At 42.8% G+C, this 64,922-nt stretch overlaps 2 protein-coding genes and 1 pseudogene across 12 annotated transcripts; all 3 read right to left on the reverse strand.

Annotated features, from left to right (window-relative positions):
• Positions 1 to 5,643: 5,643 nt before the first annotated feature.
• nmi (N-myc (and STAT) interactor) lies at positions 5,644 to 22,721 on the reverse strand. 2 transcript variants are annotated; one of them, XM_076746957.1, is made up of 9 exons: positions 22,447 to 22,721; positions 22,278 to 22,346; positions 19,352 to 19,510; positions 19,137 to 19,253; positions 18,739 to 18,901; positions 18,090 to 18,196; positions 14,150 to 14,336; positions 10,342 to 10,445; positions 5,644 to 6,584 (listed from the first exon to the last, which is right to left on the reverse strand). In XM_076746957.1, the coding sequence occupies exons 1-9, from the start codon at positions 22,483 to 22,485 to the stop codon at positions 6,366 to 6,368; spliced, it is 1,164 nt and encodes a 387-aa protein (XP_076603072.1). In that variant the 5' UTR covers positions 22,486 to 22,721; the 3' UTR covers positions 5,644 to 6,365. The 2 variants fall into 2 exon arrangements, with proteins under 2 accessions (XP_076603072.1, XP_076603073.1); XM_076746958.1 differs by lacking the exon at positions 19,352 to 19,510.
• A 3,225-nt stretch (positions 22,722 to 25,946) lies between these two features.
• LOC143330424 (uncharacterized) lies at positions 25,947 to 55,800 on the reverse strand. Of its 10 annotated transcripts, none has more exons than XR_013077956.1 (6): positions 55,759 to 55,782; positions 55,042 to 55,365; positions 53,547 to 53,803; positions 30,055 to 30,120; positions 29,685 to 29,786; positions 25,947 to 29,425 (listed from the first exon to the last, which is right to left on the reverse strand). XR_013077956.1 is itself a non-coding variant. In XM_076747004.1 (5 exons), exons 2-5 carry the CDS (start codon positions 55,096 to 55,098, stop codon positions 26,144 to 26,146), a joined length of 495 nt encoding a protein of 164 aa, XP_076603119.1. In that variant the 5' UTR covers positions 55,099 to 55,365; positions 55,759 to 55,782; the 3' UTR covers positions 25,947 to 26,143. The 10 variants fall into 10 exon arrangements, 3 of the variants coding, with proteins under 3 accessions (XP_076603119.1, XP_076603121.1, XP_076603120.1); XR_013077958.1 differs by lacking the exons at positions 53,547 to 53,803; positions 55,042 to 55,365; positions 55,759 to 55,782 and adding exons at positions 30,271 to 30,625; positions 30,797 to 35,076 and having other exon boundaries at positions 25,947 to 26,258; positions 29,260 to 29,425; XR_013077959.1 differs by lacking the exon at positions 55,042 to 55,365 and having other exon boundaries at positions 55,759 to 55,800.
• LOC143330509 (uncharacterized) lies at positions 48,844 to 50,484 on the reverse strand (annotated as a pseudogene).
• Positions 55,801 to 64,922: the final 9,122 nt, after the last annotated feature.

Genomic DNA, 64,922 nt, shown 5'->3' on the forward strand with positions numbered 1-64,922 from the left:
GGGGTCAGGCTTCATTGCATGGGTAGTACTATTATATTCATCACCAGCAGCCTCTGTACAAACAAATAATGTTTGCATGTATCGTCCCCCTTCCAGCTTCACCGTGGCACAAGACAAGGGTGCCCAATTTCCCCTTTGCTATTTGCCATAGCTATTGAGCCGTTGGCCATCTGGCTGAGATCTGAGGATAGATTTGAGGGTATCAGCCGTCAGGGTATAGTACACAAACTGTCACTGTATGCAGACGATTTACTCCTCTATGTATCAAATCCAACTACATCATTGCCAATAGTTTTGGACATCCTAAAACAGTTTAGCCAACTCTCTGGCTACAAACTCAATTTGGGAAAGAGTGAGTTATTTGCAATTAACAATTTAATTGGTGATCTGCCAAACAACATAGCTCCTTTCAAAAGAGTGGACAACTGTTTTAAATACCTAGGTATACTCATAACAAGGTCTCTGACGGATACTTTCATTAAAAATTTTGTCTCTTCGCTTGACAAGGTTCAGGGGGACTTTGATAGATGGTCCACTCTGCCTCTATCATTGGCAGGCAGGGTGAACCTCATTAAAATGACAGTCCTGCCAAAATTCCTTTACCTTTTCCAACATATCCCTGTTTTTACCTCAAAAAGGTTTTTTGCCAAACTGGGCAATATCAAAATTCATTTGGGCTGGTAAACCTGTGCGTATGCAGAAAAGGATTTTGCAACTGCCAAGGCGAACAGGCCCTCCCCAATTTTTTACATTATTATTGGGCAGCTAATATTCAAAAACTTTTGTATTGGACTGATGAACCTACCACCAACCAGCCTGCCTGGGTCAATATTGAAATCTCTTCATCCCAGGTCTCCTTGCACTCATGTCTGTGTGCTCCTCTTGTTAGGTGTACGAACACCCTGAGACCAGAGGAAGGCGAACTCAAAGTGAAGGCTACAGGGATCACACAGGGCACAGGCAGGTAGAAACAAAAAGGGTTTATTAACTAAGGGTGTCCACAAAAACGGGAAAACAAAAGGCGAGAGCACAAAAACCACTCTGTACAGTTCAACTAAGGGAGTCCACAAAAACGGGAGGAACACAAAGCGAGAGCAAAAACACGCTCTGAAGAATCTGAGCTCCAACTCCTCTCACAACCGAGGCTGGGCTGAGGGCTATCCACAGGGCGAGACGCTCCTAAAACAAAAAGCAAAACACAGGTCAGCGGACCGAGAAAGACACAGGGGATCAGAAGACTGGCAGAGGAACACACAATACCACGGAGGTAAGCAGACGATCTGACGAATACTGGAGAGAAGAGCCGGGGTTAAATGCATCCGTTGATTGGAAGGTGATGAGGTGATGACATGCAGGTGTGTGAGAGGAGGCGGGTAGGAGGGGCTGCCGAAACAGGTGCAGCCTCTTAACACGGACCTGGACAGACAAGGGAAGACAGACAAGACCACAAGGGGGCAAGGAAACAGGGAAAACACAGGGAAAAAAAGGGGAAGACAGAGCCCTGCCTGACACCTCTCTCTGTAAACGCCCCTGAAATTAACAATAACCCAGTCTTTATGCAGTTGCTTAAGATTTGGTTGCAATTCAGGAAGCATTTTGGTCTACAAGGCCCTTCCACCTATGCCCCAGTATTCCGTAACATTTGCTTCAAACCATCCACTATGGACACTGCCTTTCAATTGTGGTCTGAAAGAGGTATAGCTTCTATTAGTGACCTTTACGCCAGTGGTGTTTTTATGTCTTTCAATGATGTATCAAGCAAATTTAATCTCCCTCCATTTCACTTTTTCCGTTTTCTCCAAATCGGGCATTTTGTCCAGAAAAATTATCCTAACTTCCCAAATACCCCCCCCTCAGACCTTGTTAGATACTCTCCTCATGATGAATCCCATTCAGAGAAGGAAAATCTCCCATATTTTTAATGCACTAGACTCCATTACTTCAGTTCTTCCACAACACACAAGGGAATCATGGGAACAAGATTTAGGGTTCAATCTCAAAGATGATCAGTGGGACAATATTCTTGAGTTAGTCCACAGCTCCTCTCTTTGTGCCCGACATGGGCTGATACAATGCAAACTCTCACAGGATTTACTACACCAATCACAGGCTATCCAAAATTTATCCCAATGTAACCGACAGTTGTAACAGATGCAATCAATCTCCTGCCGATCTCATGCACATGTTTTGGTCTTGTCCTAAACTCACAGACTTCTGGCCCAAAATATTTAATACTCTCCACATGGCTTACCATTTCACTGCCGATCCCAATCCCCTCTCTGCCCTCTTCGGCATTCCAAATACCAGAGTTCTGATGGCTGAGGCACAACACGCCATGGTTTTTTGCACTCTACTGGCCAGGCGCCTAATTTTACTGAACTGGAAGCATAACCTGCCCCCATCCTACAATCGTTGGGTCAAGGAAGTTCTGTACAACTTGAAGCTGGAGAGGCTAAGGTTTTCTCTGAAAGGCTCTCTGAAGAAATTTAACAACATTTGGAACCCCTTGCTGTCCATTGTAGAATCACTAGATATTATACCTGAAGAGACTGATATTCTAGATCTGCTGATGTAGGAACCCCCCCTCCCCCCTTTTTTTTTCTTTTTTGTGTGTGTGTTTGTTTGTGTTTGTCTTTGTTTTGTTTTGTTTTGTTGTCTGAGACAGGTTGGGTTGGGTATAATGTATAGTGAAAAAATTGTGGGCACTGTTTATTGTTTCATACTTCTGTTCAAACTGCATATGTTTTATACTGTGGATGCTCAATAAACATATTTACAAAAAAAAGTTACTGTTTGTTAAAAGATCAATTGTGGAGAAGACAAATTTGGGATTATTTTTGTGGTCAGAGATTAGTTTTTTGAAGTGAGAAATTCTTGCCTGTTTAATAGTGTTATTGTAAGTTTTGAGGTGTTGATGTAAAACTTCATAGTGGACTGTTAGTTTTGATTTTCTCCATTGCCTCTCAGCACTCCTGCAGTTTCTTTTCAGTTGCTTAATTTCCTCAATTCTCCAAGGAGGTATAGGTTTTTTCTTAATTGTTTTTGTTAAAAGACGAACCACTGAGTTCAGCGTTGACTTCAGATTGCTGTTAAAATTGTCAATGATAAAATCACAGGGTGCTGGCAAAATCTCTGCTGGAATAAAATTTGCAGCACTTCAGGAGTTAGGTAGCGTTTCCTCACTGTTCTCACAGGAGCCTCCCGCTGATTAAAACTGGTGATGTTAAAAAACACACAGTAGTGGTCAGACGCAGTCAGATCCACAACAGAGGACACACCCACGGACAGGCCATAAGTTATGACCAGGTCCAGGGTGTGCCCCCTGCCGTGGGTCGGCTGCGTAATGTGCTGTTTAAAATCCAGACAGTTTAAAAGGTTTAAAAATTCTCTGGATACTGGGTCCGAGATGTTGTTTATGTGTCGATTAAAATCACAGTTATTAAAATCCTGTTGTAGGTGGTGTGAATGATTGATAAGAATTCAGAGAATTCGCTGATAAAAGAGGATGAATACTGGGGTGGTCTGTAGACCGTTATGCAAAGAATAGGAGGGCTGCTAAGAACAAAGGCATGGTGCTCAAATGATATAAAACTGTTAAAAGAGACTGCATTTGCAGACATTGTAATTCTTGTAATAGATGCAGTTCCGCCTCCTTTTTTGCCCCCCCTAGTAGAGAGTAAAAAGTTAAAATTTGGTGGGGAAGCCTCAGTGAGAACAACAGGTGCATCGGTGCCAAGCCATGTCTCTGTAAGGAGAATACCATCTAGGTTTTTGTCTAAAATTAAATCATTAATGATAAAAGATTTGTTTAAAAGAGAGCGCACATTCAGCACAGCTAATTTGATATCTGTGCTGAACGTGCGCTCATCATGGTGTTTTAAGGAAATGTTAAAAACAGTGCTGGGTCTAAAGACATTCCTGGGTTTTAAATGTGTGAAGTGATGGTTCTAATGGTGTGAATGTCCTGAGTTTTTGGTGGCGGATAGGGGGTTACTGATGTAAAGGTGTGTATGGTGTGGGTGAAACATGTAGTGGGCGAGGGTGAGGGTGATTGTGGGGCAGAGGGCTTGTGTGCGTGAGTGACACCATTGAGTCAGTAGGTGGCTGAAGTGCAGGACTGGACAGTGAGGTCAATGTTGACTGATAAAAGCCATGAACCCTCCTGATTGGGGTGGAGATCGTCCTGTTTAGAAAGGCAAGGCCTGTTTAAAAACGCTATAAAATTATCCACATACGGGACACTTTTGGTCAGGCAGTATCCCTTCAGCCACAGGTGCAGCTGGTGAAGCCGGCTGGTGATGACATCACCATAGCGTGGTGGGGGAAGTGGGCCGGAGATAATTAGGCGCTTCCCCATGTCCAACAGGCGGTCGATCAGCGACACAAAGTCCTTCTTCAGGACCTCAGACTGCTGGTTTTTCACATCGTTGATGCCGGGAGGCCGGGCTGTGCTGCGCACACAGCTGAAGAGCAGCGGATGCAACCTCCGGTGATATGTTTCGCTTGGGCCATGGCAACAGTGGAGAAATCCAGGGGGATCTTGTCCCTCTCCTTGAGGTTGGCCCGCAGACCAGAGATGCTCTCCCTCAGTTTCGAGAGGGTGGGGAGGCAGGACTCACACACCACCACCATCATACCTATCGCCTGTGCTGGAGCTTAGGCACCCCGGAACACAGAACCACCACAGGGAAGTAAGTTTTTTTTTTTGGATCTGGTACCAGTAACACTGGTAACACTGAATTCAATAAATAATAGTTTAATCTGCTACTATCCACGTTGTTTCACTGAGTTTCCATGTCCAGCGTGTAGCAGTCTGCAGTCTTGCAAACGGAAGCAGAAGTCGGTTTAGACTGTAAGTCTAAACCGACTAAAGGGAAGACTAAAGGGAAGAAATTCAACCTGAACTAAGGTACTGTGTAACATTAACAAACCTGACAAACCATTTTAAGAATGACATTCAGTATGTGATTGCAGATGTGATAGTGAGACTGTCCAACACTGCATTAACATTGGACCAGGCCCTACATACAATCAGGCTATGCATTACTTTGAGACACACATACACGCAGTTCTCTGTATAGTATAACGTGTCAAAACACTGACTACAGACTATACTGAACTGCCATTGTTCAAGACCCCCTCCCATGAAAATATTGACCTTGTTAACATGCACATATGGCCTTTTTTTATATGTTACAAGACATATGAGTGAAATAAGCAGTCGGCGCCATGGCTGAGTATTTCCACTGTTGGACCGCAGATTACCAATTGACAGTCTCAGAAACATGTCATCTTGTGGGATAGGGCATTTCTCAGGGTAGCCAGTTGTAGTTTCATAACAGTATTTTGTGAGCTGAGTTTCACTATTTTTGAGATGATGAAAGAGACGTGTTCTATTTTCAGTTGCAAAGTTGCAAAAGGAGAAATAGTCAGGCTTCACGTCTTACCAAAGCATTTCAAAATCCAAGAGCCAAACTTCCAAAGAAAACACAGGTGTGCAGTAGCCATTTTCCAGAGCACTGTATTGAAAATTTTACAGAGAAACTGATTTTGCCACAAATTTTATATTAAAGCACAATTCTGTTCTATCCACTTATTCTGACAACACAGCGAGTAATGAGCCACCATGTTGATAAGTCTATTTTTCTTGTCTTTTATCCATTGACTGGTATCCAACAAATCTGCAGTGTGCTAGATGATGTTAGCCAGTATCAGCCTGCCAAGTTATACATGACGATTCATGTCAAATGCTGACAGGACATTTTATATAGCTTGAGTGTTAAAGAAGAAAGTTACAGCAATTGTTAGTCAAAACACTTTGTCAAATAGCTAAGATGTTGAATTAGATGACTGCTATATTGTTACTGAAACAGAAAGCTTCACGTCATGGAGTCATGCGTTGGAATTGGTTTCCCATTGGAACATGTCTGGCTAAATTACTCTATATTACCACTCCCCATTGGGTAGCATACAGTAGGCACCAAAACAGAAAAAAAGCAGAGGTTTGTGTCTATGCTTGAACTGTAAGCGAGTGGCGGAGAGGTAGGTGGGGATACAGGTGGGGACTATTTAGATCTGCAAAGGTGTAATGTAAAATTTAAGCAATTAACTTGTTAATATGCATTTTTGATGAACAAAGATGAGTTTTTAGGAGTTTTATTAATGCCAGGAGAGCAATTTTAAGTGGTCTTTGTTTTGCCACTAATCTCCAAAACACCCCCACCATTGGATATGAAACCATAATCAAATTCATACCCTCCTACAAGATTCTTTGAAATAATCAAAAACTATTACAAATATGATCATCTATTTCTAACAGTCAGTTAGAAACCCAGTGGTTGGAGAGGAACTCTTCCTTAAACGTTTTAGCTGTAGGAGGTTTCGTCCATCTTTACTGTGCTCTCACAGAGAAAAAAGGCTTGCAGAGCCTTCCCCCTGGAGATGTACTTGATGCTCTCTATCTCACCACCATAGTTGCTGGGCTTCTGGAAGTGGATCTCCAGGTGGTCCTGCAGGTCCTCCTCATCCTCCATGTCATCAATGTCATCCAGGAGGATGGTTCGCTTTGGAGAGCCACAGAAGGTCTGAAATTAATCACCAACACCAATGTCGTCATTACTCTGCACACACTTACACAGTTTATCTCCTCTTTAGTCAGATGAGGAGATGGGTAATGAGAGATGGTCACCACTGATTCAAAGTGACCTCAGCTGTTGATCTATGATCAATCAGCATTTAGCAAAGGATATAATTTGCCTTCAGAATTTTTTATGCTAACGATTGATCAATTTTTACAGGTGAGTGTATTTTACAACATTAATGAATAAACCTTGGTGTATTTGTACAGAGAAAGGATTGTGCTCATCTGTGATAACTTTAACCATTGTTGATGAGGACTCGATGCCTTGTATGCAGCCTGGTGTTGTCTGCTTTTGATTTGATGCTCAGACAGTTGTGTGTTTATAGGCTGTTTTGCTGTTTGACCTAAGTGTCTTATTGGTGCCCATAAACTAGAATATAATACATCACTGCAGAGTAAGTACTGTGTGTAACGGGCTAGTGGAGGACCCAATTGCAGTGCCGGCCGATATACAGGGGATATGGGGAAACGGACAACTGGAGCAACAATGTGCCGTACTGAACAAAGAGCCGGCTCAGAAGGAGTTAGTGTGAGGAGAGTGGATCGAAGGCGGAAATCACGGACAGATTTTGGCATGGTCGTAACCACTCTCGGAGAAGGAATATGCTCTTTGAAACCACTGAGGTGGTAAGATCTGCACACCCGCAGACACAGGGCTAGGACGGAAGGAGTAGTCAGGAACAGACGAGGTTGGACACCAGAGATCAGTCTGGACAACAACGCTGGAGAGTCTGGCATGACACAAAGACAATCTGGCAACTAGGAAGAATGACAGTGTAGCTTAAATACCCTCCTGATGACTCTAATTGGCTAGGTATGCAGATAGGCAGGTATGGGGCATGGCTGAAGAGCTGCAGCACAGGTAAGTGCTGCTGGACTGTGACAACCGTACCCTGGTTTAGTTGGCCGTATTGTATTAACCGGTGATGTTTGGTTTTCATATTGTGGAGGTTTGATGTGGTTATCAACTGATTATTATATATCAGATGCAGAATCACAGTAAGTCCTCTCCTTGAGGCACGTGCAACAACCCCAAAGGAGATAGTCTGGTACCTCAATGCCATCGAGAGCTACTGTAACTAAACCTTTGAACAAATCTTTGAGGAGGAGGAAGATGAGCTAAAAGTCAAGCTAGCCAGGGCAGACAACCTTGCTCTGACAACCAACTGTCGGACACCTTCACTTCATCAATGCTGACGGGGAGCAGGGTTTCTGTTATCTGGTAATTAACATTTTTTACTGGGAAAATCTGTTGTCATATTCTAGGACACTTTTCATAACAAAAAATTTTGTGTGCAATTAAAAATTGCATGGGTTTTTTGCCTCTACTTTCACAGATTTTTAACATATAGTACATATGCACTTTTACACTTTTACAACACAAATTTGCATTCACTCTATCGCACACACATTCGTACAGCGGCTTTTGGGGTTCAGTATCTTGTCCAAGGACACTTGGGCACATGGACTGCCGAGGACAGGGATCAAACCGCCAACCTTCTAAAACGTGGACGACGGCTCTACCTCCTGAGCCACAGCTGGTAAAGTAAAATATCGGGCACCCCAGGTCAATACTTCTGTTGCTGTGAATAGCCAAGCGAGTAAAAGATGACCTGATTTCCAAATGGCATTAAGGTAATGATGACACATTTCTTACACTTCTTACAACCCCCTTGGCAAGTGTCACAGCTTGTAAACACTTTTTGTAGCCAGCTAAGAGTCTCTTAATTCTTGTTTCGGGGATTTTCGCAGATTCTTCCTTTCAAAAGATTTCTTGCATGCACTGCTTTTTGGAGGTCTATCCACTGATTTTCAACGGTGACTTTGAGGACCATGGCAAAACCTTCAGCTTGTGCCTCTGGAGGTAGTCCATTGTGGATTTTGAAGTGTGTTTCAGATCATTATCCTGTTGTACAAGCCACCCTCTTGCCATCTTAAGCTTTTGTACAGATGTGCGATGTTTGTTTCCAGAATTTGCTGGTATTTCAGTTCAACTCTAACTTCATCAGTCCACTTCACTTCTGAGGCTGAATTTTATGGTGAGGATGAAGGAAAGGTTTTCTTCTGATTACTTTTCCATGAAGGTCATATTTCTACAGGTGTCACTGCACAGTAGAAGAGTGCACCACCACTCGAAAGTCTGCTAAATGTTCCTGAAGATCTTTTGCTTTGAAACAGGGGTTTTGATTTCCCTCGCCAGCAATCCTGAGCAGTGCTCTTGGAAAGGTATCCTGGTTTTCCTCAAATGTTCTTGTTCACTGCCATTTCTTAATTACACTGGACTGAAGAAACATCAACCTGAAAATGCTTTGCTATCACCTTAAAGCCTTCTCCTACACTGTGGCCATTAATTATTTTAATTTTCAGAGTGCAAGGCAATGCCAAGAGGAGCCCATGGCTGATGATTGTTGGCAAAAGGTTTGAGGAGTCAGAGTATTTTGAAAGATTTGAAATTTACATCACTTGGCCTTCCATAATGATGACTGTGATCAAGTAATAGTCCTAACAATTTAATTAAGGTTAAAGATCTTGATAAAATCTGAGCCCTCAAATCTCCTGGGATGTCCAAACTTTTACATGTTGCTCCTTTCCTTTTGTCCCCTGTAAAATTGTTCAAATAAGAAATAATGCACAGATCTTGCTTAAAATGGTGAAAAGAAAGTTAAATCATGGAGATCAGTTCATCTTCCTCTCACTTGACACTGTATGTATATGAATGGAGGGATGAGTGTCAGTGTCAGTGTTTTGGGTAGTTCACCCCTAAACAAGGTATCATCTTAAAACCTCATTATAGGTTTTATGTGGACAATTTTAACCTGAAAAGTAACTACAGCTGTTAGATAAATGTAGTGAAGTAAAAAGCACGAAATTACGTGAGAATACGCACTATGTGGTTGTCTGGTTTTGATCTCACCTGCCTCACCCTCCTGTGAGTCTTTGTTTAGTTTGCTTTTTTGTTTAATAAGTTGTTATTTAAACTGCTTCCACCTTGTCTTTTGTTTGTCTGCCCAGTGTCTCAGAGGCTCCACTGCCCAGCTCCTCATCTTCACCACTGCCCATCTCCTTGTCCTCACCGCTGCCCAGCATCCCAGAGGTCCTGCTGCCCAGCGTCCTAGAGATCACGCTGCTCAGCCTCTCAGAGGCTCCACAGCCCAGTGTCCCAGTCTACACCTCTCCAGTTCCTGTGCTACGGTCATCTCTAAAGCCAGAGCTGCAGATGTCCCCAGATCCAGAGCTGCAGGCATCCCCAGATCCAGAGCCACAGGAATCACCAGTCTCCAGTCCTGCTGTCCCGTCGCCGGCATATTTCCTGTGTTTTCCCGCCCTTGTGATTGTATAGTTGTTTTCATCTGTGTGTAATTAGTTCTCCTCCCCAGTCTAATTAAGTTAGTGTGTGTACCTTTGTCCTCGTCGGAGTCATCCCTTGTATGCGGTCTTCCTGCTTCTTGTCTATTGGTAAGAATATTTTAACTTTTATTTTGGTTTTGACCTTACCTGCCTCGCCCTCCTGTAAATCTTTGTTTGGTTTGCTTTTTCGTTAAACAAATTATTATTCCACCCTGCCTTTTGTTTGTCTGCATATTCGGTACACTTCCTGTTTTTTGTTTTTTTGTTTTTTTGCATGGCCACACATGCTGGTTGGAGTGGAGAGCATGCTGTATAAATTACTTAATTCTTTAATTCTTAGCATTGTATCTTACCTGAAACTTGTTTAGCTGATATTTGTAAATGGGTCCAACCTGCACATTCACTTCGGAGTTCAGATCCACAGAATACCTCCCTCTCAGGGCCAGGCTCTCAGCAACTACACACATAGACACAGACAAACACAGACTTTTGCATTAATACATCATGAACACAAAAAATAACCTAATTTTCAGGAGATTTAGGCTGCTGTATCACTGAAGATATTTTGCAATTGTTTTTTTTTTTTTATTAATATACCGTATCTATGCAGTTTTTTATGTGTTTATTGTTGCAGGTAAAATTCAGCTCAGTTCGGGAAAGTAAGATAAATTCATCAGTCTTAATTCTTTGTGTTAGTCAGAATTAGCCTATTAAGCAACCACATTAATTATTTGTCAAGTGATATTTCAAAGTCGGCATAATACTATTTTTTTGGTGATCAGGTGAGTTTCTGCTGCAGAATATTGTATATGAATTAACAGGATATAAATTTGGTGATAAGTGAGTAATAGTGTTAGTCCAGGTTTAAATGCTATGAATGGCAAGCATGTTTCAACATTATATATATATATATATATATATATATATAATGTAATGTAACAGCAAACAAATGGTAGGTGAGATGCTCTAGTTTGTGTCCATTAAAATTGAACTTACTTGAGTGAACTTGACTGTCAGTGAACTGTAAACTTACTACACTTCTTTGATGAAAGATTCACAGAGTTTGTTTGGTTGCATTCACCTCAGTGTTGGTTAGGAGTGGGTGTTACACTGAGTTTGTCACCATGACTAGTGTCACGTTCTGCCATGACATGAATTTTGAGATGACGTCTTTACCGTGACAAATGTTTCAGCCAATTAAAAATAATAAGCTTTACTGTGGCTGTGATAACATACAGGCAGAGAGAAACGCATATTCTAAAAGAATTGGAATTACATCGAGGATCACCTATTTCCCTGACTATAATGCGATCTCCTGTAACACAAAGACCTGGAAGGTAACATTATAAGCAATGCACCCCAAGTTGTTGTCTGCAAGAGCCAACACAAAAGTCTTCACCAACTCCCACCATCCAAGACAGTGAAGACCTTGTGGACTTGTTAACAGTGTTGGGAGCACGTTACAAAACTAATGCCATTATTGTAATGCATTACTTTTTGCTGTAACGCGGTAACGTAAGGCATTACAAAAAAAATTGGTAATATTTTTCTTGGTACAAATCTCAGTAACGCGCGTTACAATACATTTTAAATTAAGTGGTGTGTTGTTTTCATACAAATTCACCAACACCGCAAGATTAGCATAGGAGACAAATCCACGCAAATGTTTACTTCCTGTTGGTGCCAGAGAGCTACACTGTTTGAGGTGAAGATGACTGCAGCAGCAGCTGAGTCAGACTCTACATTCACGAGATGGACATACGCTCATTATTTTCAGTTCATCAGAGACAAGGGTACGAAGAACATTAGTTCACCGGTTGGGCATCCCAAAATTGGAATGCCCAACTGGTTTCTGTCCCATGAACAGATTTAGGTTACACTGAAAATCATTTTGTGTTTCAAAAACTTTAAATATAATGTAGATGCATTATAGGAATATGTACTGTCCCTGATAGAGGAAGGTGGGACAAGTCCATGCATGTTTAATCACATCTAGAGGACATTAGCTTTTAGAAAATGTATGGTGCAATCAGCTTTCCTTTAATAGAGAACAAGGTCTTGACATACAAAGAATTTTGACACATATTGATTTTTCAATGTAATTCTTCTCATGGGACTGAAACAGGTAGTGCACCCTAAATGTTTCAATTTTAACACTGCAATTCATATTCAGCATGGCCAGCCCTTTCAATAACTGTTGTTTTCAGTGTTGGTGGTTGTGAATGGAGGGTAGCCGATATTTAAAGGCCCTTTAGCTAATGTTCATTGTTTATTGCCTTAGGGCCTCTAGCTTGCACTCAGGCTACATCAAACACCACTAATTTAGCCGACTTAGCATAGCATGAGTTTGCTATCTGGCTATTATATTTTCAGCATGTACTACCAAACAGAAAGACCTTTGCAAAGGACTTGGATAAGGCATATACTATCATGGCAAAAGAACTTAAGAGACCACTGAAGCACAGCACCATGTGTCCACCACTGCTGATATGTGGAGTGCAAATAACAGGGGCTACCTCTAGGTGGCTGTACACTGGATTGATGGTGAAACTGTGAAGTGGAGGAAGGCAGCAAGGCCTGTAAACGATTCAGGGGTTGCCATACATTTGATAAAATTGCCACTGAGATCAAGGACATTTTCTATATTCTTTTCTATATGGCCTTACTCACGACAAAGTTACTGCATGTGTAACTGATAACAGAAGTAAATGCTGCTGTAATTTGGAATTTCCCCTCGCGGGACTAATAAAGGAATATTGAATTGAATTGAATTGAATTGAATTGAATTGAATTGAACTGAATTGAAATGACAGTCACAAGTAATAAATAATGCATTACGTTTTTGAAGTAACTTGCCCAACACTACTTGTTAAGTAGTGCAGTGTGTTTGTTTTTGTTATATGTTCGTCTGTGTTGTGGCTGGGACTAATGTTTGTGTGTGTGGGGCAGATGGCACACCTGAAACTGATCTACTCATTATCTCTCTCCATTTAAGCAGCATGCCGAGGATGTCTCATTGCCAGATTTTTCTCAGCTTTATGGTAGACTTTCCAGCCTTTTGTCTCCAGAGTGTTTGTTCTGAGCCTAGTTGCTAGTAGCCTGTGTTTGTTAACTCCTAGCCTAATTCCTTAGTACTTTGTTTGGTTATTCTGTTTGTGTCTATTTTTGTATTGCTTGCTTGCCATGGTGTAGTTGATTTTTTGTTTAAGGGCTGTTTTGTGTTTTTGAGACTGTGTTTTTCTTTTGTAGTTTTTACTACTGTATTGGTATTTTCTGATGTTGTCAATAAACCGTTCTTGTTTAAACGGCTCCCTTAGTTCCGACTATCTGTGCGCACAAATCATTTTACCTCAGACTGCCTTGAGAGCCAAAACAAAGCAGCATTCACTTCAAACCTGAAGCTCAAAAATGGATCAATAACACTTCATACTTCTGATATTTTGACACTTTTGCATCGCTTTACTATTTATTTTGCTGGTTACACCAACGTATTTAATATGTATGTATGTATTGAGGGACATTCAAAAGAAACTATGAATGTTCAGCCTCATTTGAAGCCAATTAAATAAGTAGTAACTTGGATGTGGGAAAATGTTTTTCATGTTGCTTTTGGTGTAGTCTCGCTTAGCCCGACCTAGCATTATCTCCACACTTCATAGTGCAAAGCAAGCTCAGCTGGTTTTGTTGGTACATTATGTTGGTTATGCTACATTGGTATGTGTGTCTGTTGCTGCCTTGTGCAAATGTACTTCACAGACATGCCCCGTGGTACACTAACTGTTATACTTATCAAAATATACTTTGGGTTTTCTGCCAAATAAATGCTGTTGTGATGCTTAATCCTACCCAATGGCTAACTCTGAGAATTAAGATATGTTCCTTACATTGCTGATTAAGAAAAAGAGGTAGAATCATGTTTTTAGTTGGAGAGACATCCACTCAATATCCACCTTCACCAACTACACTCTGAGCTGCTGAACTCTCTTTCTCTCTCACTACCAGTTGAGGAGGCTTACATTTATATCAGATTTTGCCATATCCTGCTTTATCATTCATATGTCGTAGCAAATCAGGAGCTAAATGCACACAGAATGTGCCTGAAATTTCACTGAGAACTGCACTTCCTTATTGACTTTGTAAATGTGGTACAGAGAGTTGTACCTCCAGGGTGCAGGAAGGTGATCTGTCCTGTCCCAGTGTCCTGATTGTACTCCACACTCTCCACCTCTCCTCCTCCTCTGCTAGGTCTGGAGAAACTCATCTCTAGTTGGTCCCTCATTCTCTCATATGGCATGGAAGAGGGGATGTCAGAAACCTTGAGCCTCTTTCTGGAAACATGAAGGTGGACCTACATTGATGACAGCACACACTCGTAGTCATGGTCATGGTCACTCATGTTTACCACAAAGAATACTTATTAGTGCAGTGTGAATAAACCATATGTACAGTATGTAACTGAATAACAGGGTAACACATAAAGCACCATTAATCTTTAAATAAGTATGGAACTGAATTCAGCCTTAACTGAGCATCTTTGACTAATTTCCCACTAAATAAGATTTGATGATGTGCTTAGGACAATTTTGAACATATCTGGAGAGCAATGGGGCACAAAGAAAAACTGTACTGAACTTGCTGCTGAACTTGGAATATTAGTGACAAAAAACTTTTGCAAGAACAATTACATACTTCTGCAGAGTGAAGATTATATGTGAGGAAGATATCAATATTCAGACGTCAGCTCAAAAAACAGATCAGTGACAGAAAATGATAATTGTGTAAATCTGTTATTTTGATTTTTTGTTGTTGCTGTAAACAGATCACAAAATGGACTAAACACATCAGACTGTATCTGCTGTAAGCCATGTGAGGAAACACACAAATTCAATGAATACCCTTGAAGGGAGCAACAAGAATCAAAGGATTCTCATATTATAAACTTTATACAGCTTCAATTGCAATGAACACTGATTTTATTTAAAAATGAAAACATAAAGCGCATTTTCAATGACCAATTTTACTACACATCCAGGGTTTGGACACTGTAATTGTGAGTGAGAACAAATACCTGGGTGTTCACCTCAACAACAAACTTCACTGGATTTCAAATGTCCTGTACAGGAAGGTCCAAAGTCATCTCCATTTAGTCACAAGACAGAGGTCCTTTGCAGTATGCGGGAAACTGTTAAAAACAAACTGGTCAGGAGAGCTGGCTCTGTCCTGGACTGCCTCTGGAACATCGAGGAGGTGGGTGAGAGGAGGATGTTCCCAAGCTGACACCAATCATGGACAAACCAAGACGGCAGCGCATGCACAATGCAAGGCTCAGCGTCTCACTAGAATTCACGATATAGTTATTTTTTTCTTACTTTTGAGCCTGTTCACTCAGTACAGCTTTGTGAACACTTCCTACAGCAGACAACAACTTTTGGATCTAAGATTTCGATACACAAGCAGTGTGCTCGACAAATTTCAGCTCCCCCAAGAGATTGCCAGGATTGCTAGGCTGACTAACTCAGCTACGGCAACTGGAAGTGACCGTCAGTGGCGTCAAGATCGTAAACAATGGATGGGGAAGCCCAGAGGTCTGTGGACTGAGCTGCGGTTAACCACGCACCGACTATTGCAACACACTATCTTCCTTGCCAATGTTCGGTCCTTGGCGAACAAAATGGATGAGCTATGATTTCGCATCACTTCACAGAGAATGTTTATGGACTGCAACATCATAAACACGCTGAGGAGACTGAAGAAAGTTAACCTGGCTTGTCAAATCCTAGTCAACTTCTACTGCTGCACCATCAAGAGCATCCTGACCAACTGCATCTCAGTATGGTACGGCAGCTGTACAGCCTCTGAACGGAAGGCCCCGCAACAGGTGGTGAAAACCACCCAGTACATCACCATGCCCCCCCCCCCATACTCTATATGGGGGACAATATGCTGTCAGCGTCCTCAGTCCTCGCCTGTCAAGCTCAACCAGTCTGAGGCGATCCAGATCTCCTTCCTTCACAGAAGTGCAACAGCAATTTCCTGAACCAAGATTCACTTTCCACTGTTCAACGTCTGTCAGTGATTTTGTATACCAAAGCAATCTCATTACAGCAACTCCGTCTGAGCTCGCTCTCTGCTTAGTACGGTACACTGTCAGCTTGGTTTCCTCATTGTTTGTCCTGTATGGTAAGTGGTTCTGGGTCATAAAGACACCTGTTACAAGATCTATTATGTCAGATCTCACCAGTAAAACAGGGTAAATCACACATTTGGTTAAAGTCGTATCAAACACTGGGAGATACACATAGAAAAAAATCAATATCTTTGTGTGATTTATACTGTGTGCCCACAGTGGATATTTTTGAAACTCTTCATTGAGAAATTGCTTATTTCCAGGCCCAGGGAAACATGCTTCTAACTGAAAATCTGAATGGATGAACAGGAATTGAAACTGATGTCATCAACCATGATGATCAGTCATCATGATCAACAGTCTCCCCTGTTTAAAACACTATCACCCACTGAATCAACCTTGACTCTGAAAAATATCAAAAATATGTGGCTGGCTGTAGCTTGTGGCAGGTTCAGTGAGGACTCTTTAAGAACATTCACATACTCCTCAGCTCTTGTGTAGTAGAAGATGCAATGACTGACATTGACCCCTTCACTCTCAGTTCATTGACTGCCAGAATAAAATCCCCCCTTTTCAGACCACAATCAAATAAATGTGTTCTTTAAGATCTAAGATTAAATGAATGAGGATCCTTCGACATATAGGCAGCCAAGGCCAGGGATCAGTACACCAGTGTTCTGATAGGTGGACAACCACTCAGACCACTGAGACGACAAGCTCAGGAGGAAGAGCAATCCAGGAGGTAGTGCAAGACCATCAGAAAGGATTTGAGAAAGAGAATAACTTAAAAACATCACCAACAATATAAGAACCCACCCTTTCACATACAAATGATTAGATGATGGTACAAATGATTTTTAAACAAATATAAACACAATAAGAAAAAAAAATTACGCCCAAACTTGAAAATCTTTAGAACACTATAGATTAAAATCCATTCTGGGACATTTGGAATGACTTCAACTGTGGCTAAAACGCTTCAAATATGGATGTTGCTGCAAAGAAGATACATCTTGTGAAAAAAGTGTTGTGAGGTCAGAGTAAGCTGGACCTTGGACCAACAAAATCTAATCAATTCATCCTTGAGTCCCAGTGAATGTTTGTGCCAAATTTGAAGAAATTCCCTCATGGCATTTCTAAGACTGACAAGAATGAGATTGATGTATAGACAACACAAAATAAAAAGTGTCAGATGACAGCTGTTGCAGAGACACAAAAATACTCATAGGAGGAGACAGCTCATATCTTGCTTTCCGATATACTGTATATCAGCATGCTGCAACCTGAAGCACAGTAAATGGCCTACACACACACACACACACACGTATGCATGCACAAATGTACAATATCATTACTGAATTGCATTATTCTTGACACTTTGGCAATATTGTTCACCTGAAATGTATGCCAGTAAAGCATGGATCATATTTCTCCCATATTAGCCTCTCTGCACTGGCTCCCCACAAAATCTAGGACATAATTTTTGCTCTCCTTATCTACAAAGCTATAAATAGTCAGGCACAATCATATCTTAAAGAAGTCATAGCGCCCTATTACAAGTAGAACACTGTGTTCCACGAGTACAGGCTTACTTAGAATTCCTAAAGTCTCCAAAGCAAAATGGGAGCCAGAGCCTTCAGCTATCAAGATCCTCTCCTGTGGAACTGTCTTCCACTTCTAGTTTGACAGGCAGACACTCCATTTAAGAGTAGGTTTAAAACAACAGTTTTTGAGGTATACATCTTAATTTTTCAATGATTAAGACATGTATTTTGAATGTAAATAAGGTACGAGCCAGAGTGTGAGCTAACAAAGCAAAACCAGTTAAGCTGTGTGTGTGTGTGTGTGTGTGTGTGTGTGCGTGTGTGTGTGTGTGTGTGTGCGTGTGTGTGTGTGTGTGTGTGTGTGTGTGTGTGTGTGTGTGTGTGTTGATGTGCAGCACAAGGCTACCATCACCCCTGTATCAAAATGTACCTCAAACTTAACTGCAGAATCCATGGTAATTGTTTTTGGTTTCACATCCAAACTAATGTTGTCACAGGACACAGAGCATTTGGCAACCTTCAGGATCTGAGAGGCCACTGGAGGACAGAAAACATGAGAAACATGTTTACTCATCACAGTGACATATTTTTAAAGTCTGAGTTTGGAACCACTGCTCTATCTTATTCTTACTGGTAAATGACTGTCAGCCTTAGCCCCCAAGTCACTTTTGCCATGTTTGTCTGTTACAGTCATTCCTATCCATTCCATACATGTCCAGGACAGTAGCACACCCTACTGGCTGAGTAGCTTCACTAACTGAAATCCAGAGGAGGCCACACAAATGTTTCTGCCAGACTGATGGAAGACACTGAGGTCTTGTATACACGTATACGTACATTTTGAAAATAAACATTTTCCTCCACATTTTGGCCTCTTATCCACACAGCAACAGAGCTTTAGGTCAGTAAAACAGACATTTTTGAAAATGCTTACAAAGATACAAAGATATATATATATCTTTATACATACTATATACATATATATTGTTATTTTCAGCTTCATCAATACATACAAGTGAAGAACTCAGCTACTTATATTACAGTGCATCACACAGTAAAATAGATGAAGTCATGTGTACCTCTCTCCTCTTCGAACGTAATGAGTGCCTGTCCTCCCTGCAGAAGCACAGTGGGTCTCTGGCTGATGGCAAACACTCCTCTGATTGGCTGACTGTCGTCCGCCCTCTCATCTTTATTCTGAGTCCTGAACTTCACCTCTGTGTCTGGAACCTGAACATAAATCTAGAAAGGTGGAGAAACTCTGTGAGTTCCAGCACAATAATAACTGTTGCATTATGTGTCATGTTGTATGTTATTATTGTATCACAAACTGGCCTTTTGTGTTCTTATTGCTTATGCATTGCTATATTTTTGAGAGATATTGTATTGATACTAATCAATAGACTGAAATGGATGCTGTGAAGATTTTTAGTTATTTCGGCTGGTGGATGGTCTAGAAGACTTTCTTCATTCTTACCTTAAATTTCAGCTTCAGTTTGGTGGACTCGGTCCTCTTAGCCTCCAGTTCAGCTTGATATCTCTTCAGTTTTTCTAGCAAACCCTGTCTGTTTTTATTAAGCTTCAGGATTTTGTCCTGTGTGAAAGCATCAAGTGAAGAAATGTAATTAGTTCCTTATTATTCTCATTTAATTTCTTCCCAACAGTCCATAGATGTTACAGAAACTACTGTACCTGTATGACATTAATGCTTTGAGTGAATTCCTTCTCAAACTCCTCCTGCTTTTTGATACAAGCCAACATCTCCCGTTGGGCCTTTGTCTTGGTATCATCTTCTTCCAATTTTTCCAATATCAGCCTGGCTTTCAAATCATCAGCTTTCTCTGCTTTAGTCTTAAAGACAAAGTAGGAATTGCTCAGACAGACTACAGTTAGACCTGCCAGCATTTTTCTTAGAGACAGTTCCAGTTCCAGATGATGATAATGGACTACCACATTAATTGAGAAAGAAATGTTTCATGTAATTTTTAATTATGTGAACACCACAAACTAAATTCCATTCACCTCTACTATATTGTGGATGTCAAAATAAATACAACCTGGTCTATCTGCATGGATTGATACCACACGAGAAAAAACTAAACAATAAATCTGAAATGAAACAATGCTTCACTTTGTTGGCGTCTAAATCAAATGTAAGAATTGTAAACCTTTTCAGACAGTCCCCAAAGCAAAATATATACAGCTTTTCCAGGGCCAAACACTGAAATGTTGCCTGACCTCAATCCAACTGAGCATGAGTTTCACCTGATCAAGACAGCTGCTGCACATGCCCGACAAATCCCTGACAGACCATCAACAGGAATGATACTTCACTAATGTCTGTGCACCACATACTTTAGCCAGTCACCGACTGCAAATGTAGTGCAAACAAATATTACATCATGATGAACAGGGATGCACAAATCCATTTTTTCTTAGTTCCAATATGTGAATTTGGAGATCTGTCAATAGCGAATACTTATACCAGTCTTTAATTATTAAGATGTATGGTTCACTGTGTGGAAGAGACTGGGATCAGTCTTTTATGTTCAAAAGTGCAGTTTCTTTTGGTTTCATAATATTTAGAGACTATAAAAGATTCCCATACTGTTGATCTGATATAACCACGCTCTAATTAAGATAGTCAGCACTTTAACAGTACAGTCAAGTTTTTTTCCAATTCACTGTCTTTGAGTGCAGAACCAAACACTATGATACTCCATTGTAATCTGCCATAGACACAGGTGGAGACACTGAGAAGTGAAGTGTAATTTTGTCATATTGTTTCATTTTTTACCAGTAAAAATCTATTTTCCATCACACTGTGAAGAACACATGTGGTTAAGTACAACAACATGCAACCTTGCCAAAGAGCACACACATCAAAACACATGACCATCTGTCAGGAAGAGGTGAAAATGTATTGCTCACCCAACAATAACAGTAAACTCTGTACACAGACAGTGACCAACTTGGAGCCACTTCTGACATTTCAGCTATATTCAGACTGAAGGCACAAGTGGACCAAATCTTTTTTTTTTTCTTTTTTTTTTTTTTTACTCATACATGACTCAGATTTATTTTTTGTATGACAGTGTGAGTAGCACAAATCTTGTGGAATGCGATCTTTGATTTGGGGTACTTTCATATGTGGTCACACATTCGTTATGGGTCAGACTTTTTGCAATCCGACTTCAGTCTGAACAGTCATATTGGAATCCACACAACTTTTACATCACTCACTCACCTGAACTGACTGTTATGCTGAGAGTCTTGTGGAGAGGCACTAACAGATGTTCAAAGTAGCCCTTGACATCCTGAAATTTTGAATGAAATTCATTCTCATCGCAATCCCACCACTCCTGGTTCTGTGGTGAGAGCTTCAGTGGGAGCCAGGAGCCAAGCAGCAGCATTGGCTGCTACTGTCACCTGTGTACAAGTACAAGCCGTTGCTCCATATCATCATAATCAGATGATGTGGCCTTCACATCATCTGATTATGAATTAGTTGGCTTCCACTGTACATCAATTTATAAATGAAATCCTAAACACTGATTACAGTGGCATCCGTGTTTACTTCTGTACATTAGCATGTTGTGTATGATGTCTATGACGTTTTATTGTTCTTTTCAGTCAGTTCAGGACCATGAGCAGTTCACACTGGAATCTGATATTCGCCACATTTAAAAAGTAATATGTACAGCCAAATAAACAAACAAGCAAACAAACAAAAAAACAAAAAATCAGATCACAACAATTAATGCAAATTGAGTGCTGAGGTTTGCTGTGTGACCATAGCCTACGAGTTGTTAGCAGTTCCACCACAGAGATATTTTCCTCTAAACAAAAAAGAAAACAGACTTATGTATCAAAGTGTTTTTTTCTTAATTTCTCTCCCATTAATCTTCTCATGACCCCTCTGATTTATCTGGTGGTCCTTTGGAGGGGCCTGACCCCTCGGTTGGGAACCACTGAACTATACTAGCTAAGTGTACAGTATATAAAGTACTTAAGACTAGACTGGGGCATTGTAGTGAGGGGAAAAGTGGAGCTTAGTATCCATCAGGGCCATAACATGGTGATGACCCTCAAAAAGCCTGGAACTGCAACTTTGAAAGTTTACATCATTAACATACATAATCTATTACTTTTACTGCACTGCCACTTACTATCTGTTGCACATGTCACCTGTTCACCTGTGTTGGGTATGTTTTTATGGTTTCATAGAAATTACTTGCACTACCTGCACCTACCTCACCTACTTGCCTACCTATTTTTTTACTATTTATTTATTTATTTAACATATCTGTGCCTTTAAGTTTGAAAACGTTTATTATGCTACTTCTGTATTGTAACAGACTGGGCAAGCACTTGTTGGAAACGAATTCACTTTCATTCTGCAAATAAAACATGATCCCAACGAAGTCTTATTCTGGAACCTCCTATTCTGAAGTAACAGTTTTTGAACAGAACAATAGGCAATAGGTTATTACAAACACAGTTAATAAGACACCCTATGCAGAATACGGCATGCACGTTATCATCTGGAATATAAGGTTTTGTACTGGGGACAATCAGGGGTTGAAATGATCTAGGTATTCTGAACTTTACGTCTTACCTTCCACGTCTCTAAATCTTTCATGGCTTCCTCGAACTCAGTGCCTTCCTTATCCAGACCACGGTCTGTCTGACAAAACGAAATAGCCATGTTACCACCCAGCCTCGCTGATTCAGTCCCTCATCGATAAGTGACAAGCAGACTTTTCCAATACTGAAATAAAGCATACCTTGCCATTTAACGGGCGGTTATCGTAGATGTCAGCCATGACCTAAGGAACGAAAATAAACCGCGATTGACAAAGAAAAATAAAGCCAGTCGAATGCAATCTGTCGCAACAGGAAATCGCACAACCCCCTCGGTATTTCGTTGTGGATTGTCGTTTCGTTTCGTTGTTCGTACCGATTTAAATCAAAAGCAAAAGTGAAAGTTAAAGCTGATTTAGAAATTGACGCAACACTAAATGAAGGCACTAGTCTATGGAAGACAGGTGGCCACTATTACGTCAAGAGTACACAGTAAATTCAATTAGAATTCGAATAGATCCTGAAAAACAAACAAATTATTCAATTGTAAAATTCAATAAATTGGTAAAACACCTTACTGGCCATAACATGTTTTTTCAGCATTTTCTGTGTCATACTTTAAGTAAAGTTAATTTTGGCTTCATTACAGAGATTTTTATTTCAAAATGCCCATTTTCTAAAGTTTGGATGTGTTAAAATAGTAAATAAATGAGGTGAAATAAACAGGGTTCTAAATTAACACCCGCCAACCCGCCAAATGCGGGTTAAAATTCATATTGGCGGGTGTAAATAAAAACTTACTAGCCAATTTGGCCGGTAATGCATTAGGCAATCATGTGAGTCAGAGCCGCTCTACAGTTCTTGGTCATTTGTCCCCCTGACAGTCCGTCCTACATTTCCCATGAACACTGTCGTAATGCTACGTGATGACGTACAAGACGCCCATTGGCTGTGCGCAGGCACACTACAGTCTGTCGTGCAACCGGCGCGAGAAACGCAAACACAAAGAAGAAGAAGAACGAACGGCGGCGTATAAACTGTAAAAAAGGAGACTGAGCTAGCTAAAAGTAAAAAGTAAAGTTAAACTAAATGCTGCGGTGGTTGGGACAGACGTCTGGGGGCGAGAAGAGGAAGGAGGCAGGGGATGAGAATGTCGACAAAGCGTGCGAAACGAAGAAAAGAAAGTTTAACGCTAAATGGCTGACAGGTCGTGAATGGCTTGTGTTTGATCACGAAAATGCCGTCATGTTTTGTACGGACTGCCGCATGTACACGAAAGAAAAAAACAAGACGAATAATTTTGTGGTGGGGACTAATAATTTTAAAGTCGAGGCAGTAAAGGACCATGAGAGTGCCCGAAGTCATCAGGAGAGCCTAAGGAGTCTGCAATACTGACTGCTGCACTATTTGTGTTTGTACATACAGTTGTACAATTGTACATACATAATTCAATTTATTACCAATGCAATTTTTTGCAAGTGTTTAAGTTATGGCTTTTACTTATATATATATTTCTTATTAAAGAAGGAAAGCAGAAACACTTTAAGTTGAAAGGAAAAATACATTTTATTAGGAATGTAATGATACTAAATACTTAGTGGAAAAATGTCTTTGAGAAAATAATAAATCTGACAGCATTTTTTGTTTGTATAAATTAAATGTTTGCACTTTCTGTGTATATTTTGTTTCATGTGTTGTATTTTCTGTGCATTTTTCATGCCAACAATGTAAATAAAATGATCAAATGTATTCAGTGGCACTCATAATCTCTTATTTTCACCGGGAAAAAATTTGGCTTGTGGAAATTCTGATTGGCTGGTAACTTTAGAAGGTCACCATCCACATTGGCTGGTGATCAAAAAAGTTAATTTAAAACCCTGGAAATAAACAGTAAATTCAGTCATGATACACATTAACCATGATGCTGAAACAATCCAATATATTTTTAAAACTCAGCTCATTATCATGGTTATTCACCCAGCTTCTTTTCACAGGAACAGAGTTTATCATGCTTGTTTTCTTTTCATTCAGCTGTTTTAACTTCACAATGTCCTTTTTAAACATCTGTTCTTTTCCTCAACACAATTTTCCTCAGTGGTTAATTTCATCGCAAGTGTGATGTTGTAACTAGGCTGACTGTCTATTCTGTGAGTGGGACAAGAGACAAATAGTGAACATCTATGCAAAGCACTTCTATAAAATTTTTTGAGTTGAAAATTTCCTTCTCCTAGTGCTAGTATCAAAACTTACATGGTTTGTACCATAAACTGTACAAAAGAAGTGGACATAACCTCCAGGTTTTGAAAAGTGAAGAGTAAAAAAAGTATGTAATCTGTAATCATGTCTCCCTTGAAATATTCATTCATTCATCTTCTATACCCACGTATCCCTTTCGGGGTTGCGGGGGGGCTGGAGTCTATCCCAGCTGGCAAATGGGCGAGAGGCGGGGTACACCCTGAACCGGTCGCCAGCCGATTGCAGGGCAACATAGACAGACAAACAACCATTCACACTCACACTCACACCCATGGACAATTAAGAGTCACCAATTAACCTATTAACAATTGTTGCATGTTTTTGGTCTGTGGGAGGAAGCCGGAGTGCCCGGAGAGAACCCACGCATGCACGGGAAGAACATTCAAACTTCACACAGAACGGCCCTGCCCGACCCCGGGATCGAACCAGCGACCAGCGACTACCTGCTGCGCCACCATGCCGCCCTCCCTTGAAATATTTTGTGTAATAATGTAAAATACATTATGTACATCACTAAATGATCATAGAAATATTGTAGGAACACTGAAGAAACATTACAGGCAGCAACATGTCTCTATGATTCTCTCACTCTTCCTTGTAGACATGTTGCTACTTTTCACTTTGATGATGAAAGAGACACTATAGAGTATATAAGCTAAAATATTGCATAGAATTGTGTATTTATGGCATGGGTTGTCAAAGTGTAGCCCTTAGTAATATACTGTGCAGCTCCTCAATGCCACATGAATGCATATGATATACACTCACTGGCCACTTTATTAGGTACACCTGTTCAATTGCTTGTTAACACAAATAGCTAATCAGCCTATCAGATGGCAGTGACTTAATGCATTTAGGCATGTAGATGTGGTCAAGACAACTTGCTGAAGTTCAAACTGAGCATCAGAATGAGGAAGAAAGGGGATTTAAGTGACTTTGAACGTGGCATGGTTGTTGGTGCCAGACGGGCTAGTCTGAGAATTTACAGAGAATGGTCAGAAAAAGAGAAAAGATCCAGTGAGTGGTATTTCTATCTAGTGATAGAAAGGCACACTGCAAAATTTTTCACTGTGAATTCACAATAAATTATTGGATAAGTTTTGCATGACTTTCACAGTAAGGATTACAGCAATATACTGTGAAATGTACTTACAGCAATTTACTGTAATTTCACATCTGTGATATTACAATGCATTGTTGTAAAAGCACAACTGTATACTGTAACTTCACAGCTTCAATGACAAAGCAATTACTGTGGTATTACAGTACATTACTGGGGAATTACAACCTTTTGGTGTACATCATTACAACAAGGCCCTGTACTTTTACAGTGTGTACTGTGAAAGTAATGCAATGAATTTACAATACAGTATATATACTGTGGAAGTCGTGCAAAAATTGGCCAGTAATTTATGGTGAAAGTAATGCAGATGAAGTTTCCATTTACTGTGAATTTACAATCATTGTACAATTAAAATCCCCCCCACCAACACACAACTCTGAGGTTAAGTCAATGTTAGCCCAATGGCATATTTATTTACAAATAAAGGTAAATAAATGGCAAGAAATTCAAGAATTCAAGAAATTCAACTTCCTAAAACTGAACAACAAAACTGAGCCTGACAACTGCTGCAGCAAAAAAAACTATGATGCCCACTCAAAGTCAATTAGTTTCCTCAAAAGAATGCTCACATGAGGGTTCATTGTTGTCTGCTTCTTGGTCTTTGAGCCTCTTTCAGGATTGATGCCCAAGAAGCACCTGTTAATAAGCAAAGATAGTTTCAGTTTTAAATAGACTTATGTATTGCGAGCAGCATTTATCAAGGTGTTCACCTGTGCCTTTTCCCATATCACACCCTAACAGATTTATAATCCAAACTTGTTGGATCTTCCTCTCACCATAAAATTATTTTTAGCCATTTTTAGCTAGCGTGCCTCAGGTTAGGTTTGCCTTTGGCAAAGTGGTCTGGGCATCGTCTGTTGATTTTCTACTATGAGGGGCTGTATCAACGTGTGCCCCCACTCTATTTCAATTTCAATTTATTTAGGATAGCCCCTTGAGATGCAGCATCTCATTCAAATGCATCTTCACGCAATTGACCAGTTGGTAAATTAAACCAAACCCTGTTGGAAGTATGACAAACACTTTCTTTTCAATAAAGGGTCTGAGAGCATTTTGTTCTGCTATTAAAGAATATTTGCGCTGCACTTCATTCAATACATTTGTATTTCACAATTCGGCAGACTCGTTATTCTCCGCTTTTCTACAATGTGTAGGGGAATTACCTCTAAATTAATGTTACATTCGTTAATATTACCAGGGGCACCAACCTTCGTCAGCTACGAAGGATTTTGTATATTATATCTGTTAAAGCTGATGTAGTGAACGAATGAATCAACAGTAGATCAGTCTGATAATCTAAGGCGTGAACTCTCAGTACAGGGATTGCTTATATCCAGCTCAAAAGGACACCGTCGGACAATGACTTGTATGCAAAAGATTATTTATTAAACACAATAATGAAATGAATATGAATCATGAATAATACGATAGATTATATGGATGATGTAAATTAACACAAACACTGCACAGAGGAACTTATGGCAAGAGGATGGTAAAATGAGTTTGGCGATAGTGAGAAGTAGGTTTTAAAGGGAAATGGGGACGCGAATATGAAGTTAATTTGTTGAATGAACAATCTAGAGAATTTAGACAAATTAACAATATCTCAACCTCACGGACCAACTCTTATTCAAAACCGCTTAGGTATGCCTACTTTGTCAGCGACGTTCCTGTAGAGGTCTGCTCCGAACTAACACGAAGAGGCTCCGCGCCGTTGTCTGTCACTCTGGCCCGTACAGCAGTCTGCAGGACGAATCAAGCGAACCGCTGATGAGAGCTGGTGCTGGACAGGGATGTCTCGGGAGCTGAGGGTCTTCGTCTGTCGGTTACAGACGAGGAACGGCTTCTGATGGTTCTTTAACCCGGACCAGCGGGTCAGCAGCAGGCTACAGGTCTTCGGTGCAGTCAGTTAGTTGTTGGCCGTTTGGCAAGGCTTTTGATTACTAATAATAAGATTGAGAAACTCTTCGATGGCCGGTTGAAAATGTCTTCAAAATTATTATTACGTGACTAGACTTTAACAACAAAAATAGAAATTATGCGGCTTGGCGTGGCGAGCAAAAATGAAAGTTTCACGAAGATTAGAAAAGTGCGTTTTCTGCGGAATTAAATCAGGCCACTCTGTGTAGTTGTGAGCAGCAACGAAAAGACTGAGAAAACGACGGAGCGGAAAAATACTTGAAAACTGAAGACAAAGAACTTAACACAAAAATTAGATTAACTGGAGGAAAGAAAAGGAAACTGAACGAAAGGAAAACTTAACTAAAAACTGAACAGAACTGAACTGAAGTCCGCTACGTGCGACTACTTTATCATCGCTCCAGGGCGTGTCTAATCAATAGGACGTCACGCATGTAGGATGGTTCGCAGACGCGCAACGTGATTTCATCCTACAGAGCGAGAATTATTTAATGATTCATACGAGGGACTCATCTGCTTCTCACTATGGTCAATCGAATATATTTTAAATGATCAATTTTCAATGGCACTTCAACAACAACATGCGCGTTCGCTACATGCGTTAGACAATTCTTATGAATAACGACAACATTAAACAATGAACATGGTAACATTTCCTAATACTAATCCTAACAAACATGATGATTAAGGGTATAACTACTTTAATATGATGAAGGAATAAAGAAGGGCAGACTATATTTGCCGAAATGATTATCGCTATTACGGTTACTTATTAATAAATGTATCCGCTAAGCACATTCAACCTAATTGCTATGAACCTCTAGATGGCGGTACGGTTACATGGTAGAAACTCAGAGAAAACCTTTGAAATAGTTTAATTCACAGTTTCGTCATTCTGTAAGTTAGAAAAACCAGGAAAGCATTGTTATTGTACTGATCACGAGCTTAGCAAGGTAATTACATCTACAGTTAAATCAAACATTGAGACTTGGTTAATTTGGTAGGTTAAGCAAAAGACACACAGACATACAGAACAGTTTGCTTCAGGAATGTTCAATTTACAACCCATCAGCATTATCTGGTTTGAAGATTCCTTTGAGACATGGCATTCGTCCATCCAGGCAGTTTTATTGTCCTTAACTCCCATGGGCTATCAAGAAAGAGTTAGCACCTCCATGAGAACGTCTTGACCAGATGTAAATTAGAAGTAAAAGTGTTGTCAGTGACTCTTGTTGCCCTGAAAGAGTGTGATAAGAGGTCTCTGAACCAGACATCCTGTCTCTGCCTGGGTTCACACCTTTCTGTGAACCTTCCAGATGGTCAATAACTCTTAAAAGTCTGATTGTTTTATCACTACATTTCTCCTGAGCAATGCAAAGAGGTTAGAAGAGGGTCAGCTACAGACCAGTTCTGCTACAAATGATTGGCTGAAACTGCTTCACCACGCTGCTGCATCGTGTTGTCAGACATGAGTACCGCACGTGCACATTTGCCACAGAACTCACATGTCTGCAGCTTTTTGCGTAGTTTAGAGGGGCGAGTCGTACCAGCGTATTTAGATGTCAAATTGCGTACTTGCTACGCAAAATGTGTACAGGTTGGCAGGTCTGCCTCAGGTACCTTCTTTGTCAGCATTTTAGACCTCAAGACAATCATTGAGTTGGAAGCCTATACTATAATGTGAACTACAAGATTAAATGGGATCTTTAAAAAAGACCTTTGAATGAACTCCAGCGTTCATGATCCAGCAGCAGGATACTCAAGGTTGAAGACATAATAGCTGTTGAGGAAAGCAGCTACTCCGTGCAAAAACAAAGGATGTGGGCCCATTACCACATGTCCCTCAATGGATATAAGCCATCCAGAGGGCTTCATCATGTCACCTGAAATGAACAGATACCACATCACGTGTTATAAGCACTTTGAGATCTGTTTCAGATATAAAGTGCCATACAAATGTAATTATTATTATTATTATGTTAGGTAGTGCTTGTTTTCCTCCTCGCCCTGTTGTTTCTGTGTGTTCCCTGCCCTCTTGTGGTCTTGTCCTGTCTTCCCTGTTCGTCTAGATTTGTGTATGTGCCAGCCCTACCTCCTGCCACACCTGCAAGTCATCAGTCATCACTCAACTCCTTCACCTGCCTGTATAAAAGCCCGGCACAGTTCACCAGCATTCGTGGAATCGTCTGCTTGTCTAAGTGAATCCTGTCCTATTGGTGAGCCCTCAGCCCAGCCCCGTCTTGCCTGTGAAAGAAAAGGAGTTTTTTGTTCCTGACCAGCTACAATTTTTCTGGACTGCTTGTTAAATAAATAAATAAATAAATAAATAAGTGTTTTTTCAGTTATCCACCGTCCTCCTGAGTCTGTCCCTGAGTCCATCACTGTGGGTTACTCGTTCTGCTTGAGTGTGCTTGCAGCACATAACATATTATTTATTGTGGTCATGTAGATTCTTAGAATCCAAACAAAACATTGAGTTAGAAATGTCAATACAAGATCCAAGTAACATTACCTTGAATGATCAAGCAGGGGTGCTGGGGAGTTCTGCAGTATTAACGTCCACAGCAGTGGCACATGGCTGTAACATAGTAACACACAATAGCATAGATGTAACATTAAAGGATAAATATCGTTCATTGGTCAGAGGTAAATCAGGTATCAAGGTAATAAATGGCGTCTAATGTAATCACTCATTTTGCATTTTAAACATTTCACTAAAAAATCTTACATCAACTTCAAGCATCAAATTCTCATTAGACATTAGAAGCAGCAGGATGCTGCCTTGTCAGAGTCTGGATCACAGCAGGCCAGAACATCGCGGATCTTGGGGTTGTCCAGTCTTGCACAGTAATCCAGGATGGTCTGTCCTCGTCGACTAATTGCCTCCTGCAGTTTTTGAAGGACATCGACGTCCGTCAGGAGGCCAAAGAGTGAGAATAGGCATTTCTGAGAGAAGAGAAACGGCCACTCCAGTTTGATCTTGGACATCACTGGGGCAGCCACTTTGTTATGGTATTTCCAAAGGATGACGTATGTCTTTTTCATTGTCGGTTCTGCTCTCTCTGCCCCACTCATTCCTTCCTCTGTGTATACAGGCATACAAATGTACTGTTAGTACCCAAGTAACAATTTGGTCTCGTAGCCGCCCCCCACACCCACCCCCCCAACACACAGTGTTCAGATCTGAACAAATTACTAAAATCACCCAAATTTGCATTAAACAAAATTCACCAAAAAGACAGCAGATTGCATGCCTGAGTAGATGTTGAGCAGATCCCTCTTTATATTCTCCAACGTTGCCCCAGTCTCCCCCTCTGGCAAATCTGCTGGGCCCCACCTCACACACCTAGGGGTGGGCATCACAGGGTAACACTACTATTGGAGGTGGTTATAGCTCAGAAGTTGGAGCAGGTCGTCTCATGACTGAAGGGTCAGCAGTTTGGTTCCTGGCTGTGACTATCTAAATAGATCCATTCCACAGTAGTCATGTTGCAGTGTCATTGACACCGGAACCAGATTGTTGTTGTTGTTTTTTTCCTGGACTTTTTTCTGGACCCTACTCAGCGCTGGGTAGGGTGGGGGTTACACACACAGCGCACACGCGCATCCCCCCCCCCATGCCAAAGTCAAAATACGTTGAAAACTTGAGAGCCCTGTATATCTGATCAAATGTTGAGTCATCATCCTTCATAATCTTATCATATGAATGCTTTATACAGTTCAGTAAAAGCCTCATGTTTGTCTGATCCAGGCTGTGGTAAATAGCAAATGCTACAGCTAGCTCACGTTAGCTAGTTAGCTAAAAGTGCTAATATTTGGTAATGGTGTTACTGGCAGCCTTTTGCTAGGTAGCTATTGTTCGCCAATTACTCCTACATACAATACTTGAGGCCTTGTCACATCTCCAGTAGCTAGCTAAGCTAGCTACTGGAGCTAGCTATTCAACAGTTTTGGGCACTTGCTAACAAAATATGAACTGTGTCATGCTATAAACATTCATTTGAAAGAAATTATTATTATCATTTAAAGTAACATGGGTGTACTGCAAACAGAGGTTATGCATGCAGCTCACCTTCTCCATTCAGCCCAGAAGAGAAAAGGGAAATGGCATCTTCAGGTTCAGTGCTGAGTTCGGTTACGTCACTGTTACTGTAATAATACTGCTGAATGCTGTGAAATCCTTGCATTTTTTTACTGTCTTGCTGTGATATTACAGACCTTGTTGTGATATAACAGGGGTTTTTTGATTGCAGGATTTAACTGTAAAATAGTTTAATGCTGGAAAATCCAAGGATACTGTAGTTTTTACAGGTATTCATTGGGATATTACTGTCACAATCTCGGTCTCTCACTCCCTCTGCTCCACTCTACCTGCCAGCCACGCCCACCTCATCAGCTCTACTCTGCTCACCTGCCGACACAGCTGCAGCTCATCACAATCAGCTCTGCATTTAAGTCTCTCCAGCACTCTCACCCGTTGCCAGATCGTTCCTCTGCAGCATGCGAGACTTTCCAGCGCTTTCCAAATTGATCACCCGTTGCCGACCTTGCCTGTCCCCGACCTGCTCTCCTCGTCTGCCTCCCGGTAAACTTACCTGCCTTCCGTCCCTGACCTCGTGCTCTGCCTCAGCGTTTCTGGTGTCTGACTGCTCTGCTGGTAACGGTTCATCCGCCTGGCTTCGGCTTTCCTCTTGCCCGCTCCCCCTCGGTACTTCTGCTTCCGTGGACTGCTCATCTGGCTTCGACCCCCCCGCCTGCCTCCGACCACCCCTCTGCTCTCTTCTCCTCGGCACCGCTGTCCGATCAGCTGTTTCTTCAGGCGGCGGAGCTCCCTCCTCGTCATCCGCGGCTGAAGAAGGTTACTCCGCTGCACGCCGGCTCGATCAGCTGTTTCTCCAGGCTGCGGAGCTTCCTCATCATCATCAGCGGCTGAAGAAAGATACTCCGCTGCGCGCCGGCTCGATCAGCTGTTTCTTCGGTGGCGGAGCTTCCTCCTCGTCATCAGCGGCTTTGGTAAGCCACTTCTCGTTCCCTCGCTTGAGCCCCAGAGACATTTTGAGAACGCTCAGCCCGGAGAACGAACTTACTCTGATCCATACCTTGTTTCTGGTGGTATTCAATAAAAGTCATTACCAACTGTGCCCGCTCTCCGTTGTACTGCATTTGGGTCCAAAACACACCCGTAACAATTACAGGGGAACTTAATTACAACAAGTTACTATAAAATAATACTGTTAATTATTGTGAAATGCTGGTAATTTATTACAGTGCAACAGTAACTCAAATTACTTGTTACAACCAAGGTATGCAGAATACCATCTCTGAACGCATAACACGTCAAACCTTGTAGCTGATGGGCTACAGCAGCAGAAGACCATCCTGGGTGTCACTCCTGTCAACTAAGAACTGTAAACTGAGGCTACAAAAATTGAAATCCAAGATGGCGCCGAGTGAGTGGCACCAAGTTGCAGCAGCTCTGTCTTCTGTTTTCCTCACTTTTGTGTTTTTTTTGTATTTCTGTGTGTTTTTCTTGTGTCCTCTCTTTTTTTCTAAAACCCCTATGAATATGCGCAAGTAGGGTGTAGGTTTCCACACAATGGAGCTTGGCTTGACGCTCTCAATAATCCCCTCGTTAACATCCACATCCACGAAAAAATCCACAGGACCGCTCATCAAAGTTTAAACAGTTTACTTAGGCAAAACAAAGAAAGGGTGATACAGAAAAATATAGAAAATTGCGCATTAAGCATCCATCCTATCCAAAACATTAACAACGAGGTAGAGGTCAAAAAACCGTGTGGCTCCACTCTCACCTCGCCCGACTGAATGACTGACTGACCTCACGGGAGCCTCGAACCAAGTAATTAAAACTGTAAAGCACCTCAAAAAACACCAAACTCTTATATGCTCTTATCCATTACAAATATTACATAAATTACATTTTCATCCATTTTAAACCATCAAAGTGCATTTTAAAATCATAAACTAATTACATTACCATACAAATGAACTGAAAATACCTGTAAATAGGCCTTTTAATCCCTTCTAAATCAATTAACTTATATTACCATGTATTTAACTGTTTTAAACTTAACTTAAATTATTTATTAACCCTTGTTTAACCAAAAATCAAAGAATTGCATTTAGGCTCCTACATAGGGGTTCCACATTTGTAATTTTTGCACTCTTTTTTCTGTTATTTTTTGGACTTTTTGAGTCTGCCTTGGGAGATCCTTTCAGCCATGGCTCTATTGTCTACACACGGGACCAGCTGTTAGCCCTCAGACACACTGGACTGCTCCACACTGGGAAACCAGAGATTCCAGCGGAGATAAGGAGGAAACGGAGAGGCTGTAGAGGGGGTCTCAAGCGCCGGGAGAGAAGACGGAGGTATGAACCATGTTTACCGGCCGTCATTATGGGAAATGTCCGCTCTCTCTCCAACAAGATGGATGAACTATCGGCGCTAGTAAGGCTGCAGCGGGAGTACAGGGAGAGCAGTCTTATGTGTTTTTCAGAGACATGGCTGAACCAGGACACACCGGACTCTGTTGTCTTCTTAGATGGATTTACCCTTGTCTGTGCAGACCGGAAAGTGGCAGAGAGCGGTAAGAAGAAAGGTGGTGTGTGTGTTTCTTAACAACAGATGGTGTAACCCTGGCAACATCACTGTTAAAGAGAAGCTCTGTAGCAGGGACATTGGGATTCTTGCAGTCAGCGTTCGGTCGTATTACATTCCTCGGGAGTTCTCACATGTTATTGTGAGATGTGTACATCCCCCCATCGGCTGATGCTGTTGTTGCCTGTGAGCGCATAAACAGCACATTGTCTACTCTGCAGACAAGACACCCACAGGCCCTCTTTCTCATCTCTGGGGACTTCAATCATGCCTCTCTCTCTGCCACTCTCCCCAACTTCACACAGTATGTAAACTGCCACACAAGGGACGATAAAACTCTGGACCTTTTGTATGCTAATGTCAGGGACGCATACACCTCCACCCCAATCCCCCCTCTTGGTCGCTCTGATCACAACCTCGTCCATCTGCAGCCAGAATACACATCAGTGCTGAAAAGATAGTCTCCACAAAGGAAGGCTGTGAAGACCTGGACTGAGGAGGCATGTGAGCAACTGAGGGACTGTTTTAACACCACTGACTGGGACATACTGTGCAGCTCTCATGGGGAGGACATTGACAGTCTGAATAAACTGCATCACGGACTATATCCATTTTCTGTGTGGAAAACACTGTGCCATCCAAGAGAGTACGGTGTTTTCCCAACAACAAGCCCTGGGTGACCCCTGAACTGAAGGCTCTGCTAAATGAGAAGAAGAGGGCCTTCATCTCAGGGGACAAGGAGGAGCTGCGGAGAGTACAGCGGGAGCTGTAGTATAACATCAGGAGGTGTAAGAAAAACTGCAGAGAGAAACTGGAGCAGCGCCTGGAGAAGAACAATGTCCGAGATGTGTGGAGAGGTCTTAAACATATCTCGGGCCATGGCAAAAGTAGGGATGGACAAACCACCACTGGAGATCAGGCCTGGGCAAATGAGTTAAACTTGTTTTTTAATAGATTTGATCCTGCCCCCACTTCAGCCCCCTCTCACTGGGGCCCCACTTCCTCACACCTCTCCAGGCCAGTCGTCTCCCCTCAGCTGCAGCCCTTAACACCTCAGCTCCCCTCAGACCACTCTGCTCCAACCCCCGCTGTCATCAAGGTCCCACCACCACCACCACCTACAGCTCTGGACTACCCCCCCTTCCCCCTCACCATCACTATGGACCAGGCGAGAAGGGAGCTCAGGAAGACAAAGGCCAGGAAAGCCACAGGCCCAGACGCCATCAGCTCCAGGGTGCTCAGGGAGTGTGCAGACCAGCTCAGTCAGGTGGTTCTGTACATGTTCAACCTGAGCCTCAGTCTGGAGAGAGTCCCAGCCCTGTGGAAGACCTCCTGCGTGGTGCCGGTTCCAAAAACAGCCCATCCCAGGGAACCAAGCCACTATAGACCTGTCGCCCTAACCTCCCACCTCATGAAGACCATGGAGAGGATCGTCCTCAGCCACCTCCGCGCCCAGGTGAGCTCTGTGCTGGACCCGCTGCAGTTTGCATATCGACCTGGCATCGGGGTGGACGACGCCATCACCTACCTGCTACACCGGGCCCTGTCTCACCTGGAGTCCCCCGGAAGCACTGTGAGAGTCGTGTTTTTTGACTTCTTCAGTGCTTTCAACACCATCCAGCCTTCAATGCTGCGGGGGAAAATGGAGGTGGCTGGTGTGGACCAGCAGCTGGCTGCATGGACCATCGACTACCTCACTGACAGACCACAGTATGTGAGGCTACACAGCTGTGTGTCAGCTGTGTGTGGCCCCCCAGGGTACGGTGCTGTCACCATTCCTTTTCACCCTCTACACCTCGGACTTCATGTACAACTCCACCCTCTGTCATCTGCAGAAATTCTCTGATGACAGTGCCATTGTTGGCTGTGTGTCAGAGGAGAATGAGCAGGAGTACAGGGGGGTCATCACGGATTTCATGGACTGGTGTCAGCAGAACCACCTTATCCTAAACACCAGCAAGACCAAGGAGATGATTATTGATTTCCGAAGAAAACCTTCCCCTTACACACCGGTGAACATTCAGGGCTCAGACATTGACATGGTGGACTCATTTAAGTACCTGGGTGTTCACCTCAACAATAAACTGGACTGGACAGACAATACTAATGCCCTGTACAGGAAGGGCCAGAATCGCCTACACCTGCTGAGGAGACTGAGGTCCTTTGGTGTGTGCAGGGCTCTACTCCGGACTTTCTATGACACTGTGGTGGCCTCTGCAGTGTTTTATGCCATAGTGTGCTGGGGAGGGGGCAGCACAGACAGAGACAGGAAGAGACTGAACAAACTGGTTAAGAGAGCCAGCTCTGTCCTGGGCTGCCCACTGGACTCCATCGAGGAGGTGGCGGACAGAAGGATGTTAGCCAAGCTGACATCCATCGTGGACAACTCCTCCCACCCCCTGCACCACACTGTGAGGACCTTGAGCAGCTTCTTCAGCACAAGAGTTTTACATCCCCAGTGCAGGAAGGAGCGCTACCGCAGGTCATTCCTACCCACAGCCATCAGACTGTATAACAGTGTACAATAACATCAACTCAAATGCAAGCCGTACTGATCACATGTCACATTTTTCCTGTTTTCATGTGCAATCGTCATTTTTAAATGAATAATACATATAAGTAAATAAGGGTGTACGTATTGTATATATTGTAAATTCCATAGGGTATATAATACTGTGCAATATTTTGCTTGTCCTCTGACTTCTTGCACTCTGTCCTGTTGCTGCTGTAACATGTGAATTTCCCCCCATTGTGGGATAAATAAAATCTATCTTATTTTATCTTACAGTTCGCACAGGCTCACCAAAATTGGACAATAGAAGATTGGAAAAACGTTGCCTGGTCTGATGAGTCTCGATTTCAGCTGTGACATTCAGATGGTAGGATCAGAATTTGGCATAAACAACATGAAAGCATAGATCCATCCTGCCTTGAATCAACGGTTCAGCCTGGTGGTGGTGGTGTAATGGTGTGGGGGATATTTTCTCGGTACACCTTGGGCCCCTTAGTACCAATTGAGCATCGTTTAAATGCCACAGACTACCTGAGTATTGTTGCTGACCATGTCCATCTCTTTCTAACAACAGTGTACCCATCTTCTGATGGCTACTTCCAGCAGGATAATGTACCGTCACAAAACTCAAATCATCTCAAACTGGTTTCTTGAACATGACAATGAGTTCACTGTACTCAGTGGCCTCCACAGTCAGCAGATCTCAATCCAATAGAGCACCTTTGGGATGTGATGGAACGGAAGATTCACATCATGAATGTGCAGCCAACAAATCTGCAGCAACTGCAGGATGCTATCATGTCAATATGGACCAAAATTTCAGAGGAATGTTTCCAACACCTTGTTGAAAGTATGCCACGAAGAATTAAGTTCTGAAGGCAAAAGGGGGTCAAAGACGACACTGGCAGAAGGCTGGGAATGAGAGAATAAGGCAGAATTACAAATCTGTCTGCTACTTCAGAATCACAAACAGCACCATGGATTTAAATCATTAAAATTTTTATTTGTACATTCATCATATAATTATACATATCTGTTTATAGAGAGCGAAACAATCTTGTTTGCTGTCTTCTTCGCTGATTTGCTGATTGATGTCTTGCTGCCTTGCCATCTGACTGATTATGGAAGCTCAACTGCATGTGACATGGAAATCTTATGGGACAAAGATGGGCACAGTTGTCAGAGCTAGGTGCCACATGTGGTCAAACAGTCTTTTTTGCTTAGGATGATTCCTAATTTGACCTGGAAGTGTTACAGTGTCAGCCATGGTAAAAACTAAAATAAATAAATAAATAAATAAATAAATAAAATTCTGTAATTGCTCAGAAAGGCCCTTCAGTGCTTTGGACCACCATATGAAAGGCAACATTTATTTGTTTTTCGCTTTTAAAACCGGAACAAAACAAACAATTGGCAAGACAGAAGAACTATGACAAAATAGCATCTGTTTTAATGAGGGTACTAAAGTGCAATCAAAAACCAAAAACATAAAAAAAAGTGAATGGGACCATTATCCAATGTCCATGAACACTGAAAATCAAGTGGAATAAAGTGGAAAAAAATGGCTTGTTTTTTGGTTTGGTGTAACTTTCATCATTCAGATTTCCCTTGCTGTTAAGGCTTTAACCTTGGAATGTTTTCTGGACTCAAATAATGCAGATGAGGTAGGCGGAATGAATGAGAGAAAGTAAATTTATTATACAAAAATTCTAAAACTGAAAGCGCACTCTTAAAATGAAACAAACACTACGGGAGGCATTGAGGCAGAGCGAGACACTGGACATGGCTGGAAGGCACTGAAAAAAGAGAAAACATTTAGTCCAAAAAAACAAACACAATCCAACATAAGCACTATCTTAGGAATCACAAAAGGAATTCTGAAGAAGTAATCTCAGCGATAGTCACACGAAGAGAAACTATTACAAACGGGATGGATCAGGATGATCTGGCAACCACTGGAGGAGAGAGCCAGGCTAAATACTGTTAGTCTAATGAGTCTGATGCACAACAGGTGCGCAGCTAATTGGCCAGGTGAGAGTAGGGAGTGGAGAAAACCATGCCCAGCCTCAGACAGACAGGGGAACAGACAGACAAATAACACGAAGGGAAAGGGGAAAAAGGAAAACACTAGGGACAGACAGGGCAGATCCTAACACTTGCAGATCCATGAACATTGAAAATGAACTGGAACAAAATGATAATAATGGCTCATTTTCTGGCTTGGTGTTGTGGTGTTTAAAAGGAAAAAGCAAGCAAAAGATAATATTGAGAAGATCATGTTCTTATACTGGGGCGCCACACTGTTTGAGGGCGCTGTGTTGTAACCTGTTAATTCCTATAGAGGGCGCCAAGAGGTTTCTGAGTTGCCGGTGTAACCAGGAACTGCTGAAGTGTAGACGTACTGGATTTTGCCTGCCTGCTAATAAAGTTAGCTAATGGTTGCCAGCATCTCCTCTGTCGTTTTTTTACCAAAGGTATTTTCCCCACACAGTCTGCTGACACAACAAACTTGGTGACGAGGATGGAATTTCCTGATGGTGAAAAGAGTTTTGGCAAGTAAAAAACTCCTTCGAGACAAGAGGACGCGTGGCAATGGTGGTGGCAGTTGGAAAACGTGAAGACTTTCATTCTGACAAAAACGAAGAAGGATTTGAAGCCTATCTGGAAAGGCTAGAACAGTTCTTCGTAGCAAACAGGCTGACTTAAGGAGATGAAAAGTCAAAAGCCGTGTTCCTGACTGTGTGCCGTCCAAGCCATCTGAGAAAAAATTGTCAGAGCTACTTGTGTTGATGTGCAAACACTTTGCGCCAAAGACAAACTTCACCACAGAGGGATACAAGTTTAACACGAGACACTAGAGAGAAGACAAGTCCATAAGTGAGTATATGGCTAGTTTGAGGATGCTAGCTGCAACTTGCAAGTTTGGAACATTTTTAGAGGATGCTCTCAGAGACAGATTTGTGTGAAGAGTTAAAAGTGCAGAGCTCCGCGACCGCATGTTGACTGCTGCCCACACAAAAGACTTGACACTGACTGGAACTTATGACATGGGACAGGTACATGAAGTGACAAAACAAAATACACAGCAGTTGTCACAAAAGTCTTTCACAGCTAACGCAATCTCTCAGACAGTCGGGCCGAAAAAGGTTAAGAACAGGAAGCCATGTTACAGATGCACCAGCAAGGGGCACGCACCGGAGGAATATTTAAAGATGTGGAATGCCACACATGTAAGAAGAAAGGACACATCGCCAAGGCTTGCCGGTCACGACCAGAAGGGGTAAGAGAGAAGCAGACCAAGTGGACTAAGCACCTGGATGCTACAGCCCCGGCAGATGACAGCAAATGGAATAAAGTCCGCAAGACACCGTTGGGTGAGAACAGCCTTCCTGCCAGTGTGCCTGAGGACATCACTTCCTCGCAGATGGAGCCGACCGCCTCGCCTGTCAAGCCGGAGCAAAATAAAGCCAGGACATCAAAGACTAAACCAGCACCGGGCTTTGTTATGGAGTACATGAGGTAATGTCAGAGATGTTGAACTGTTTCAATAGTGACTGAAGGTGAGGACACACACATCTGAAACTGATACAGAGATTGAAAAACCCTACTATGTGTATGTAAGAGAAAAATGAGAAAAGGCTAAAAATGGAAGTAGACACAGGAGCAGCAGTGTCTGTGATTTCAGAGACACTGTACACTGTAGGTTTAAGAGAGCAAAGCTAATGCCTACAAATTGTTTGCTGATGTGGCGGGGAAGCTGAGACAACAACAGCTGAACTGCGAGTGGCAGATCTCCGGAACCTTTATGAACACTGACAACGCCACCTTAGGACTTGCACCTAAAGAGTATGCTCATGTTTAATTTTTCTGAGAGGGTTTCCCAACACAGCCCATGCACAGGTAAGTGCACAAATGAAAACAGGCACGATGTAGCACATTTTGTACAGTCTTTATTCATTATTCACATTAAAATATTTCCTTTAAATAATTACGTTTCTTTTGTAAAAAAAACGTTGGTGTAGCTCTCTTTATTCCTACAGTGGATGATGTTCAGCTAGTGCAATAACCCACAGATTTAGCTAGGAGGAAAAGGCAGGCCACAGCTAGTTGTGGCAGAGGTCCCTGCACCCTCAAACAATCACAAAAAAAAATTAAAGACACCAAACAAGATATCTATATACAAATTAACTAGTAACTCAAATCAAACTAAAAGAAGAGAAAAAAAACACAAAAGACATGCACATGCAGGAGGTCAGCAGGCCCCTACCTACAACAGCTGTGACAAGGACCTGAATCCTGAGTTCAACACCTTAATAGGCTGAGTACTTGTAAAACCACACCACGGCATAAAAAGAGACGTCTATACCACCACAGGAACAGCAGAGCAGCTACCACGAGGCGAGAGGCTCACAAAAAAAAACAAGAAGAGGAGGCAAGGCAGGGCAACAGCAGCCTAACGCTGGGCAAGCACACCGGAATGCCCTGGCTCAACGGAGCTGCACCACGGTCACCACCCGCTTCAGAGGAGAGAGAGCAACTATCCACACAGCGGGGGTTTATGAACCGGCCCGCATTAGCAGCCAATGCCGCGCCAGCACTACAGATGCTGGTACGGGGCGTGCCACACACACCTGCCACAATCGCCATGCGCGCTATAAAATAAACAGACGGAGGGACACAGACAAACAAATGCACAACTTTTTGTACAATATTACACTGAGAACCTACATTAAGCAGTCACTTAGACTGAGAGGGAGCATTTCTATTAAGGTTAAGTGTAATGGGAACACTCGCACACTTAACTTGCTTGTGGTCAAAGGTAACGGTCCAGCCTTGTTGGGAAGAGACTGGATCAAAAAGTTAAAACTGGATTGGTCCTTTATAAACAGAGTAGCGCCTGAGAGTTTCGAGGAGCTATGTGACAGATACCCAGCGGTGTTTCAGCCCAGTCTAGGAAAGGTGACAGGGATCAAAGCAAAACTCCACGTGGTGTCAGGGGCCATTCCCAAGTTTTGCAAACCTTGATCTGTGCCATATGCACTTAGGGAGGCAGTTGAAGCCCAGTTAAACAAGATGGAGGCTGACAGGGTTATTACACTTGTTAATTACAGTGAGTGGACTGCGCCTACTGTAAACATCCCAAAAGTTGATCAGACAGTGAGGATTTGTGGGGACTAAACCCCTGGCTTGAGGTAGATCAGTACCCCATACCAAAACTGCAGGACTTGTTCACAAAACTAGCAGGAGGTGAGAAATTCACCAAACTTGATTTGTCACAGGCCTACCAACAAGTAGAGCTGGAAGAAAGTTCTAAACAGAACTTGACCATAAACACGCACAAAGGGCTGTATCAAGTAAACAGACTCCCTTACGGTGTAGCCAGTGTACCTACAATATTTCAGAAGCTAATGAATCAGGTTCTGCAGGGCATATAGTGGGCCCAAGACAAAGGAATGTGTCATGGGATACCACGGAACACAGCAGTAGTATCATTATTAATTCTAAAATAAAATTTAAAAAAAAAAAAAGAATAATTGCACTAAGAGACAACAGTGAGGAAAAGAAAAAGAAATAGTTAACTTGAAAAACAAAAATTAACTGCATACATAAAGTGCAAATATACACACACATAGACAGACATAGACACACACCCACAAGACACACACAAAAACACACGAAACAAAACAGAGGGAACCTGACATCCAGGGACAAAGGAATGAGAGAGCTGGTGGTAAAAAAAAAAGAAATAAAATCTTATAGCATATCTTTCAGAGAATCAGCAGTACTACGGCAGGCATTTAGAGTGCTTTCATTAGCACCATTAATTCAGGCTGTTGAAAGTTCCATATATACAACATCCAGAAAAGAGTCCAAGCTGTTATAGAAGACTCAGACCAATTAATTTTAAAACCTGAGATACTTCCAAACTCCTCACAGATGGACAAGAGGTGCGATATAGACTGAGCAGAATTTTCTAGAAATACTAATATGTCGTCCGCACTTAAAGATAGCTGGTGTTGTGCATTACAGATAGTGATGCGTGAGATCAGACTGGACTGACAAATCGACTGAGCTAACGGCGCCAAGGAAAGCACAAAAAGTGCAGGACTTAATGGGCAGCCCTGACGTGAGGACCTGGAAACCAGAAAGAGAGCAGAGAGAGATTGACCAGTTAGCACCTGTGCTGAGGGGTTTGAATATAATGTTTTGACTAACCCAATAAAAGTGTTACCAAAGCCCATCACCTCCAGAACAGACCACAGATACGACAACTCCAGTCGGTCGAAGGCTTTCATGGCATCAAGTGAAAGCACAGACATGGGTGTATTGTTGTCTGTTGCTGCATCAATGACATGAAGAAGGCGTATAACATTATCGGTTGCCAGTCGTGATTTTATAAAGCCTGTCTGATCAGAATTGACTAATGATGGCATGTAACGTTCAAGGCAACGAGCGAGGAGTTTTGCAAAAATCTTCAAGTCAGAATTAAGGAGGCTAAGAGGACGGTAACTAGAACAATCAGTGGGGTCCTTATCTCTTTTCAGCAGCAGCGAAATGAGGGCTGTGTTAACATCCCTTGAAAATCTGCCTCTTTCAATCAAAAAAATAATCATATCCAGAAGAAATGGGCCCAACTGTTCCCAAAAACTGACATAAAATTCAGGGGGGATCCCATCAATACCTGGCGATTTACCTCTCTGCATGGCCTGCGCTGCATCTCACACCTTGTCAAGCGTGATTGGTTTATCTAAATCGGCTGAATCTGAAAATTCGGGTAAACGTAATTGATTCAAAAATTGGTCACACTGGTTTTTGTCTGAGGGTACCTCTGACTTATATAAATATAAATCACAGTAAAACGTTTGAAATATCATATTTATCTGTTTGGGATCAGTACTGATATTACCATCCATAGATTTAATAGCTGGGATATCACTGTTCCTAATCCTCATAACCAACAGATGGGACAGTCTGGCATCGTGGAAGGCTTGGCGACGTTTGACGGTGAAACTGCTGTAATCCGGAGAGAAACGGATCCTCTGACCGTTAATGGAAAGAGGGTCCTTCAAAGCAATACGCAAAATGGCCTGGCGGGTCGGGTAGCAAAGCGCATTGAGAATCAGAGCTAACTACTCGGTTACAGGCGTTGTCCTTATAGATCTGGTGCACTTTCATAATCTCAATCTGGAGGCCACCAAGAGCAGGGAACCATTTGGCCAGAGAGTGTGCGAGGAACTGAATGGCACTGGCTCTTTCAAGCCCCTCCTCTGGGCCAGTGACGGGGATGTTGCACCTTCTTCTCCATCATCTACCTGCTCAACCATGTCTACGCCCAGCTGGGCAAGCCGGCGAGCACTGTGAGGGTTATGTTTTTTGACTTCTCCAGTGCATTCAACACCATTCATCCAGCTCTACTGGGTGACAAACCAACAGCTATGCAGGTGGACACCCCCCTAGTGTCCTGGATTGTGGACTACCTGACTGACAGACCATAGTATATGCGCCTGCAACACTGTGTGTCAGACAGAGTGGTCAGCAACACTGGGGCCCCGCAGGGTACTGTCCTCTCTCCCTTCCTCTTCACCCTCTACACCACGGACTTCAACTATTGCATTGAGATCTGCCATCTTCAGAAGAATTCTGAAGATTGCTGATGATTCTGCGATAGTTGGATGTAACAGTAAGGGTGATGAGGATGAGTACAGGGCTGCTGTGGACAACTTTGTCACATGGTGTGAGCAGAACCATCTGCAACTAAACCTGGCAAAGACTAAGGAACTGGTAGCGGACCTGAGGAGAACCAAGGCACCGGTGACCCCTGGATGCCAACAGACTAAACAAACTGATCCGCAAGGCCAATGACGTTGTGGGAATGGAGTGTGACTCTCTGATGGTGGTGTCAGAGAGGAGGATGTTGACTAAGCTACGGACTATCTTGGACAATGTCTCACATCCACTTCATGATGTGCTGGTCGGGCACAAGAGTTCTTTTAGTGAGAGACTCATCCCACCAAAATGCAAGACTGAACGCCACAGGAAATCATTCCTGCCTGTGGCCATCAAACTGTACAAGTCCTCCGTCTGAATGGCCCTTGGACTTTTTCACTCCCTGTTAGATCACACATATTTATACTGCAGTTCACTGTTGACCAAATTCAATATACAAAGCACATCCTTCTGTATATACTCTGTTTATTTGTCTATGTGTATACTTATAGTTTCTCAGTATATATATTTTGTTTTATATATATATAATTCTCAGTATAAATATATATATAATAATTTTTATTCTAATTCTATTCTTGTAAGGAGCACCTGCAACAAAAACAATTTCAGCTCGGGGATCGGTAAAGGAATTCTGATTGTGATTGCGATTGTGATTCTGGTTCTGTTCCTATCTTCCATGTCCGCTAGCTTGCACTCCATATCATGCAGAACTTGACCGTGGCTGTCCAGTGTACTGGTGTTGCTTCTGACCACGGTTTTCAGTGCATTTATGTCAGACTTAATGACGCCGAGACCCGCTGTCAGTGTTGCTGGCTCCGCCTGGATAGCACCTAGCTTCTCATCGTTGTCTTTCCCCACCCATTTAATTTGGGCGAGGCGTGGCTCAAAGTAGGTTCGCTGCTTCTCCAGTACGGAGTCAGCATTGGCATCAATATCCTGCCAGCTGCTTTTGGCTTTTGTAGACATCGTTATCAGCTATCTTTTAACAAAAAGTCGCCAGTGTAGGAACCGGTAGCACAAGAGAAACAACAATCTGGCAGGGTTGAGCCGGGAGCTGAAAGCCTAGGCTGCCATCTTGTCTAGCTGATCACGTGACTCTCTAGATGGCGTAATCTGTTACTTGGATGACATTGATCACAGGACAGGACACAGAAACACACATGAGAAACCTGGAAGAGGCGCTAAAAAGACTGAAATGTCACAACCTTTGGTTAAGAGAGAGAAATGTGCCTTCCTCCAGCAAGGCATGTCTTATTTGCGACATGTCATTGATGCAGAGGGAATTCACCCAATACAGGAGAAATTTACAATTTACAATTTACAATTTGTCATTTGGCAGACGCTTTTATCCAAAGCGACATACATATGAGATTTTCATACATCACAAGCAAGGTTCTATACGGGAGAGAACAACATGAGTAAGTGCCCTAATGCAACTTTTGGTCCAACTGGACATAGGTGCTAGGAGACAGTGCTATGAGGTAATGCAAAAAGTGCAGAGTCGACCAGGGTTTTTTTTTTTTTTTTTTTAATAATAATGTTTGGTAAAGAGCTTGGTCTTTAGTCTTTTTCTAAAGATCAAGAAGGACTCTGCAGAACGAATGGAGTTTGGTAACTCGTTCCACCACCGGGGAACCACAGAATAAAAGAGTCTAGCTAGATTCTTGGGGCCTTTTGGAGGTGGCAGCACCAGGTGCCATTCATGGGCAGAGCGTAGTGAGTGGGAGGGAGCATAAACCTGAATGAGGGAGTTCAGGTAGGTTAGAGCAGTTTCGGTGGCAATTTTGTAGGCAAGCATCAAGGACTTATACTTGATGCAGGTAGCAACTGGGAGCCAGTGGAGGGATATAAACAGCGGAGTGACATGCACTCGTTTGAGCTGGTTAAATACCAGGCAAGCCGCTGCATTCTGTATCATCTGCAAAGGTTTTAACAAGCATGCTGGGAGCCCTGCCAGTAAGGAATTACAATAGTTGAGGCGTGATAGTACCAGCGCTTGTACTAGTTGTGTTGCATGCTCAGACAGGTGGGGTCTGATCTTCCTGATGTTGTACAGGGCAAATCGGCATGACCGAGCGACAGAGGTCACATGCTCTTTAAAAGTTAGTTGGTCATCAATCATGACACCCAAGTTTCTAGCAGATTTTGCAGGAGTGACCAGAGCTGAGTCAAGCTGGATACTGATCTCTTGCTGTATAGAGGGACTGGCTGGGATGACAAGGAGCTCAGTCTTTGATAGGTTAAACTGAAGGTATCGCTCCTTCATCCATGCCGAGATAACGGCAAGGCATACCGATATCCAAGCTGAGACAGTGGGGTCGTCTGGTGGGAATGAAAGGAGGAGCTGGGTATCGTCAGCATGTGAATGGTATGATAAGCTATGTGAGCGGATGACTGCACCACGTGCGGTGGTGTATACTGAGAAGAGAAGGGGTCCAAGCACCGACCCTTGAGGTACCCCTGTGGACAAGCAGTGGGATTTAGACACTTCTCCCCTCCCGGAAACTGCAAAGGATCTCCCTGAGAGGTAGGACTCAAACCTTAGGAGAGCAGATCCTGAGAAGCCAAGCTCAGCGAGTGTGGAGAGGAGGATTTGGTGGTTAACTGTGTCAAAGGCAGCTGATAGGTCGAGCAATAGTAGAACAGAGGACTGACCAGTAGCTCTAGCTGATCGTAGTGTTTCCACTAGAGATAAAAGCGCAGTCTCCGTAGAGTGTCTGCGTTTGAAACTGGATTGGCTGGGATCATGCAGGTTGTTATCAGAAAGGAATTCAGAGACCTGATTAAAGATTGTGTGCTCAAGAGTCTTGGGAAGGAAAGAGAGGAGTAACACCAGCCTGTAATTTTCAACCTGAGCTGGGTCGAGTGTAGGTTTTTTTAGCAGTGCGGTGTAGCAGAACCAATCTGCAACTGACCCTCTTCTAACCTCTTTACATTCCTCAGGAGAAGTGGAGTGATAAAACAATCAGACTTCTAAGAGTTATAGACCATTTGGAAGGGTCATGGAAAGGTGTGAGCCCAGGGAGAGACAGGATGTCTGGATTAGAGACATCTTCTCACATTCTTTCAGGACAACAAGAGTCACTGATAACACTTTTGCTTCTAATTTACATCTGTTCAAGACCTTCTCATGGAGGTGCTAACTCCCTTTTGATAGCCCATGGGAGTTCAGGACAATAAAACTGTCTGGATGGACAAATGCCATGTCTCCAAGGAATCCAAAAACCAAATAATGCTGACGGGTTGTAAATTAGACCCTCCTGAAGTAAGCTGTTCTGTATGTCTGTGTGCCTTATTATTATCTTAGCAAAATCACCAATTCTCTATGTTGAATCTAACTATGGATGTTATTACATTGCTAGAATCAGGATCTGTATGAAAACAATGCTTTCCCGATGTTTCTAGCTCCCAGGATGACAAAACTGTGAATTTAACTAGTTCAAAGGTTTTCTCTGAATTTTTACCATGGAACCATACTGCCATCTAGGGGTCCAGAGCAGTTGAGTTGAGTTTGCTTAGTAGAAGAACGTTATTAATAAAGTAACTGTAATAGTGGTAATTGCTTTGGCAACTATAGAGTGCCCTTCTTTATCTTGTTGTTACATTAAGTAGTTATGCTTTGGACCCTCAGTTATGTTAGAATGAGTATTAGAAAACTGTTATCGTGAAAATTGTTTAATGTCATCATTTATGCACAAGAAATGTTTAATGCACGTAGCTAAACACACATGTTGTTGTTGTTGAAGTATCATTGAAAACAGAATATGTCAAAATATATCGGATTGACCATAGTGAGAAGCAGATGAGTCCCTCGTGTGAATCTTTAATTAATTTCCGCTCCGTAGGATGAAATTCTGCCGCTCGCCTGTGAACCAACCTACAGGCGTGACGTCCTATTGATTAGACACACCCTGAAGCGGTGATAAAAGTAAGAAGCGCGCGTCCGATAGTGGTTCTTTCTCTAAGTTTCCCTGAAAGTTCATGCCTTGAACTTTCTCCTGTCTCTTCCGCGGAATTTCTTTAAGTTCTTTGTCTTTAGTATTTTTGTTCCGTCGTTTTCTCAGTTTTGGTTGCTACTCCTAAGCTTACAGAGTAGTTGATCCAATTCTACAGAAAACGCAATTTTTGTTAATCTTCTTCGTGAAAAGCTAATTTTTATTCGTCAAGCCAAGCCGCATAATTTCTATTTTTGTTGTTTAAGTCTAGTCATACGATAATAACTTTGAAGACGTTTCGACAGGCCATCGAAGAGTTTCTCAATCTTATTATTAGTAGTCAAAACCTTGCCAAACGGCCAACAACGAACTAGCCGCACCGAAGACCTGTAGCCTGCTGCTGACCCACTGATCCGGGTTAAAGAACCATCCGAAGCCGTTCCTCGTCTGTAACCGACACCGAAGACCCTCAGCTCCCGAGACATCCCTGTCCAGCGCCAGCTCTCATCAGCGGTTTGCTTGATCCGTCCGGCAGACTGCTGTACGGGCCAGAGTAACGGACAACCGGAGCCTCTTCGTGTCAGTTCGGAGCAGACCTCTACAGGAACATCGCTGACAAAGTAGGCATACTTAAGCGGTTTTGAATAAGAGTTGGTCCGTGAGGTTGAAATCCTGTTAATTTGTTAAATTCTCTAAATCGTTCATTCAACAAATTAAGTCCATATTTGCGTCCCCATTTCCCTTCAAAACCTACTTCTCACTATCGCCAAACTCATTTTCCCATCCTCTTGCCATAGGTTCCTCTGTGCAGTGTTTGTGTTAATCTACCTCATCTATATAATCTATCGTATTATTCATGATTCATATTCATTTCATTATTGTGTTTAATAAATAATCTTTTGCATACAAGTCGTTGTCAGACGGTGTCCTTTCAAGCTGAATACAAGCAATCCCTGTACTGAGAGTTCACGCCTTAGATTATCAGACTGATCTACTGTTGATTCATTCGTTCACTACATCAGCTTTAACAGATATAATATACAAAATCCTTCGTAGCTGACGAAGGTTGGTGCCCCTGGTAATATTAACGAATGTAACATTAATTTAGAGGTAATTCCCCTACAGCGGAAAATGAGAAGAGCGACGCTCTGTTAGCTGGTGGTATCCTACTGAGTTGGTCAGGCTTAGAGAACTGCTTGCTGATGGTTGAAACCTTATCAGTGAAGAAGGAAGCAAATTGATTGGCTGTGAGCAAAGTTGAGGGTGGAGGTGGTGGGGGGTTGAGTAGTGAGTTAAAAGCAGAAAATAGTTTCAGATCATCTTTGGCGCTACTGATTTTCTCCTGATTATAAGTGGACTTGCACTTTTCAGGTAGGAGGAGAATGCAGACTGGATAGTCTGATAGACACTGAGGTCAGAGGGATCTCGGGTTTTGCTCCATTTTCTCTCGGCTGCTCTGAGCACCGCCCGTTGCTCTCTGATGACACTGGTGAGCCACGGACTGGTGGAGGTTTTACGAGCAAGTTTGGATGAGAATGGACATAGATTGTTTAGAGAGACGGTTAGTGAAAAGCAGAGTGTGTCTGTTGCCTCCTTCACAGGGAGTGAGGAGAAAACACAGTGAGGAGGCATGGTTGCCAAGACCTCATCAGAAAGTTGAGCCAGTGTGAGGGACCAGAGGTTTCGTCTGAAGGAGACCATTTGAGGTGGAGCTTGAGGATCCTGACAGAAATGTGAGGCTATTGCCCAGGCAGCAGTTCCCACTACTACCACTGAACTTAAGTCTTTCCTCTCATTGCTGAGTTATTATGGAAAGTTTCTTCCAAACCTTTCTACCCTGACAGTGCCTATGACAGGATTACTGCAAAAAGATGCTAAGTGGGAGTGGTCAGCATCATGCCAGAAGGCATTTGATGAAGCTAAAAATAAGCTTCTCTCTAACAGAGTCCTTGTACATTATAACCCATAGCTGCCACTCATATTCACTTGTGATTGCTTCACCAGTACGGGTAGGTGCAGTGATTTCACATCAGTTGCCAGATGAAAGTGAAAAACCTGTAGCTTTTGCCTCTCAAATGCTTACCAAAGCTGAGAAAAACTACTCTCAGAAAGAAAAGGAAGCATTAGGCCTGGTTTTTGGAGTGACAAAGTTTCATGAGTATTTGCTTGGTCGCAAGTTCACAATGATAACAGACCACAAACCACTATTGAAGATCTTAGGTCCAAAAACAGGGGTACCTCCCCTAGTTGCAGCTAGGATGCAGAGATGGTCCCTGATTTTAGCAGCGTATACCTATGAGATCCAGTACATCCAGTACCATCTGAGCAGCATGGAAATATCCAGACTTCCAATACCAGACAACTGCTTTCCTAAACCAAATGTAGTGTTCAGGTTGTCTTACTTAGACAGTAAGTCTGCCCTTAACTGCAAAAGATGTCACAAAAGAAACAGAGAGAGACCCAATACTGGCTAGAGTGAAGCAACACGTTTTGTCAGGTTGGCCAAAGTATGTGAAACCCAAGTTTGACCTCACAGTAGAAGATGGTTGTGTGCATTGGGGTTTCAGATCGTGATGGCGAGATGAAGCTTCTTGAAGCCTTGAAGCCTTCTAGCCAAAAGGTTCAGAAAAAAGTTCATTTCTCAAGGCTTCATGTGCACACAAACCCCCCTGCTGGTCAAAGACTGTTAAACAGCCAGATATATTATAGGTAGTGATGGGTAGTACCGTGCCAGCGCTTCGGAGCGGAACCTATAAACTATAGGTAATTGTAATTGTAATTTTATTAATTTGTAATACACTTAAGACTGTTTTGCAACAGTGCAGTCATGGGAATGACTGCCAAGTAAAATAAATCAATTCATCTTAATGAATGCATTTCAGGTATCGTTCATGTATTCATTCATATAAATAAAATTTAGATTTTTGTTTAGTGTATTATGGGTATGTAACATGACAATACAATGGAATCTAATATTACTTGTCAAATGTTTATCAATAAATAATTTTGTAAATGTTTAAATAATGTAAGGGGAACAATTGTTTTCAAACTGTTGCAGTGTTAGGTAAGGGTAAGGGGCAGTGGATGTGCTTGTGAACATGAAGAGGGCAGTGAATTTGATTGTGCAACTTAAGGACTTTATTTATTTATATTCAGAAACAAAATATGGACTGGGTGCAGCCACATTCCCCTCATTATTTTCATGCAAAGCACGAAAATACCTCAGCATGGAGGTGTTGTTGTTGTACCCCAATTCTTTAGGACACAACAAACACTTCACCTTGGATTAAAAGAAAAGACAGTGAAAAATATAGTACATTGCATAACAAACATAAAACACATGTAACAATGTTACTGAAAGTTTTTTTTATTGGGGGGAGATCAGATCAAGATGTTCCCACACAGGGAAAACTTTCTGTTTCTCACTGGCCCCCCTAAAATGCACCTCTATGTCACACATAAACAAATAAATTGCCAACACTAACCCACGAAGTGTGAGTGGATTCATTGCGGTATATATATGTTCATAAATCACACCGATAGTTGAACCAATTCCTGAACCAGCAAGGCTTCAAACGTCACCAGTGACGTCACTTGCCCTACATGACACAGCGTCGATACGCGCTTCACTAAACACTTCCGGGGTTTCTCGACACATGCTCCGAAGCGTCGGCACGGTACAACCCATCACTAGTTTCAGAGTAGTCATTCCAGAAAAACTACAGAGCAGGTTATTATCAGAGTTACATGACACTGGAGCATGGTGAAAATGAAGTCTCTCACCAGAAGCTTATTTTGGTGGCCTACACTTGATGAGGACATTGAAAGTGAGGTAAATCTGTGTCACATATGTAAACAGCAGTGTAGCATGCCTGCCACAGCACCTGTGCATACATGGAAATGGGCTTCATGTCCATGGGAGAGAATACACCTTGATTTTGCAGAGGACAATAAGCACATGTTTCTGGTGGTCATGGATGCATAATATGCATATATAATACGCATAATATGCTCGCTGGCCTGAAATAGTCCACATGCAAACCACTACAACCAGTAAAACTATTGAAGCATTGAGGAACCTGTTTGCAGCATACGTTTTACCAAAAGAGGTGGTGACAGACAATGGACCTCAATTTACTTCAGGTGAACATTCTTCAAGATGAATGCTGTTAAATATATTAAAACTCCATCTTATCATCCTGCATTGAACAGATTGGCTGAAAGAATGCTGTTAAACACATTAAAACTCCATTTTATCATCCCGCCTTGAACGGATTTGCTGAAAGATTGGTCCAAAACTTTAAAAAGTCTTTAGCCAAGAACAGAGCAGTTGGTGGCATGACATTGCAGCATTGTATTGCTAATTTCTTGTTTAGCTACCACAACGTGCCACACACAACCACCAAGAAAACACCAGCAGACCTGTTTTTAAAGAGAAAGGTCTGTACTAGACTTTCCCTTGTGAAATCAGAAGTGTCTCGGGCTTTCCCCATGAATATTCCAAGCCAGACACATAGGAAGAGAAAACTCAGATCTTTCTCTGTAGGTCAGGCTGTACACTAAAAAACTACAGGGGAGGAGAGAAGTGGTTGGATGGTGTGATAACTGATGCGTTGGGTCCTGTAATATACATGGTGTCTGTAAATGGAACATGTGTGAAATGACATGTAAATGGCAGATGTTGAATGCAAAGAGAAACAATGGGATTACCATTTTGACACTGGAGCTGATGTGAGTGCCACAGAGAATGTCACTCCTGTCTGTAAGCAGATGCCTGAGGACCACCAGAGCTCAGTGGAGCCTAACCAAGCTCTGGAAAACTCTTCAACATTAGTCAGCACGGAGCACCCTTAAAGAAATGTGCGCCCTCCTCAACGTTTGGACTTATGATGAACTGTCAGGATGTCACAATCTCGGTCTCTCATCCACCTCCGATCACTCAGCTGCAGTGTTTTTTCCACTCTCACTCCCTCTGCTCCACTCTACCTGCCAGCCGCGCCCACCTCATCAGCTCTACTCTGCTCACCTGCCGACACAGCTGCAGCTCATCATAATCAGCCCTGCATATAAGCCTCTCCAGCACTCTAACTTGTTGCCAGATTGTTCTTCTGCAGTATGCAAGACTTTCTAGCGTTATCCTGTTTGATCACCCGTTGCCGACTTTGCCTGTCCCCGACCTGCTCTCCTCGTCTGCCTCCCAGTAAACTTACCTGCCTTCTGTCCCTGACCTCGCGCTCTGCATCAGCGTTTCTGGTGTCTGACTGCTCTCCTGGAAACGATTCATCCGCCTGGCTTCGGCTTTCCTCTTGCCTGCTCCCCATCGGTACTTCTGCTCCCGTGGACCGCTCATCTGGCTTCGACCCCCCCGCCGCCTGCTTCTGACTACTCCTCTGCTCTCTCCTCGCCGGCACCGCTGCTCGATCAGCTGTTTCTTCCGGCTGCGGAGCTTCCTCCTCGTCATCAGCGGCTGAAGCAAGTTAGGGGAGAGTGAGACACTTTTTACATTTGCTCCCCTCTAAGTGAGATGAAATGATATATCAGTAAAATTTACACATTTCCCATTAATTCAGGATGTTTCCTCGCAATGGAAATTGTCAGAACGTATTCAGGACGAAGGGAAGTGAAAATATGATTGTTTTTAAAAAAGTGGTCTTGTGTCTCACTTTACCCCAGCCCAGGGGTAAACTGAGACGAACCCGAAAAATCAATGGGGTAAAGTGAACCAGCTGGGGGTAAAGTGATCCACTTTTTCCACTCTGAAACTACCATAGCAATACATATTGTAACAGTTACAATCCTGACAGCTCGCTTGACAACCACACGTTCCAGAACTAATGTCGGACTTGTAACAGAATAATGGGGATTGGTCAATTAAGCACATTTTTTCTAAACCCTTCAAAGTAACTCTGAACAAAATTGTCAGGACCTGTTAGGTTTGTTTAGTGGTATGTTCTGTCTTGTCTCTTGTTTATCTCCTGTTTTATTTTGATGAGCTGTCTATGTCATATCCCTCTTCCTGTCGAGTTTCTGTCATTGTCTCCCCACCCCTCGTGTCCCTAAGCTGTGCTCTCCCTCCCTTCTTTGCCAGATCGCCTCATCTGTTTCAGTGAATGTATCCAGCATTTCTTTGTGTATTCTGTGACCTTGACCCAGTTTCAGTTTGACTACAAGTTTAGCTTAGTGATTTTAATACTTCTGCCTGTGTGGACTGATCTTCTGGTTTCGACCCTGGTAATAAACTGACTTGCCCTCTTGCAAATTGTTTGTCTGTGCCTCTGCTTTGTGCATCACCCTGCTCTGATCGTTACAAAAATCAAAATACAACATAATATAATTCAAAATGTTTTAATTAACATTTAAATGACAATCAGTTAGATTAGAACACAGCCAGAACCAGCTATTAACAGCCTGAGACTCGAACACTTAACCAGACCCATCTGGGTCGAAACATCAGCCTATAACCAGGCCTAGCCTACTCTACATTACTGGCAAAGATGAGGAGTTGCTCACTCCATGTGGTTCTTCCAGGCCTTCCCAGGGATGTTGCTTCTGGAGTTCGGACAGAGAGATGGCGACACGCTAAAAAGCTGCCAAACCAAGCTTCACCTAAAGTAGACAGTTCATTATTATAAGATTTAGCTTTGTGGCAAGATCAGTTGGCCTTAGTTAATCTACCAGAATCATGTGATGCACACCCTAGCCTACCTGCACATTGTGCCTTTGTCCAATTGGCAGGGACAGGGACATTGTTTTTAACTGCATATTCAAATGCTAGTTGATGGCACTTAGATGGAGAAAGACAGTGGAACTGTTCTGCTAATTGTTTTAAGTGTTTTGCAAGCTCCTCCTCCATCTCATCTGTGAGAATTCTTTTAGTCTCGGCTACTGGACCCCAGCCCACTGCTGTTTCTCCTTTCTTCTCTTTCTTTTTTCCCCTCCTTGACCTCAGCAGCTGCACTCTTCATCTCTGTGAGGGGTGTTTGGCCCCAGGCTGTCTTCCTCGTATATTTCCTTGGCATGATGACTTCTCTACAATGTTAATGACATTAAAAAATAAAACATACATAATGTAATATTACATTAGAATATGTTCAGGACTGAACTTAACTTGTGCTTCATGGTAGGGTAAAGTGAGACACTGTCTCACTTTACCCTACAGCATGTCTCACTTTACCTAGCATGTCTCACTTCACCTCACCCCCACCATTTTAGGAAAAACAACCTCTCTTAGCAATTCAGGCTAATCTTCAGCTTGCACCATCACATGGTTTCATATGTTGGTAGTTCATCAACATGTGTGATATAAGTTTTTCTTCCCAAAATAATTTGCTTTGGCACAACAGTTGATTAAGTTGAGCGCATATTTTTTTACTTTTAACTGCAAAAAATATATTTTTGTGAAAAAAAAAAAAACATGCTTACCACAGCACCGTGAGGTCCTTTCCTTCATAACCATGGGGAAATGGGAGGGGCTTGAAAACATAATGGTCACATGACCACAAATGTGTACCATTGCCTAGATACAGGGGGTGTCTCACATTACCCCTCTCTCCCCTACTCTGCTGCCCGCCGGCACCGCTGCTCGATCAGCTGTTTCTTCGGCTGCGGAGCTTCCTCCTGGTCATCAGCGGCTGAAGCAATTTACTCCGCTGCCCGCCGGCACCGCTGCGCGATCAGCTGTTTCTTCGGCTGCGGAGCATCCCCCTCGTCATCAGCGGCTTTGGTAAGCCACTTCTCTTTCCCTCGCTTGAGCCCCAGAGACATTGTGAGAACGCTCAGCTGGGAGAACGAACTTAATTCCGTGTTACTTACTCTGATCCATACCTTGTTTCCTGTGGTAATAAAGGTCATTACCAACTGTTCCTGCTCTTCGTTGTACTGCATTTGGGTCCAAAACACGCCCGTTTCACAGGAAGAGACTATGCATTGAAGTCTCATATTTTGGCTAAGCACCATTATTGTATGCAAGGTGGTTGAGTTGGAAACCTTGTAGGTATGTCAGTTATTTGCAATTACTTTTTTCTGGTTCAAAAACAAAACATGTTCAAAGTAAGGGAACATAGAACAGAAACATTGTTAACTCTAAATCTACATGGGAGGAGCTGTGGTGTTTCAAAGGAAAAAGCAAGTAAAAGATAAAATTGAGAAGAACATGTTCTTATACTGGGGCGCCACACTGTTTGAGGGCGCTGTGTTGTAACCTGTTAATTCCTATAGAGGGCACCAAGAGGTTTTAGAGTTGCCAGTGTAAATGACCTTTAACATTACCCACAGTATTGATATAAACGTGTTTTTATGTTTATTTAATTATATTCTTTAAAGCCAGGCCTTTATTTTCTTTATTTAGAGCAGACGTAAGACTGTGCTTTTATTTTGAAAGCGCCCCGCCAAAAACACGGGTTTCCGATCTTCTATGGGTAGCAAGAAAGTGTGTCAACAGAACTAAACACGTATTTGTGAAAAAAGCGTGTCTGTTAAAAGGAAGAAAGAGTGTGTTTCATGAGTACCTGGCTGATAAGGGCACAAGGTTCGTTTATCGCCTGTCGTGTTGTGGAGCGTTAGGCTCGAAGTTTCATACCTTCAATGCTCTTTATAATGTGTTTAAGTTATCGCTAGCACGAGTGCTAACTAGCATTAGCTGACCTTCCATGTCCGTCTATCGGGGCCGGTTGTCATAAACAGACCTCCGGTTACGTCTTTATTTGCTCTGCTAGTGTAACAGAAGGTGTTTGTGTGTATTGTGTAGCACTTCATGCGGTTAAAAAGCGATGTGTGATTAAAGGTGAACAGTTAAAATGTTTATTTTCTGTTAAATATTATAAATACAATGCACTCCATAGGAGGTTGTCATTCAGTTAAAAATGTGCATTTTATTCATGATTGTTACATCAGCCGTGTTAGTAGCAGTTAAAATATACATAAATACAGTATTTCATTTCATTGTGCAAAACCTGTAAGGTTAAAAATAAGTCATTAATATACAGAAAGATAAATGTATGTATTTTTTTATTTTCTTTCTCATACCTCTTACGGTGCTACATGGTGTTACACGGTGTTACACAATGTTCCATGGTGTATGTGATAAAAATGGTTCATGGAATTAAACACTGAAGCATCAGTTGGAGAGTATGGCCATCATTCAGCCGGGGATGCTACAGCCAGTGTAACCGGGAACTGCTGTAGTACAGATGTACTGGATTTTGCCTGTCTACTAATAAAGTTAGCTAACGGTTGCCAACATCTCCTCTCGTTTGTCACCAGTGGTATTTTCCCGCACAGGCTATTGACACAACAGGTGTAATTTCCATTTTTCATCTTTATTTGCCAAGTGAAGACCACAGGTGACTGAAATCATGTCATGATTTGGTTTAGTTTTGTTATTTCTTTATTGTTGAAGGTTGCCCTCATATGTCATGTCGTGCTTTACTTCCTGTGTTTTCCCTGGTATGTAATTATTGACTTGTGCCACCTGTCCCTCACTTTTTCACCTATGCCTCATAAGTCCTCCCTTCCCAGTACATTTAAGCCAGTGCTTTCCCCGTTGTCTTTGCCTGATTGTCATCCTTTCATCACGTGCCAACCTTCTTGTGAGTTTTCCTGTCTTTCACAGTGTTTTTGGATTTATGGACCCTATGCCCTGTATTTTTGGTATTATATTTTGGTTTTGTTTGGTTTCACCTCTGACCAGCCTCACATTCCTGTAAGTCTTCATTTGGTTGCCATTTTGCTTAATTAACTGGACCGCTCCAGCTCTGCCTTTGAGTCTGTATTTGGGTTTCATTACCATGTTTCTCCTTGACAATTTATGAAAAACAAGATAAGACTTTATTGATCCCACTGAGGATAAGGAAGCAGAACTCCTTCCAGAAGCAGGAATTAAACTGCACACCATGATTAGAAACAATGCCCTGGGAAAAAACTTGAAGCTGGAACATGGTAGACAACGGCACCTCTGCTGTCTCTTTGGTGGAGGGCAATTTGAACAAGGGAATGAAATGAGCCATCTTGGAAAAATGATCAACAAATGAGAGAATGACTGTTACCTTCAGAGACAGGAAGGCTGGTAATGAAGTCCACTTAGATGTGAGACCACTTTCTCCGAGGAATGGGCAGGGGACAGAACAATGCAGCAGGAAGGTGACGAGAGGGTTTGCTGGGGGTAGAGACAGTACAATGAATTCTCTCACCTCCTTTCTCATAACTGGCCACCAGAACCACTGCCGGATGAAACAACAGATTGAATACCTGGGCAGACAGTTGGGTGGTGACAATCAATCTCACCAATCTAAAAGCTGCATCTTCTGGCAGAAATTTAAATCTGCTTAGCCTGTAGTTAAGACTGTGAAAAGATGGGCCACTGATGCAAAGCTGGAACAACAGACCTGCTTTGACTGCAATGATTGGCTTTGAGGCTGCTCCAGCAGATCTGGATGAATTTGCTTTTGTTCTGATTGTACAACACATTATGACTTGCCTATTGTGCTGGCATTGTTGTAATGGTAGCACAAAGTCATTCTGTTTACAGGATAATGTATATAATCTAACAACTTCCCCTGCTCTGGGCTGTTTCTTGCCATCTCACACTCGAGACAGCAAGGAAGGAGTCCATCTGCAGGCATCAGAATAAACTCTCAGAAAGACAACGAATGACTTCGGGCTTTTTAGTACAAAATTGGCAGAACAAACTTGGCTTTGTCGGCAGGATCACCGGTGAGACGGTGTTCGGGACTCAGCGCTGTGGGTATTAAGTCTGTACAGCCGGAGTCTGGGACTCCAAAACCTCAAACATCCTTATCAGCGTTGGTAGAAAAGTGGGGGACCTGACATGTGGGGACCAATGTTCACTCACTGGCATGATCCAGAGAACTTTTTCTGGCACACAACCTTGTCTTTCTGGTGAGTAAATTCAGAAACAGCATAAGATCCTCTCCACCATGGGTGCGTTGTAATAGACTTAATAACAGGGCAGGTTTTGGATCAAGGAAGCTTCGGGTCTGGGACCCATAGAGGGCACATTTTGAAAACTGTTGTAGGGCCTGGGACCCATAGAGACAGCCCTTGTGCTCATTGATAAAGCTTTGAATGTTACCATCAACAATCGTTTAGTTTTAGGTTTACAGTTCTAAGAACGCAAGGGGATAGAATATTTTTACATTACACCCTCACTAGCCCCCCTAAAAGTGGGGAGTTTAATAAAAAAAAGAAAGAAATGAATTTAAGGTTAAAAGAAAAAACTTTAGAGAAAACTAACAGTAAATATCCACATTTGATTAGTTGAAGTAGCAATAAATTAAAATCCAAGAGCCTTACAAATCCACATAAGAGAAGAAGAAACTAAAAAATCCAAAAAAAATTTTCTCTCTCTCTCTTCGTCTTCTCCTTTTTCTTTTCAACAATGGGTTCCAACAGCAATAAGGGTAAGGCATCTGAAAATGAACTTCTGGTGTTTTCTCCGAATAGTCAGTTTATGATCACAAAATATGGTGAACAAAGTACTGACCAAATTAAAATCTGGGTTAAGGAGTGTGGGTTTCCATGCACTGGCAGTTTCAGCCCAACATAATTAGAAAACTTGAAAATCCAACTAAAACAGAAAAGGCAAAAAACCAGTCAGTCAAAACAAAAGAAAAAAAGAAAATTGTTTAAAGCAAAATGGCAAACGTATGCTTGTTGGCTCACTGATGCCAGTACAAAATTGCCAGAACAATAATCAATATGAAATGTGCAATCCAGATGAACTGAGCTGGGCTGGCAGGGAGGAGATTTTCAACAAATCATGGGAGCTGTGCCCTGCAATTGCCTACTAGGCAAATAGGTCAGTGGAGGATGCAGTTAACATGGGACTGGTGTTAGACCCACCAGTGTGAAACCCAGGCAAATGCGGCCTCCAGCCGAAGCAAGTTCCCCGCTATCTGACTGCCTAACCAGGAATCTACCTACATAACTCCCCCCTAGTCTTCATGAGGCGTAGCGGCGGGTATTTACGCACTATAGCCCGCTGGCCCGAGAGAAGCGACCAGATAAACTGGCAACCACCCCGGAACCACGGATGTGCTCCGGATGTGAATTTAGGGAAAAGGCAAAGGGAAGCTCTAGCCATCGTACCCCAACACTACAAAACGCCCCCAACGAAACCCAAAGGGGAGACGCCGCTGAAACCTACCAGGGGAACAGCTCCTACAGGTAACACAGACACAAACACACAGGCGGATCAACACTTACCTTCCCAAACCTACGTGTAGAACCGCAGTCAACAGCACAGAAAAAACACGTCTCCCTCGCCACAACACAACAAACCACGCGCTGCAAAAACATACTCAAACTCACCCTCAAAATACATCTCCCGGAGCACAACACGTAAGCACCTACAATACAAGGTTACCTACCTACATCAGCCACAGGGGGAAATCCCCGTGACGTCAATTCTGCACGAGAGTCTCCCTATTTCCGCCGACGCGCAGCCAATTAAACTGGACCAACACGTGCTCTTACACAAACAAAGCGCTCGACTAAACCAGGTCAATCAAACTTTCATAAAACTTACTTACTTAGGAGAAAACAAGGGAAACATACAAAATCTCCCTGGCACTTCAAGCGGACGAGCCCCCAATTTGTTACGGCCGGCTTGTAGGCCACAACAAATAAGGGAGACGCAAACGGGCGGCTCCAAAAATTAACAAAAGTTTATTAAATAATGCAAACAAGGAAAAATGCTATGGGGTGTGGGAATCAGTGTCAGTGGTGTGTGTGGGTGCATGGGTGTGTTGTATAGTATGTGGTGCATGTTGTCAGTGCGAAACCAAAAGACAATAACTCAAAAATGAGTAGGCAGCATGGCGTGGTGAAGACCGACGAGAGCGTGGCAGCAGCCCGCTGCTGCTGCTGTGATTGACGAGCACGAACCCCCACGTGGACTGGGCAGGTGGGGTTAAGTAACTTGGGAACACTGGCCAGGTGTTCCCAGTTACTTAATGTCCTCCTAGCTCCACCCAGTTGAGTACCTGCAAGACAGAGCACACACACAGTATCCTCAAAGGACTAAGGCCCTGGGGCCGTCACAGGCCCTTAAAGGGAGTGCCTGGCCTACCAGTAGGGCTTTTGCTGGGAAGCACACTGTCTTTAGACCTTGATTTGGCTGCTTGTTTGCTCGCAACTGGAGGCTTATTTACCATATTTGCTGGGTACAGGGTACAGCTCTGGGGAAGAAGCTGTTCCTGTGCCTGCTGGTGCGGGAACAGAGGCTCCTGAACCTCCTACCAGATGGTAGGGAGGTCCATGGTTGGGAGCTGTCACTGATGATGTTGCATGGCCTTCTTAGACACTGCTTGCACGGGAGGTCCTCGATGGCAGTTAGCTGGGCACCGGTGATGTACTGGGTGATTTTCATCACCCGTTGCAGGGTCTTCCACTCGGAGACTGTGTGGCTGCTGTACCATACTGAGCTGTATGAAGTGTGTAGTGATATATACAGGTAAAACAACAGTGTATTTTGGTATATACAGTATGTGAAATAGAACAGGTTGAAAATGGCAGCAGGAATATGCAGTCAGTCAAATATATAGCAGCATAATTATATACTAAGGATAAGTGCAGAGTGACCTGAGGTGATAACAAAGCTGCAAAAATACTAATTTACAGTTTAGCAGTCTGATGGCCTGGGGGAAAAAGCTGTTGTAGAACCTGGAGGTCCGGGTTTCCAGAGGCCAGCAGGGAGAACAGATCATGGTGGGGGTGTGAGGAGTCCCTGATGATGTTTTCAGCATGAGACATGCAGCGTATGGGTGCAATGTCCTGAATGGAGGCTAGAGAAGTCCTAATGATTTTCTCTGCTGTCCTCACCACTCTCCTCACATTCTTCAAGTCAGCAGCACTGCAGCCTCCACACCACACAGAGATACAGCTGGTCAAGATGCTCTCTATGGTGCTTCTGTAGAATGTAGTGAGGAAGGACGGGGGTAGGTGGGCTCTTCTCATCCTTCGCAGAAAGTGCAGGGCTTGTTGTGCCCTTTTCACCAGTGACATGGTGTTCACAGACCAGGTGAGGTCATCCATGATGTGCACCCCCAGGAGCTTGGTGCTGCTGACCACCTCCACAGCCATGTTGTTGAGGAGAAGTGGAGCGTGGCTGGGCTGGTGCTTCCTGAAGTCCACAATGAGCTCTTTTGTTTTATCCACATTCAGGATCAGGTTATTCTCTTTGCACCAGCCCACCAGCTGTTCCACCTCCTCTCTGTAGTCCAGGTCGTCACCACTGTTGTGTCGTCTGTAAACTTCACAAAGTGGTTGGTGGCAACCTTGGGGATGCAGTCGTGTGTCATCAGGATGAACAGCAGAGGGCTCAGGACACAGCCCTGAGGGAAGCCTGTGCTGAGAGTGACAACAAGGGAGGTGTTCTGTCCGACACACACCGACTGAGGTCTTTCAGTGAGGAAGTCAAGCAGCCAGTTACACAGGTGGGTACTGAACCCCAGGGGTCCCAGTTTGTCTACCAGATGCTGTGGAATGATGGTGTTGAATGCTGAACTGAAGTCCAGAAACAGCATCCACACATGAGTTTTTTTTTTTGCTCCAGGTGAGCGAGGATCAGGTGGAGAGCGGAGGAGATGGCGTCCTCGGTGGAGCGGTTAGGCCGGTAGGCAAACTGGAAGGGGTCAAACGTAGGGGGGAGTCTGGAGATGATATGCTCCTTTACCAGCCTTTCAATACACTTCATCATGATGGGAGTGAGTGCAACGGGCCGGAAGTCGTTAAGTGTTGTGGTCTGAGGTTTCTTTGGCACTGGAATGGTGGCAGAGTTCAAACGTGACGGGACTATGGCTTGATGCAATGAGGTGTTAAAAATGTCCGTTAGAACGTGAGCCAACTGATCTGCACATTCTCTGAGCACCAGGAATGATGTCAAGGCCTGGGGCCTTCCGTGAGTTGACTCTCCTCAGAGATCTCTACAAATCAGCTGTGTTGAGACAGAGTGCCTCTTCATCCTCCTGGGGAACAGCTTTCACTGCAGGAGTGCTGTTTAGTGCATCAAACCTTCTAAAGAAGATGTTGAGATCATTGAGGAAGTCTGCATCATCATCACACGCAGGAGGGGCTATCTTGTAGTTTGTGATAGCCCATATGTCTTGCCACATATTCCTGGTGTTGGTGGCGTCGTGGAAAAAATCCTGGATTTTTTGGCTGTGGGCACGCTTTGCTAGTCTGGGTCTTTTGCAGCGCAAGAGTTTGCTACTTGACCAGGTCTTAGCCATGCGATACAGACATCACAGTTAACTGGTGTTTCAACTGCTGCACCATCAGCTCTTTACTCTCTGTTTCAGTGTTTGGAATGTAGCAGCATAGAAATATTGTTTATTTATCTATGCACTGCTGCACGTAATGAGCCGGGCGATGGCCAATCAGGGAAACGAGCGGCGTATAAAAGCGACAGCTCGTTCCCCGGGTCCGTCCTCTCTGCACTTCACCTGACGCGTCGTTTCCGGGTCAGAGCTGTCGGTCCTTAACAGGTATGGCTGCTCACTGCTCCTCTTTGCTGGCTGGTAGGCTACCCCGATTCTCCCATGCTCACGGTAATAATGTGCTCGACAGATTGCTGTGCACCGCTTCGTGCCTCCCTGAGTTTATTCCTGTGCGTGGCCTTTGTGTGGTGAGTATCCTCTCTCTCTGCGCTGGCGTTATGGTGCTTGCTATAACGTGGCTAATGCCAGTATGGTCGCAGGTTGAGAGCTCTGGTGACTGTCTGCAGCCCTCTCGCTTCCCTTGTGTGTGTGCGCGTATGCCCATCTTCAACAGGTGAGCATTTAATCTCATCCGTAGCCGCATCATCATCACTTTCTTGGCTTAGCAATGCTAACGCTGTTTTGAACAGGTTAAATGGCGATCAGGCCGCGATAATCAGCTGACGGGGGCCACTGCTGTTTTGTCTCCGCAAGAAGTTTCCTCCGCGTTGCTCTGGCGGAGCGAGTGGTCTTGCCACGGCGGCTTGGCCCGCGAGTTTAATAAAACTTTTTAACCGGGGTTGCGTCCTTCTTCTTAACCGGATGCGTGCGTGTTTCCTACTCTCCCTACCCCTGTGTTATTTACATTAGATTTATTTGGTTGTATTTTGTTTATTTTGATTTTGTATTCTTTCTTTCATCCCATTTATTTAGTTATTTGACTTTGATTTCAATTGTCTCCTCTGTTTCTTATATTTGCTGGGTTAATTTGAGGGGTTTGTCCCTTGGTATCGTTTGTTATAAGTTCTAATTTAAACGATTTATTTTTGTATATTTTTGGTTAAGAGTTTAACTTTGTTTGCACTTTGGTTTGATTTTGAATGATTTTGTTGGTTTCTCTTCTGTTGTTGTCCCAGTCCTGCTAATTTGTTTTCCCCCTTTTCAGCTGCTGGAGGCCGGTGGTGGTGACGGTGCCGGTGAAAGGTGGTGGTGTCCTCCGGTTTGTGTGCTGTGCTCCCCTGGGATTTGGTCACTTCACTGTCCATCACGTGTGTGTGTGTGGGTGTTTTAAGTTGGTATTACTTTTTCATATTTGTTTGGCTCACTCCCCCTTCACTAGCACTCGCCCACCCCGATGCCTCAGCTCCTGAT

This window comes from Chaetodon auriga, chromosome 13 (genome assembly GCF_051107435.1).
Source record: "Chaetodon auriga isolate fChaAug3 chromosome 13, fChaAug3.hap1, whole genome shotgun sequence".
NCBI classification, from domain to species: domain Eukaryota; kingdom Metazoa; phylum Chordata; class Actinopteri; order Chaetodontiformes; family Chaetodontidae; genus Chaetodon; species Chaetodon auriga.

What these genes read in the sequence shown, in the direction of transcription:
- LOC143330424 (XM_076747004.1), bottom strand. Translation starts at nt 55,098, where the DNA reads ATGCAGTTAAAAACAATGTCCCTGTCCCTGCCAATTGGACAAAGGCAC. An exon ending in GACAAAGGCACAATGTGCAG is followed by an intron (nt 53,804 to 55,041) that starts GTAGGCTAGGGT and finishes AACTTGCTTCAG; the next exon opens with CCGCTGATGACGAGGAGGAA. An exon ending in AGGTCAGGGACAGAAGGCAG is followed by an intron (nt 30,121 to 53,546) that starts GTAAGTTTACTG and finishes ACTATGTTACAG; the next exon opens with CCATGTGCCACTGCTGTGGA.
- nmi (XM_076746957.1), bottom strand. Translation starts at nt 22,485, where the DNA reads ATGGCTGACATCTACGATAACCGCCCGTTAAATGGCAAG. An exon ending in AAAGCATTAATGTCATACAG is followed by an intron (nt 19,254 to 19,351) that starts GTACAGTAGTTT and finishes GCTTTCACACAG; the next exon opens with GACAAAATCCTGAAGCTTAA. An exon ending in ATTCTGCAGTTAAGTTTGAG is followed by an intron (nt 14,337 to 18,089) that starts GTACATTTTGAT and finishes TCATCAATGTAG; the next exon opens with GTCCACCTTCATGTTTCCAG.